At 35.7% G+C, this 67,155-nt stretch overlaps 1 pseudogene; it reads left to right on the top strand.

The window, feature by feature from the left end:
• The first annotated feature begins 30,979 nt into the window (after positions 1-30,979).
• Positions 30,980-32,554, top strand: LOC111175099 (breakpoint cluster region protein pseudogene; annotated as a pseudogene).
• Positions 32,555-67,155: the final 34,601 nt, after the last annotated feature.

Here is a 67,155-nt window from a genome sequence, read left to right as displayed (position 1 = left end):
GCAGCAAAAGCAGTTCTAAGGGGGAAGTTTATAGCAATACAAGCCCACCTTAAGAAGCAGGAAACATCTCGAATAAACAACCTAACCTTGCACCTCAAGCAATTAGAGAAAGAAGAACAAAAAAACCCCAAAGCTAGCAGAAGGAAAGAAATCATAAAAATCAGATCAGAAATAAATGAAAAAGAAATGAAGGAAACGATAGCAAAGATCAATAAAACTAAAAGCTGGTTCTTTGAGAAGATAAACAAAATAGATAAACCACTAGCCAGACTCATCAAGAAAAAAAGGGAGAAGACTCAAATCAATAGAATTAGAAATGAAAAAGGAGAAGTAACAAGTGACACTGCAGAAATAAAAAAAATCATAAGAGATTACTACAAGCAACTCTATGCCAATAAAATGGACAATCTGGAAGAAATGGACAAATTCTTAGAAATGCACAACCTGCCAAGACTGAATCAGGAAGAAATAGAAAATATGAACAGACCAATCACAAGCACTGAAATTGAAACTGTCATTAAAAATCTTCCAACAAACAAAAGCCCAGGACCAGATGGCTTCACAGGTGAATTCTATCAAACGTTTAGAGAAGAGCTAACACCTATCCTTCTCAAACTCTTCCAAAATATAGCAGAGGGAGGAACACTCCCAAATTCCTTCTACGAGGCCACCATCACCTTGATACCAAAACCAGACAAGGATGTCACAAAGAAAGAAAACTACAGGCCAATATCACTGATGAACATAGATGCAAAAATCCTCAACAAAATACTAGCAAACAGAATCCAACAGCACATTAAAAGGATCATACACCATGATCAAGTGGGGTTTATTCCAGGAATGCAAGGATTCTTCAATATACGCAAATCTATCAATGTGATAAACCATATTAACAAATTGAAGGAGAAAAACCATATGATCATCTCAATAGATGCAGAGAAAGCTTTTGACAAAATTCAACACCCATTTATGCTAAAAACCCTGCAGAAAATAGGCCTAGAGGGAACTTTCCTCAACATAATAAAGGCCATATATGACAAGCCCACAGCAAACATCATCCTCAATGGTGAAAAACTGAAAGCATTTCCACTAAGACCAGGAACAAGACAAGGTTGCCCACTCTCACCACTCTTATTCAACATAGTTTTGGAAGTTTTAGCCACAGCAATCAGAGAAGAAAAGGAAATAAAAGGAATCCAAATCGGAAAAGAAGAAGTAAAGCTGTCACTGTTTGCAGATGACATGATACTATACATAGAGAATCCTAAAGATGCTACCAGAAAACTACTAGAGCTAATCAATGAATTTGGTAAAGTAGCAGGATACAAAGTTAATGCACAGAAATCTCTGGCATTCCTATATACTAATGATGAAATATCTGAAAGTGAAATCAAGAAAACACTCCCATTTACCATTGCAACAAAAAGAATAAAATATCTAGGAATAAACCTACCTAAGGAGACGAAAGACCTGTATGCAGAAAATTATAAGACACTGATGAAAGAAATTAAAGATGATACAAATAGATGGAGAGATATACCATGTTCTTGGATGGGAAGAATCAACATTGTGAAAATGACTCTACTACCCAAAGCAATCTACAGATTCAATTCAATCCCTATCAAACTACCACTGGCATTTTTCACAGAACTAGAACAAAAACTTTCACAATTTGTATGGAAACACAAAAGACCCCGAATAGCCAAAGCAATCTTGAGAACGAAAAAAGGAGCTGGAGGAATCAGGCTCCCTGACTTCAGACTATACTACAAAGCTACAGTAATCAAGACAGTATGGTACTGGCACAAAAACAGAAATATAGATCAATGGAACAGGATAGAAAGCCCAGCGATAAACCCACGCACATATGGACACCTTATCTTTGATAAAGGTGGCAGGAATGTACAGTGGAGAAAGGACAGCCTCTTCAATAAATGGTGCTGGGAAAACTGGACAGGTACATGTAAAAGTATGAGATTAGATCACTCCCTAACACCATACACAAAAATAAGCTCAAAATGGATTAAAGAGCTAAATGTAAGGCCAGAAACTATCAAACTCTTAGAGGAAAACATAGGCAGAACACTCTATGACATAAATCACAGCAAGATCCTTTCTGACCCACCTCCTAGAGTAATGGAAATAAAAACAAAAATAAACAAATGGGACCTAATGAAACTTCAAAGCTTTTGCACAGCAAAGGAAACCATAATCAAGACCAAAAGACAACCCTCAGAATGGGAGAAAATATTTGCAAATGAAGCAAATGACAAAGGATTAATCTCCAAAATTTACAAGCAGCTCATGCAGCTCAATAACAAAAAAACAAACAACCCAATCCAAAAATGGGCAGAAGACCTAAATAGACATTTCTCCAAAGAAGATATACAGAATGCCAACAAACACATGAAAGAATGCTCAACATCATTAATCATTAGAGAAATGCAAATCAAAACTACAATGAGATATCATCTCACACCAGTCAGAATGGCCATCATCAAAAAATCTAGAAACAATAAATGCTGGAGAGGGTGTGGAGAAAAGGGAACACTCTTGCACTGCTGGTGGGAATGTGAATTGGTTCAGCCACTATGGAGAACAGTATGGAGGTTCCTTAAAAAACTACAAATAGAATTACCATATGACCCAGCAATCCCACTACTGGGCATATACCCTGAGAAAACCAAAATTCAAAAAGAGTCATGTACCAAAATGTTCATTGCAGCTCTATTTACAATTGCCCGGAGATGGAAACAACCTAAGCGCCCATCATCGGATGAATGGATAAAGAAGATGTGGCACATATATACAATGGAATATTACTCAGCCTTAAAAAGAAATGAAATTGAGCTATTTGTAATGAGATGGATAGACCTAGAGTCTGTCATACAGAGTGAAGTAAGTCAGAAAGAAAAAGACAAATACCGTATGCTAACGCATATATATGGAATTTAAGGGGAAAAAAAAAAATGTCATGAAGAACCTAGGGGTAAGACAGGAATAAAGACGCAGACCTACTGGAGAACGGACTTGAGGATATGGGGAGGGGGAAGGGTGAGCTTTGACAGGGCGAGAGAGAGTCATGGACATATACACACTAACAAACGTAGTAAGGTAGATAGCTAGAGGGAAGCAGCCGCAAGGCACAGGGATATTAGCTCGGTGCTTTGTGACAGCCTGGAGGGGTGGGATAGGGAGAGTGGGAGGGAGGGAGACGCAAGAGGGAAGACATATGGGAACATATGTATATGTATAACTGATTCACTTTGTTATAAAGCAGAAACTAACACACAATTGTAAAGCAATTATACCCCAATAAAGATGTTTAAAAAAAAAAAAAAAATCCTGTAAGTCAGTTAAAAAAAAAAAAAAAAGGAAATAAGGATTCTTACCCCATGGATTTCTTGTTGAATTTAAATGCAGGATTTATGCAGTCATTTTTTGCAAAATGCCTTGTACAAGTTAACCACACTTTAAGCGGTGGTGGTAGAGATGGTGGAAGCTGCAGGGAGCAGCATTTGTTGTACTTTCTTCCTTTTGACTTTCCAGCAGTTCCCGAAGGTCATTTAGAACTGAAGAGATGGACATTTCCCATTGCTGCCCTAACAAATTACCACAAGCTGAGTGGCTTAAGACCACTCAACTCTGTTATTTTAGAGCTCTGTATATTAGAAGTCCAAACTGGGTCTTACTGGACTAAAATCAAGGTATTGTCAGGATGGTGTTCCTTTTGGATGCTTTAAGGGGGAATCTGTTTCCTTGCCTTTTCCAGGTTCTAGAGGCTGCCTGTATTCCTCGGCTCATGGTCCCTTTTCTGTCATCAAAGTCAACAGACCCGTGTCTCTCTGTGCCTTTCTCACATACTCATATGTTCCTCTGACTCACTTTTCTGCTTCCCTCTTCCACTTTTAATGACCCTGTGACTACATGGAGTCCACCTAATCCAAAATAATTTTCTGATCTCCAGATCTTTAACTCACTCACATCTGCAATCGCTTAGCCATGTAGAACAGTACCAGTATGTTTGAAGTCCAGTATGTAGTCCTAAAACAACCAGTTTTCCTCTCATGCATCCCTAGTACTAGTTATAATGTTAAACTTAGTAGTGCAAACATTCTTTTGATTTTCTTTCTAGTATGCATAACCAAAAAGTTTTATTTTATGTTTTTTTCTTATTTATTAAATTTCTAGGTAACTTTGTTTTTGAATAGCATGATTTTCAAGATTACTCATATTGGTGAATAGAGTTCTATTTCCTTCATTTCATGTTTGCATTATATTCTTTGAATGAACACATGGCAATTTATCTCTTCTAATATTGAAGATAGTTTAGGATTTTCTTATTCCCTTGCTATTAACAGTACAATTTAAAGCACGCTTATACAGATTTGCTGGTGTTCATGAGTGAGTTTCTCTAGAGAAGATGCCTGGTATCAGAATTTGTCTAATGCTAGGGTGAGAGTCCCATTGCTTAACATTCTTGCCCAAATTTAGTGTTGTCAGACATTTTAACTTCTGAAAATGTATTGTATATTAATTTAAACCTCACTGGGTTTCTTTTTGTTTTTTTTCGTTATGCGGGCCTCTCACTGTTGTGCCCTCTCCCATTGCGGAGCACAGGCTCCAGACGCGCAGGCTCAGCGGCCATGGCTCACGGGCCCAGCTGCTCCGTGGCATGTGGGATCTTCCCGGACCGGGGCACGAGCCCATGTCCCGTGCATCGGCAGGCGGACTCTCAACCACTGCGCCACCAGGGAAACCCCATAACTGGGGTTTTAATTTGCATTTCAGTTTCATGTAATGACAGTGCATACCGTTTTGCATGTTGAAACAATTTGGATTTTTTTTTTCTGTGAAATGTCAGTCTATTATTTTGCCTGTTATGCCTATTTTGCTTACTTAGTCTAAGATTTTATTAATAAACTCTGGATACTAAACTTTTTTTGGTTAAATGTATTGTACAAAGGTGTTACTAGTTTGGAATGTGTCTTTTTATATTCTTCCCTTACACAAGGTCATGAAGTCATTCAAATGTACTTTCTTGTATGTTAAACTTTGGCTTTTAATATTTAAACTTTTGCTTATCACTCAAACCTTACAAAGACAGGATAGACACTACAAAATATCTCTCTAACCATACTGCCAGAGGAACCTTAGTGCTTGCCTATTTGTGTGTTCAGTTCGGCTCTGGGCATGGGTCTCTGGGAAAGATGGGTTTGCTCTATTGGGAGGCATTGAGCTCTGTCTTGGACTAAATGATGCTTGCAGTGTGACTCTTTTCTACTCCTGTGCTCGTCTTTTTTTCTTTTTTTAAAAAATTATTTATTTATTTTTGGCTGAATTGCTGCGTTCGGGCTTTCTCTAGTTACAGTGAGCGGGGGTTACTCTTTGTTGTAGTGTGCAGGCTTCCCATTGCGGTGACTTCTCTTGTTGTGGAGCATGGGCTCTAGGTGTGCGGACTTCAGTAATTGTGGCACGCAGCTTCAGTAGCTGTGGCTCCTGGGCTGTAGAGTGCAAGCTCAGTAGTTGTGGTGAATGGGCTTAGTTGCTCTGCGGCATGTGGCATATTCCCGGACCCGGGCTTGAACCTGTGTCCCCTGCATTGGCAGGTGGATTCTTAACCACTGTGCCACCAGGGACGTCCTCCTATGCTCTATTGAAGTGATGGGTACTCGGCTGGGTTGCAAATAAATCAGTTTTTGTTGTTAATTTTTTTTTTTGGTGGGACATGATAAAATGATGATCCCTGATTGGTAGCAAATCTAAATATTTTATGTTATTTTTTATATGTTAGTGTGCAAGACATCTTGCAATAAGTGTGTTGAGTGAGCGAGGTGACCTGGATGAGTAACAGGCACTTCAGAGAATTTGTCAAAGAGCCAGCAGCACACGAGTTAGAATGCCCTGTGAATAAATGGGTTTACTAAGGTAAATCTGAAAGGAGGCTGAGAAGAGGCAATCAAAGAGGGGATAAGAGAAGAACCTAACATTGAGAAAGCTCAGGGAATTTTGGTTTCAAGGAGGAGGTTACGTTTTACAATATAAAATACTCCCTGGAGAATAGATAAATGAGTACTAAGTATTTATTGGATATAGCAACAAAAAATCAGCATCAATCTTTCTGAGAGCTTTGTTCAGTGGATGAGTAAAGGATGAAATTGGATATTGCCATGGTGTGAACAATAAATGGGAAAAGATGAAACAGATGAAGGGAAAGGATTTTTATTTTTTCATGAAGCTTGGCAATGCTAGGTAATAGAGAGGGAAATAAAACTGGAGAGGGCTTGACATATAAGAACAAATGGGAGAGACATGAGGATTTTTCAAAAATTCAAGAAGAAAAGGAAAGTATAGGAAAGAATGGGATAAGCTTTAATAATTGGAGTGAAATCCCTGATGTAGCATTCATGGGATCCAGAGAACAAGGGGAACAGTTAGCCTTAGTCACAATGAGAAATTTACTATCATAATTAGAAAAAGAAGCTAGTTACAATATAACATCACTTTTATAAATGGGGTGTCAGGAATTTGAAAAAGTTCTTAACTGAGTGTTTCTATATTTCTGAGAAGTAGGAGATAAGATTTTCTGCTGAGAATGAGTAGGAAGGTAATAGAGTAGGACAGATAAGGAGATAATAAATGGTTTGATTAGATATTATGGAAGATGGAGGAAAACCTTAGAACAGAGAATTGGTGAGCAAGGTAAATGGCCCTATCGAGCTCAGAGAACCTTAACTTATAGAGGCAATTTTCTGAGGATTTTGTGATTTTCTCCAGTTGGATTCAACTGCCCAGGTAAAGGAACAAAGAAATCATTCTGCTGGGTTGCTTCAGCTTTGGGTTTGCTAAGTAGTTTCAAAAATAGAAATTGAAAATGTTCACAAAGATGTGGTTGAAGAAATTGATCAAGGGTTATAGGCTTAAAAGGAAGAGAGTGAACCTGAGGCAGAAATAAGACCTTATATACAATTGATTGTATGTCACAGGACTGAATACAAGTTAGCCTGATGAAATAACAATATTATTATTTTTTTGCATGCACTCACCCATTCTGGTCTACTTCTAGGAAGCACGAGAAGATTAGGAAGTGCTAAAGATACAGATATAACTTTTCTGTCAATCTGTTTGCTTTGCTTAAGCATGCTCTTTCTAACATCCATCTAATGGTAGAGTATTTTGTCCATATTTAGAAAATGTGTCATCAGATATTTTCTAAACTATTAGTGCTTTTCTTGGACCACTAATCAATGGTATATTGTCCTTAGGTCTTCCATCTGCACATTTCTGGTGTGACATTTTTAATTTGGGGTTTTCAAGTTCATATAACCAAGGATACATTTTAGAGGATAGTGCAATTTTAGGAAATCATTTACCCATTTGATTCACAGAATCTTATAACTGTAAATCAGATTAATGTCACTTTGGACATTTCTTTGTGAGATCGAATATATTTTAGATATTTATTCTTGTTCAGTGTATATTCTCGCTTTTCTCTAAACCCCTTCCCTTGCCGAGTTTTAGCTGTTTAAGGAAATGATTCAGAACTCACTGGAAGACACAGATGAGTGTTGAAGGCTTCACATAAGATCATTAAGTTGGTTTGCAGGTCGCTAAGACAGGACTCAGCTCATGGCACTGCTGAGAAACTTTGAATGCAGGAGCAAAAGATTTTACCAGCACTGGCCTTCAGTTCATTAATGTTTCCTAGGACCATGCCCTTGCTGTTTTATGTCAAACATCTTTAGGTTGTGATCCATCCTTCCTACTATTGCCATCTTATTGTGTATGAGCTGAAACGATTCTGATTTTATGTTCACACTCTTGCACAGATTCCACTTCACTAGTATAAACAGAGAGGCCTAATGAAAACTATATAATTCTCTGGGGTTGAAAATGTCCCCCTGTTCTCATTTTATATCTCCATCTTTCCAGCAGATTATGAAATATTCAGTATTTTTATCCGAAGACACATTGCTCTTAACATATTTGGCACAGAAGGTTATCTTTAAAATCCCCTCTAAATCTCCCAAATTAATCTTCTGTGTATTGAACGCTTGCCAGCTTGGATAGTTATAGGATTAGACATTTTTAAATGATTTTTGACTCTGAAGGTTGTTTGCATGCTGTTACCAAATCTGGCTTTGTTTCAGCTTCAGCATCTTCCTTTTCATAAAGGATATGCTGTAAACCTACTAAATGTTTTCATCTAATTTTATAATTATCATACCTAGGAAGTACCTTTATTAGAGCTTGGCACTTTGCTGCATATAAAGCCACTGCACCTGTAATTGACTTTAACTAAGTGAGTACTAATCCACAATATTTCTTTGGGGCTGGGCTTGCCAGCAGGGGAGGCTTTTTACTATACCTCTTTTTCTCTGATAAAACAAATAAAAGTTTATTTATTCTACATATCAAATTAGATGTCATAATAAGACAAAGTTAATTCAACATTCATATGTTGTAACAGGTTATAATAATATTAGTAAATGGGGAATTAAAACTGATCAGAGAGAAAATGTTAAGAAATAAACACTAAGCCTAATGACAGTAACACACTGCAAAATTTGCACATCATCCTTCAAAGACACTCAGGATGATGGATGCATGTGCCTCATTCATCTTGCTTTATTTCCTAAACTAAATAAAATGATGTATTTCACCTTTTGAGATAAATTTTATATCAGGTAATTTGGGTATCTTTATTTCATCGTTTCTAACAAACAAGGTCTGGATCCTCTTGTAACATAAAAGAATTAGTCATCAGAAGGCAAGTGCTCTCAGAATCTATCTGTATAGCATTTTTTCAATAAACATCAAATAAATTTAAATGAACATGTATATGTATTATGGTAAACCAAGGAAAACCATTTAGCTACTCAAAAAAGAACTAAAATTAAAACTAAGTAGAAATTGAGAATGCACATCAAAATTTTGTTATTTGAGTATTTTATTTCTTGTATACCTAAAAGACATACTTAATAATATTCCCAACTCCTTTACCAGAGCAGATGCTACATCAGAGAAAAGATGTCTCTTTCACATTTCCATTCAACTTAGAGGGACTAATTTCCCCCAATTTCCCTTCAGCAAGTTTTCCATTACCCTTAGTTTTTAAGCTTGATTTTTAAACTATGGTTATTTAGCTCTCCTTCTTAAAACAAGTACCTGTAATTGAAACTACTATGCATTGAGCAGTGAAATAAAAGTTTCAAATACAATAAAAAAAATAATGTCTTACCTTCAAGTAGGGTATCCCCAAATGGCTGAGACAGATAAGAAAACTGGTAATTGCAGCACAATATATGGTTTGTGTAGTGGGGTAAATAATGTGATGCTATGAAAGCATAAGACACAGATTTTTAAGCCAAGGTTTTAGGGATCAGGGAAAGGTTACTGAAGAGATGAAGTCTTTGCTGAATTCTGCAGTAGGAGGCCAGGTGAGTGGGGGCCAATTCTGACAGATAAAACATGTAAAAAATCTAAAGGCAAAAAAGATTAGGAAAACGGTGTGTACAACTGGGTAGTTAGCAGAGAGTTGTGCCTCTTATTGAGATGGGGATCAATCCACTGCAGCATAAAAAAAAATGTGAACATTTATTAAAAATATTTCAGCTTGAAAGCATTTAGAATGTGAGAGTCATGGAGTCTCAAATCCCATGATGCTATACCTGAAGTAGAAAAAAGAATAGTGGAAAAGGTATACTTGTTTCTAACTTACCTGTTTACATGAATAACATACATATGTGTTACTACTTTCCAGCACACCAATTTCCTCTCTCTCCTTTATGGAATATGCATCTCCAACTTACATGCATTTTGCTCACGCTATGTCTTTCCAAAGTCTACCTAGAAAACTAGCATTACTTCTCTCAGAAAATGTATGTTCAATGTTCTTCTTAGACTTAGGTCTACTTCTAACTCATCCACTAATGAACTTTTCACTCTCACAGACAAGAACTTTGTTTTCTTTCTCTCTCTTTCTGTTTCTTTCCTGCCAAGTGGGAAAGGACATGAATTATAGATGTACTGCATCTACATAGGCATTAAGCTATGCACTGATAATATAGAGTAGAAAATTATGAAAAACCTTAGTCTTAGATGGTCACTTTCAGCCATGAGGTAAGAAGTGAGACATATATCCAGATTACTGAAGAGGTTTAAAATTTTTTCCTGCTTGTAGCTCTAGGACTGGGAACATCTGTTAAGGAAATGGGGCTGGCATTTGAAAAATATTCTCCAAGCTATGTTAATTTATACTTTGTGGATTAAACGCCTTCCACACTTTGATATCCACTGCTTCTGAGCTGCAGAGTTTTGTAGAGCTATGTTCAAAAGGTCATAAACTTAGATGGTAAATAATAGGGAGAAACGACAATTTGGAGTAAACATTTAACGGTCATAATCTAACATTTATTTTTGGATCAAAGCAAAGTAGGATGTCGTTAGAGGTCTGTGAAGAAAGAGGTAACATGAATAGCTGTTTTAGGTGTGATGTAAAATGCAGTAAGAAAATGGGGATACTGAAGTTTTGAAAAGTTATATGACAAAGATGGACCTCACCCATGGAAAAAGCTGTCAATTCATGAACTGTAAAATATCATAGCAGGTATATGAAAACAAAGTGAAATGAATTTGAATTCCAGAAAAAATTTAATTTGAATGTCAGTTCTTTATTTATATTCTGTGTGACCATCGGCAAGTCATATTACTACTCTGAGTCTGCTTTCAAATTTTTTAAATATATTAGATATAAATGTACTTCACTTCAGAAATAAACCCATGCACCTATGATCAATTAATCTATGACAAAGGAGGCAAGATTACACGATGGAGAAAAGTCAGTCTCTTCAATAAGTGGTGCTGGGAAAACTGGACCGCTACATGTAAAAAAATGAAATTAGAACATTTTCTCACACCATATACAAAAATAAACTCTCAAAATGGATTAAAGACATACATGTAAGACTGGATAGTATAAAACTCTTTGAGAAAAACATGGGCAGAACAGTCTTTTACATAAATCGCAGCAATATCTTTTTGGGTCCATCTCCTAGAGTAATGGAAATAAAAACAAAAATTAACAGATGGGACCTAATTAAACTTAAAAGGTTGTGCACAGCAAAGGAAACCATAAATAAAATGAAAAGACATTCTACAGAATGGGAGAAAATATTTGCAAATCATGTGACCAACAATGGATTAATTTCCAAAATATACAAAGAGCTCAATCTGGATATACACCTCAATTTTAAAAGAAAACTGAAAAACAAACAACCCAATCAAAAAATGGGCAGAAGATCTAAATAGACGTCTCTGAAAAGAAGACATACAGATGGCCCAAAGGAACATGAAAAAATGCTCAACATTGCTAACTATTAGAGAAATGCAAATTAAAACTACAATGAGGTATCACCTTACTTGCTATCATCAAAAAGTCTACAAATAATAGATGCTGGAGAGGCTGTGGAGAAGAAGGAACCCTCCTACACTGTTGGTGGGAATATAAATTGGTGCAACCACTATGGAGAATGCTATGGAGATTCCTTAAAAAAACTAAAAATAGAGTTACCATATGATCCTGCAATACCACTCCTAGGCATATATCTGGATAAAATCATAATTCAAAAAATACATGCACTCTGTGTTCATTGCAGCCTTATTTACAATAGCCAAGACATGGAAGTAACCTAAATTCCATCGGCAAATGAATGGATAAAGAAGTTGTGGTACATATATACAATGGAATATTACTCACCCATAAAAAGAACAAAATAATGCCATTTACAGCAACATGGATGGACCTGGAGATTATCATATTAAGTGATGTAGGTCAGACAGGGAAAGAAAAATATCATATGATATTGTTTATACGCAGAATCTAAAAAGAAAAAGATGATAAAAATGAACTTATTTACAAAACAGAAACAGACTCACAGACTTAGAGAATGAAGTTATGGTTACCAAAGGGGAAGGTAGGAGAGAGGGATAAATTAGGAGGATATGAGTAACATACACATAGTACTATATATAAAATAGATAACCAACAAGCACAGGGAACTATATTCAATATTTTATTATAATCTATAAGGGAAAAGAATCTGAAAGAGAATATATATACATAAATATATGTATTATATATATAATATATAAAATATAACTGAATCACTGTGCTGTACACCTGAAACTAATGACATTGTAAATCAACTATACTTCAATAAAAATGTACCACATTTTATTTGATTAATATTAAAATCAGATCATGGATGTTGAAGAAATGGGAGTTTTTATTATTATTTTATTTCCAGTATCATATAAAATAGGACCATGCTAAGAACTATGGACATTACAAAAGGTATAAAAGTTATGAATTGTTTTGCACAACTTAAAATCTCCTTGTGGAGGCTCAATGCAGATAAAACTTCTAATCCTATTTTAAAAATATGTTCAAGTATGTGACACTGTAAAGATGCCTGTAGTAGCACCTAGATCTTACCTTGAACATTCGTTTTCTCTATAACCTACAGGAATCTGAAAAGGGGACATTTTCCCTTTTCTAAAGAGGAGAAAATTGGAGTTTAGAGACATGAGGTATTTTGCATTTGGTCACATAATTATGAACTTGGGAGTCTAAGATTTGAACTAGAGACCATCTGCTTTTACAGCCTACCACTTTCCACTATAACATATGCCCCAAATAATTGTGTTTTTTTTCTTAATATCTTTATTGGAGTATAATTGCTTTACAATAGTGTGTTAATTTCTGCTTTATAATAAAGTGAATCAGCTATACATATACATATATCCCCATATCTCCTCCCTCTTGTGTCTTCCTCCCACGCCCCCATCCCACCCCCCTAGGTGGTCACAAAGTACTGAGATGATCTCCCTGTGCTATGTGGCTGCTTCTCACTACCTATCTATTTTACATTTGGTAGTGTATATATATCAGTGATACTCTCTCACTTCGTCCCAGCTTATCCTTCCCCCTCCCCATGTCCTCAAGTCCATTCTTTACATTTGCATCTTTATTCCTATCCTGTCCCTATGTTTGTCATAACCATTTCTTTTAGATTCCATATATATATGTTAGCATACGATATTTGTATTTCTCGTTCTGACTTACTTCACTCTGTATGACAGACTCTAGGTCCATCTACCTCACTACAAATAACTCAGTTTTGTTTCTTTTTATGGCTGAGTAATATTCCATTGTATATATGTGCCACATCTTCTTTATCAATTCATCTGTCATTAGACATCTAGGTTGCTTCCATGTCCTGGCTATTGTAAATAGAGCTGTAATGAATATTGTGGTACACGACTCTTTTTGAATTATGGTTTTCTCACAATATATGCCCAGTAGTGGGATTGCTGGGTTGTATGGTAGTTCTATTTTTAGATTTTTCAGGAAACTGCATAATGTTCTCCATAGTGACTGTATCAATTTGCATTCCCACCAACAGTGCAAGAGGGTTCCCTTTTCTCCACACCCTCTACATCATTTACTGTTTGTAGATAGTTTGATAATAGCCATTCTGACCAGTGTTAGGTGATACCTCATTGTAGTTTTGATCTGCATTTCTCTAATGATTAGTGATGTTGAGCATCCTTCCATGTGTTTGTTAGCAATCTGTATATCGTCTTTGAAGAAATGTCTATTTAGGTCTTCTGCACACTTTTGAATTGGGTTATTCGTTTTTTTTCATACTGAGCCGCATGAGCTGCCTGTAAATTTTGGAGATTAATTCATTGTCAGTTGCTTTTTTGCAAGTAATTTCTCCCCTTCTGAGAGTTGTCTTTTCGTCTTGTTTATGGTTTCCTTTGCTGTACAAAGATTTTAAGTTTCATTAGGTCCCATTTGTTTACTTTTGTTTTTATTTCTATTTCTTTAAGAGGTGGGTCAAAAAGGATCTTGCTGTGATTTATGTCACAGAGTGTTCTGCCTATGTTTTCCTCTAAGAGTTTTATAGTGTCTGGCCTTATATTTAGGTCTTTAATCCATTTTGAGTTTATTTTTGTGTATTGTGTTAGGAAGGGTTCTAATTTCATTCTTTTACATGTAGCTGTCCAGCTTTCCCAGCACCACTTATTAAAGAGTCTGCCTTTTCTCTATTGTATATTCTTGCCTACTTTAACAAAAATAAGGTGACAATATAAGCATGGGTTTATCTCTGGGCTTTCTATCCTGTTCCATTGATCTATATTTCTGATTTTGTGCCAGTACCATGCTGTCTTGATTACTATGGGTTTGTAATGTAGTCTGAAGTCAATGAGTCTGATTCCTCCAGCTCCTTTTTCTTTCTCAGGATTGCTTTGGCTATTCGGAGTCTTTTTTGTTTCCATACAAATTGTGAAAATTTTTGTTCTAGTCTTTGAAAAATGCCATTGGTAGTTTGATAGGGATTGCATTGAATCTGTAGATTGCTTTGAGTAGTATGATCATTTTCATAATGTTGATTCTTCCAATTCAAGAACATGGTATATCTTCCTCTTTAATTTATTTCATCAGTGTCTTACAGTTTTCTGCATACAGGTCTTTTGTCTCCTTAGGTAGGTTTATTCCTAGGTATTTTATTCTTTTTGTTGCAATGGTAAATGTGAGTGTTTCCTTAATTTTTCTTTCAGAGTTTTCATCATTAGTGTATAGGAATGCAAGAGATTTCTGTACATTAATTTTGTATCCTGCTACTTTACCAAATTCATTAATTAGCTCTAGTAGTTTTCCGGTAGAGTTTTTAGGATTTCCTATGTATAGTATCATGTCATCTGCAAACAGTGACAGATTTAGTTCTTCTTTTTAGATTTGGATTCCTTTTATTTCTTTTTCTTCTCTGATTGCTGTGGTTAAAACTTCCAAAAGTATGTTAAAAAATAGTGGTGAGAGTGGGCAACCTTGTCTTGTTCCTGATCTTAGTGGAAATGATTTCAGTTTTTCACCATTGAGAACAATGTTGGCTGTGGGTTTGCCATATATGGTCTTTATTATGTTGAGATAAGTTCCCTCTATGCCTTCTTTCTGGAGGGTTTTTATCATAAATGGGTGTTGAATTTTGTTGAAAGCTTTTTCTGCCTCTATTGAGATGATCATATGGTTTTCATCCTTTAGTTTGTTAATATGGTGTATCCCATTGATTGATTTGTGTACATTGAAGAATCCTTGCATTCCTGTGATAAACCCCACTTGATCATGGTGTATGATCTTTTTAATGTGTTGTTGGATTCTGTTTGCTAGTACTTTGTTGAGGATTTTTGCATTTATATTCATCAGTGATATTGGCCTGCAGTTTTCTTTCTTTGTGACATCTTTGCCTGGTTTTGGTGTCAGGGTGATGGTGGTCTCATGAAATGAGTTTGGGAGTGTTCCTCATTCTGCTATATTTTGGATGAGTTTGAGAAGGATAAGTATTAGCTCTTCTTTAAATGTTTGATAGAATTCACCTATGGAGCCATCCGGCTTTTGTTTGTTGGAAGATTTTTAATCACATTCTCAATTTCAGTGCTTGTGATTGGTCTCTTTATATTTTCTATTTCTTCCTGGTTCAGTCTCAGAAGGCTGTGATTTTCTACGAATTTGTCCATTTCTTCCAGGTTGTCCATTTTATTGGCATAGAATTGCTTGTAGTAATCTTTCATGATCCTTGGTTTTTCTGCAGTGTCAGTTGTTCTCCTTTTTCATTTCTACTTCTATTGATTTGACTCTTCTCCCTTTTTTTCTTGATGAGTCTGGCTGATGGTTTATCAATTTTGTCTACCTTCTCAAAGAACCAGCTTTTAGTTTTATTGATCTTTGCTATTGTTTCCAACATTTCTTTTTCATTTATTTCTTACCTGATCTTTATGATTTCTTTCCTTCTGCTAACTTTGGAGTTTTTTTGTTATTATTTTTCTAATTGCTTTAGATGTAATTTTAGGTTGTTTATTTGAGATGTTTCTTCTTTCTTGAGGTAGGATTGTTTTGCTATAAACTTCCCTCTTAGAACTGCTTTTGCTGCATCTCATAGGTTTTGGGTCATCATGTTTTCATTGTCATTTGTTTCTAGGTATTTTCTGATTTCCACTTTGATTTCTTCAGTGATCTCTTTGTTATTAAGTATTGTATTGTTTAACCTCCATGAGTTTTTGTGTTTTTGTTTTTTTTTTTTGTTTTAGCACACGGGCCTCTCACTGTTATGGCTTCTCCTGTTGTGGAGCACAGTATCCAGATGCGCAGGCTCAGTGGCCATGGTTCATGGGCCCTGCTGCTCCATGGCATGTGGGATCTTCCCGGACCAGGGTACGAACCCATGTCCCCTGCATTGGCAGGTGGACTCTCAACCACTGCACCACCAGGGGAGTCCAACGGGTTTGTATTTTTTACAGACTTTTTCCTGTAATTTTTATCTAGTGTCATAGCCTTATGATTGGAAAAGATACTTGATACAATTTCAATTTTCTTACATTTACCAAGGCTTGATTTGTGACCCAAGATATGATCTATCCTGGAGAATATTGCATGAGCACTTGAGAAGAAAGTGTATTCTGTTGTTTTTGGGTGGAATGTCCGATAAATATCAATTAAGTCCATCCTGTTTAATGTATCACTTAAAGCTGGGGTTTCCTTATTTATTTCCATTTTGGGCGATCTGTCTATTTGTGAAAGTGTGGTGTTAAAGTCCCCTACTATGATTGTGTTACTGCTGATTTCCCCTTTTATGGCTGTTAGCATTTGCCTTATGTATTGAGGTGCTCCTATGTTGGGCGCATATATATTTACAATTGTTATATCTTCTTCTGGGATTGATCCCTTGATCATTATGTAGTGTCCTTCTTTGTCTCTTCTAATAGTCTTTATTTGAAAATCTATTTTTTTTTTTGATATGGGAATTGTTACTCCAGCTTTCTTTTGATTTCCATTTGCATGTGATATCTTTTTTCTATCCCCTAATTTTCAGTCTGTAGGTGTCCCTAGGTCTGAAGCGGGTCTCTTGTAGATAGCATATATATGGGTCTTGTTTTGTATCCATTCAGAGGGAGCATGTCTTTTGGTTGGAGCATTTAAACCATTTACATTTAACTATAATCTCTTAAAATATTTTGTCAGTCCCTTTCTTTTTCTCTTCTTCTTCTGGGACCCCTATAATTCGAATGTTGGTTCATTTATTGTTTTCCTAGAGGTCTCTGAGGCTGTCGTCAATTTTTTTCATTCTTTTTTCTTTATTCTGCTCTGCAGTAGTTATTTACACTCTTTTATCTTCCATGTCACTTATCAGTTCTTCTGTCTCAGTTATTCTGCTATTGATTCCATCTAGGGAATTTTTAATTTCATTTATTTTGTTGTTCATCATTGTTTGTTTGCTCTTTAGTTTTTCTATGTCCTTGTTAAGCATTTCTTGTATTTTCTCCATCCTATTTCCAGGATTTTGGATCATCTTTACTATGATTATTCTGAATTCTTTTTCAGGTAGTTGCCTATTTCCTCTTCATTTATTTTGTCTGGTGAGTTTTTACCTTGTTCTTTATCTACTGTGTGTTTCTCTGTCTTCTCATTTTGCTTAACTTACTGTTTGGGGTCTCCTTTGTGCAGGCTGCAGGTTTATAATTCCCTTTGATTTTTGTGTCTGCCCCCAGTGGCTAAGGCTGGTTCAATGGGTTGTGTAGGCTTTCTGGTGGAAGGAACTAGTGCCTGTGTTCTGTTGGATGAGGTTGGGTCTTGTCTTTCTGGTGGGCAGGACTGTGTCTGGTGGTGTCTTTTAGGGTGTCTGTGGACTTATTATGATTTTAGGCAGCCTCTCTGCTAATGGGTTGAGATATGTTCCCGTCGTGCTAATTGTTTGACATGGGGCGTCCAGCACTGTAGCTGTTGGTTGTTGAGTGAAGCTGGGTCTTAGTGTTGAGATGGAGATCTCTGGGACAGCTTTCACCATTTGATATTACATGGAGCTTGGAAGTCTCTCATGGACCAATATTCTGAACTTGGCTCCCCCACCTCTGAGGCACAGACCTGTCACCCGTCCAGAGTGTCAATACACTGTCAGCCACACAGCTCAGAAGGAAAGTGAGAAAATAAAATAATAATAAAAATAAAGTTATTAAAATTAAAAATTATTAAAAAATAAAAAGCAATAAAACAGAAAGAAAGAAGAGAGAAACCAAGCCAAAAAAAAACCAAAAGAAAAACACACCAATGATAACAGGTAGTAAAAACTATTCAAAAAAAAGGAACAGACACACAGAATCCTAGAACAAATGATAAAAGCAAAGCTATACAGACAAAATCATCCAAAAAAGTATACACATACACACTCACGATAAGAGAAAAAGGAAAAAAAAAAATATATATATATATATATATCCTTGCTCCCAAAGTTCACTGCTTCAATTTTGGGATGATTTGTTGTCTATTCAGGCATTCTACAGAGGCAGAGTACATCAAGTTGATTTTGGTGATTTAGTCAGATCCTCCTGAGGCTGCTGGAGGAAATTTCCTTTTCTCCTCTTTGTTCGCACAGCTCCTGGGGTTCAGCTTTGGATTGCCCCCACCTCTGTGTGTAGGTTGCCTGAGGGCATCTGTTCCTGCTCAGACAGGATGGGGTTAAAGTAGCAGTTGATTAGGGAGCTCTGGCTCACTCAGGCTGGGGGGAAGGAGGGGAACAGAATTCGGGGCAAGCCTGTGGTGGCAGAGGCCAGCTTGACGTTGCAACAACCTGAGGCAGGCTGTGTGTTTTCCTGGGGAAGTTTTCCCTGGATCTTGGGACCCTGACAGTGGCGGGCTGCTCAGGCTTCCACGAGAGGAGGTGTGGATAGTGACCTGTGCCTGCACACAGGCTTCTTGGTGGCTGCTGCAGCAGCATTAACATCTCCTGCCCGTCTCTGGGGTCTGTGTTGATAGCCACGACACACGCCCATCTCTGGAGCTCGTTTAGGTGGTGCTCTGAATCCCCTCTCCTCGTGCACCTCAAAACAATGGTCTCTTGCCTCTTAGGCAGTTCCAAGCTTTTTCCCCGACTACTTCCCGGCTAGCTGTGGTGCACTAGCCCCCTTCAGGCTGTGTTCACACCGACAACCCCAGTGCTCTCCTTGTGCTCTGACCAAAGCCCGAGCCTCAGCTCCCAGCCCCGCCCGCCCCAGCGGGTGAGCAGACAACCCTCTTGGGCTGGTGAGCGCCGGTCGGCACCGATCTTCTGTGCGAGAGTCTCTCTGCTTTGCCCTCCGCACCCCTGTTGCTGTGCTCTCCTCCGCGGCTCCGAAGCTTCCCCCCTCCGCCACCCACAGTCTCCACCTGCAAAGGGGCTTCCTAGTGTGTGGAAACCTTTCCTCCTTCACATCTCCCTCCCACTGGTGCAGGTCCCATCCCTATTCTTTTGTCTCTGTCTTTTTCTTTTTTTCTTTTGCCCTACCCAGGTACATGGGGAGTTTCTTGCCTTTTGGGAGGTCTGAGGTCTTCTGCCAGCGTTCAGTAGGTGTTCTGTAGGAGTTGTTCCACATGTAGATGTATTTCTGATGTTTTTGTGGGGAGGAAGGTGATCTCCACGTCTTACTCTTCCGCCATCTTGATGGCCTCTCTCTGTAGTTAAGTATTAATCTTTTCTGTCTAATATATTTGCACCTAAGTTTAAGCCCTTGTTTCCTCTCACATTCAGTTTTACAAAACACTTTCTAATTAGTCTCCACAACCTTAGTTTTCTCTCCATTTCCTCAATTCCTATTTATTGAGTAGTTAGTACACACCTGGCATGGTTCTAGGTATTGTGGGCACAGAAGTTTCTCTCTCCCTGCTCTACTGCAGTTGTCACAGGCATGGGAGACACACAACAAAGAAATAAACAGACATATATCCTATGGTAGGATAAGAGTGATAAATATGAGTTGAGCAGGGCAAAAGCACTGAAAGTTAGATGAAAGTTATAATGGAATGGTTATTTATAATAAAGTTAAAGTGAATTAGAACAGACACTTGAAGGAGGCAGGGGAGTGACTTGGGTATAAAACTGGGAAACAATATTGCCTGGAACAGGAATAGGAAGGCAGAGTGTGAGGATGCTCTGTGTGGTAAAAGAGCAGTGTGTGTGGAACAGAATTAGGGAGAGAGAGACAGAGAGAGAGCAGAGAGAGAGAGAGAGAGAAGAGGAGATAAAAATAAAGAGATAGTAGAGACTACACCAAGGTTCTCAAAGGTCAACATAAGGATTTTAGCTTTTCCTCTGAGTGAATTGAGAAGCCACTGCAAATTATTAATAATTAGAGAAGTGACATCAGGACTCTATTTTAGAAAAATCACTCGGTCTACTGTGTTTTCATCTAGAACACTGCTGGTCATCTTTTAAAGATACAACATCAATCAGACTACTTACTTAGTCATAAAACCACAGCACTTCCTCCTCACACCTCATTGGTTTCAGCTTCTATTTAGCAGTAGCAGTGGGACAGAGGTGACAGTGGTAGTAAGAGTCATAGTAATAGCCTCTACTCCATGACCACCTGCTTTAGAGATCTCTAGATCGATGGAGTATTTGATTTTTAATTTAATTCTCCCAGAGAACGCTTTACTTATTTCTAATGCAATATCCATTTATATCTCAATGAACATTAATGTTCTATACAATTTTGGAAATCCTTTTCTGTAGAATTAAAAAATGAAACTCTTTGACATTCAAGGCCTTGATATTGCTGCCACATTTGATTTTTCTCTTTGTGAATGGTCTTTTCTTTACCCACTTCCCATAAGTAAGTTTTATCAATTCTTCAAGCTTTGCTCAAGTCTTACTCTCCGTAGGAAGTCTTACCTGACTTTTTTCATGGAAGTAACCTCCTTCTCTTATGATTTTCCATGATGTTGATTCATACTATTTTATGTCACTTAGCACTGATTATATTCTATCCTATACATGGTTAACTCTTTTATATCCTTAATATGCAAGGATCCATGAGGACAGGATAATCTACCTATGAGTCTAACATAATGGCATAAACCTACTAGGAAATAAATACCTAAGCCAACAGTCAGCTTATTCTTATAAGGGTTATATCTATTCTGATTACATGTATTATTTATTTCCATGATTCAGTTGTAATCTCTTTTAAATAAAAACTTATGTTTGTCCCTTTAATATGTCCCCCATGTGTCCCACGTGGACATCTGTAAATTTCCCTTTAAGTCTTCAAAAGTTTATCAACTGAATGGTCAATTAATCCTCCAGGATGGAGAAATTTGCCAGTAGGTTAAAAGATTTAAATCATCCCTAGGGCTCCATTGTGAAAGAGAGATTTCTTAGCTTCAAAATGTTTGTGAAATGCCCCATGCACTGAGGAAAGATAGTGAGGCCAGACTCTCTAAAAAGCTGAGATGCCACAATTGGGGTCAAAAAGCTTAATCTTTCCTATCATATTGTTATTGCTCTGGCATGCTTTGATACACTCCAGAGGGAACTGTCATTTTATCTTGCTTATTCCACAGGTCGGAAAACAGCCTGGTAGAGAGTACACTGAAGTAAGAGGAAGAGGTGAAATAAAACCTCCATTTTACTGAGTCTTAGAATGTTACATGAAGGTGTAATATCTTGATTATTCAATTGTAGAGATGTAGGTAAATTGCAGGAAAATCAATTAATTATAACATACAAATTTATTTTTAACTTTGACATTTTTATAATGTTACTTCACTTATACAAATTAATACTGTATATCAAATAAGTTAGAAATCTACACATAAAGTAATGTTTTCATAAATCTTTGTATCAGTTAATTAAGAAAAAAGTATAATCCAATAACGAAGCATTTTCCAATTTGCAAATAAACACAGGCGAATGATATGGAAAAATGTCAATACATGGTTTATGCAGACCAAAGCCAGATCATTTCATGTTCAAATACTATCTTACTATTTAAATTGTACATTATTATAATCTTACTATTTGCCCAAGGTAGGAGAGGAGACAGACCTAAATTTAGGAAAGAATGAAAGATTCAAGATTTCAGTCTAAAACACAGATATAAGAGCCCAGATTAGACAGGAAAATGTATTCAAAGTTACATAGAGCAGGTGAGATTGACAAACAGTTTGGTCCAAGTAGTAAAATTATATTAATATATCCTAGTAATGTTGGTCTGTCAAAATATTATGAATAACATTATTTTTCTTCTCCTTAGAATCATCGAGTTTACAATTCCAATAAGGGGAAAATAAGAGTTTGGCAAAAATTTGAGCAGCATAACTTACTTTTTAAAAAAATCTAATGCAGATGCCTTAATGGTCTTTGAAGCAGGAAGGAAGGATAGAAGGTTTTTAATTTGATGGAAGTAACATTAGCAATGAGTAATTTTATTAGAGTTACACAAAAGAAGAGATTGGCTGGGACATAGTTCAGAAAGTAATTGCAGTATTAAAAAAAATTTTTTAAGGGAATGAAAAATCTTTAAACCTTTGGGTTTATTTATCTGATCTATGATAAGACTACATCTAGAACTTGTTCCTCTTGAGCTGATAAAGTCTTTTTCATTTAGTTTGCAGGTATCTTGTTATCTATAATTCATTAAACTACTGCTTTGTAAATACAGTTGGCCCTCCATATCCCCAGGTTCCACATGCATGGATTCAATCCACTTTGGATCAAAAATATTTTTTAAAAAATTCTAGAATGTACCAAAAAGCAAAACTTTAATTTGTTGCATGCTGGCAACATTTACATAGCATTTACATTGTATTAGGCATTATAAGTAATCTAAAGATTATTTAAATATATGGGAGGTTACAAATAGCCTATATGAGATTACTCAATTTTATATGAGACTTGAACATCCATGGATTTTGATTTCTATGGGGGGTCCTGAAGCCAATCTCCCATGGATGCCAAAGGATGACTCTTAAATAACTTTTCTTGAAAGCACTAGACAACAGAAATAATTCTTCTTTACAATAAAATTTATTGACCGCTGTTTTTTTCTTTTAATTTTTGTTCATACTATCTCTCTGTTCTGAAAAAAACTAAAATACTAACTAAGTAAATAAAGTACCAGCCTTTCTCAGGGTAAAACAGGAAGAATAAAAAACAACTGAAGGTCCTGCATTTTCTTGTCACTTTTATGAAATGAAAATTTGTCACATTTATCTTTACAATTTTAGAAGACTAAATGTTACTTTGGTATGTCCAAAGAAACTTTTTATAAAATAACTTGCTTTTTAATATTATTGTTTAGAGATTTGCATTGAGTTCTAGAATGACAGCATGATATTCACCTTGCAGACCTCTCTTTAAAGCCTATAGTAATCCTAACTGAAAAGGAGACTGAGGGCTTTCCTGGTGGCGCAGTGGTTGAGAGTCCGTCTGCCAATCCAGGGGATACGGGTTCGTGCCCCAGTCCGGGAAGATCCCCCATGCCGCATAGCGGCTGGGGCCATAAGCCACGGCCGCTGAGCCTGTGCATCTGGAACCTGTGCTCTGCAACGGGAGAGGCCACAACGGTGAGAGGCCCACGTACCGCAAAAAAAAAAAAAAAAAAAAAAAAAGGAGACTGAAATTAGAGAAAGATTATGATGTTTTAAATGTTTTTCTAACTTTGTAGTTATTCAAAAGTGGTTATTCCCTTATTTTAAATTTTGAAACAAAGTATTTTAAAAATATTAAAAAGATGTAACTTTTGATGAAAATTACTTTTTGCCAGTATTATAAAAATATTATCTATATTAAGAAGCTTTTTATCAGGTAAGATGAGCCTCTTTTTATCTGCAACAGTAACAGTTATCTGGCCTTGAATTAAATTCATGGCAACTACAGAGCATTACAGTCTAGATGAGCATATAACTCTAGTGTTGGACCTAAGTCCTCACCTTTCCTGGAGAAGCTTAGATTAGAAGTGTTTATCTAGAAGAGTGTGGAGTGGGAGGATTAAAGTGTTCATACATTGTTCTAGCATATGCAAAGGCTTTTTCATCCTCTGTTTATGAAACAGTGTATGGAGAACTGAAATTTAATGAAACATAAAGGAAGTAAGTCAATTATGAGACTGAGCTTATGAAAGGTCAAATAGATGTAGTGGATCAGGTCAAACAAGCAAATAGCACATCCACACTCAACGATTGAGCTTCCTGATATACAAAGCACTGTCCAGGGTGCTGAGGACAATCACAGATGCACAGACCATTCTCCCTGCCCTTAGAAAGCTTTAAAATTGTTCAGGGAAATGATACTCATAAAGCATTAAAATCCAAAACAGTATAAATATCAAAGATATATTTAAAAGACATATAAAATAGATTTTTGCATATGAACAGTGAAAGCATATAGCTTACGGTAGCATCTTCTGAAACAAAAGGGATGTCAAATGTAATTCTAAACACTTAGAATTTTCACTTTAAATTCCTGTTTTTTTTTTCTTTTTTGGTGGAATGAAACAAAAGCTGTCTTCTAGATGTTTAACACTCTCCATCATTTTTTAGTGCTATACTTCATCATCATCAACTTGTTTTCCTTTCAATATACTAAGGCTTGTCTGGTTTTCAAGTCCCTAAAGGAAAAATGAGTAGATGATTATGCTATTTGGAACAATTCAACAGTGACAGGGTAACTAATGGCTTGAAAGAGTTAATTAATCCTGTTCTCTGATGTGCTTTCATATTCCTAAAGTGTTGTTTGGATTTAAGTATGTCTCACTATACGATTTTATTCATTTAGGAAATAGTTTGAGAGGACTTATGCTTAAAATCTTTTTAAGCAGACATGTATGAAAGGGAAAAATACTGATACAAGAAAGGCCATGATTAAGCACAGAAGACATAATGAAGACAATCAAGAAAATTTCAAAAACCTATCATATCCTCTGTGAAAATTGTGTTCTGAAATCCCTTCAACTGTATCCAGAAATATGGACAGACTTTAGAATATAAGCACTGGAATAAAGTAGAATGAGGGAGAATTGAAAAGAACAATTTTTGTCTCTCTCATCTCTTCTATGACAAGAGACATATGATATTTTGTTTGTGGTCACACAAGATTTTTCAAATGATCTTGTGAGAGAGCATTTTAATCTCTCTCTCTCTGCATTCAGCACTACATTTGGTATTTTATGGTGTTTTGTTTCAAATGAATCCCCAATGTAGGGAAAAGGCTAAAAGAATAGCATTTTAGTTGAGAAGCACAAGGTGGTTTTAATGCTTCCTGACACTGGCTTTCAGTGGACACTAAATTCTGTTGAAAAACATTTACCAAGAGGGCTACTCTTTGGAAAAACAAATTTTTGAGGGAAATTAAAAAATGTTTTTAAAATTTTATTTCACCCAGAAAATTAAATATAGATCAATTGTTATGCCAACAATGGATCTGTTTTCTGTTCTTTTCTCCTTGGAGTCAAGTATTTAGTTCTGTGTTTCCTATATTGAAAGAGACCACACCAAGCAAGAATAGCAGTTATCTTTTGCATTTAGTGTGAATTGAAAAGGAAATTTTAAAAAATCAGTTTTTTTAGAGTTACATGTAATTTTAGACTAAAATAATTTTTTTCACCTTGATCACCTACCTTGTTAAATGAATTGAAACAGATAATTTTGAAATTCTTTAATACTTTAAAAGTTTATTCAGAAGGCAAAGATATTATTATACTAAACATAAGGACTTGTTTTACTTTGGAGCCAGACTGGCTGTAAATCCTAGCTATGCCATGTTCTGCGATCTTGGGCAGTTTTCCTAAATACCTGTGACTGCTTTGTGACTAAAAAACTAAAAGATCCTGCATGCCGCAACTAAGACCTGGTGCAGCCAAATAAATAAATGGAAATAATAATAATAAAAACAACTATCTCATACTTTCTTGTATGAAGATTAAATGAGTGTGAGTGTGTGTGTGAGAGAGAGACAGAGACAGAGAAAAAGGTATGTAAAGAAAGAGAATTTAGGGGCTTCCCTGGTGGCACAGTGGTTGAGAGTCCGCCTGCCGATGCAGGGGACACGGGTTCGTGCCCCAGTCTGGGAAGATCCCACGTGCCGCGGAGCGGCTGGGCCCGTGAGCCATGGCCGCTGAGCCTGCGCGTCCGGAGCCTGTGCTCCGCAACGGGAGAGGCCACAACAGTGAGAGGCCCGCATACCGCAAAAAAAAAAAAAAAAAAAGCGAATTTATAAGAATACAAAGACAGAGTAAGCTGTAATCAAATATTACTTTTATTAAAACCCTATAAAAAGCATTCCTTCATAATATGAATTAAATGTAATACAATTGAGATTGTCTATCGTTCTTCAAAGGAGGCTTATTCTGGTTTCTGGTCATTTGAATAATCTCTTAACAATGTAATTCCTTATTATATAAATTTGATTTTTTTTTATTCTTCACTTCTAGCAATATGTTCTGGGATTATTATACTATATTTATATGGATATACACATAAACATATAATATTATATTTTTTACAAAAATGAAGCATTTTTTTTCCAAAATATACAAACAGCTCATACAATTCAATATCAAAAAAACAACCTAATCAAAAATTGGGCAGAAGACCTAAACAGACATTTCTCCAAAGAAGACACACAACATTTCATTGGCCAACAGGCAAATGAAAAGATGTTCAACATCATTAATTAGAGAAATGCAAATCAAAACCACAATGAGGTATCACCTCACACTTGTTAGAATGGCTGTCATCAAAATGTCTACAAATAATAAATGCTGGAAAGGTTGTGGAGAAAAGGGAACCCTCTAACACTGTTGGTGGGAATGTAAATTGGTACAACCATCATGGAGAACAGTATAGAGGTTCCTTAAAAAACTAAAAGTAGAGCTACAATATGATCCAGCAATCACACTCCTGGGCATATATTGAGAAAAGATAAAAACTCTAATTATAAAATATACATGCACCCCAATGTTCATAGTAGCACTACTCACAATAGCCAAGACATGGAAGCAACCTAAGTATCCAATGACAGATTAATGGATTAAGATGTGTTCTATATAAATATACACAATGGAATATTACTCAGCCATAAAAAATGAAATATTGTCATTTGAAGAAACATGGGTGGACCTAGAGAATACCATACTAAGTGAAGTAAGTCAGACATATAAAGACATATATTATATGATATCACTTATATGTGGAACCTAAAAACTAATACAAATGAATTTATTAACAGAATAGAAACAGACTCACAGATATAGAAAACAAACTTATGGCTACCAAGGAGAAAGAAAGTGGCAAGAGGGATAAATTAGGAATATGGGATCAACAGATACACACTAGTATGTAGAAAGCTGATAAGCAACAGGGATTTACTGTATAGCACAGGGAACAATATTCAATAACTTGTAATAACCCATAATGGAAAATAATCTGAAAAAATAATATATATATGTGTATAACTGAATCACTTTGCTGTACACCTGAAACTAACACAATATTGTGAATCAACTATATTTCATTTAAGAAAAATGAAGCACTTTTTTGGCATTAGTCTATATCTTGATATTTTTATTCAATATCAGTATCAATTTATATATATTTTCCCTATTGCTGGATAACATTAGCAGTTTAAACAGTGCATTTTTATGGTTGTACAACTTCTATAGGTCAGAAGTATAGGTCTGGCTTGACTGGGTCCTCTAATATTGGGAATATTCAAGATGCTGCTGGGGTTATGATCTCATCTCAGACTCAAGATACTCTTCCAAGCCCATGTGCTTGTTAGCAGAGTCCAGTCCTTGCTGCTGTATGTCTCATGGTTGCTCTTTTCTTCAAGACCAACAAGAGAATCCTATTTCTCTCATCTCTTGACCCTCTTTAAAAGATTTCACCTGATTAAGTCAGGCCCACCAAGGATAATCTCCCTTTGATTGACTTAAAATCAACTAATCAGGGACTTTAATTACACCTGCAAAATCCCTTCACCTTTGCTATATGATGATGTAACTTCTTGTTGCTTCATTGACTATTGAATCTGTCACTCTGTTCTGACTCAGATTTTTTTTTTCAATTTTGATTTAGGTTTTTGCTTGTCTCAACACACAGAAGTATGCAACTTAAAACACTGTTACAACATGTGTGCACCATTGTGAAATGTAAGGCAAGACTCAGGAGTGTGTGTTTATCATGGAGTAAAACTTGTACAACTCTCCACCATGATATATGATAACCTATCTTGTGTGTCTGAGTAAACCATGTATCTGAATAAACAACTCTCCTACCACCAAGATCTGACTGTATGCATTTTATCAGATTCAGTTCTTTCAACTGTCATTTAAAATTTTAGTTGAAATGGTCTATATTTTCATTAATAGTCACCATACTTTTATTTATTTTTTAGACCTATTAATCATAGATATTGTAAAGTCCTTTGTTGCTACTTGTAAAATTTCTGCCACTGCAGATTCTACCTACTTTTTCTCCCTCTTGAATATTGGTTATTAGATCCTGTATATTCAAATGACTACTAAGCTTATAATGAATTATAGACATTATGATTAAATGGATCATAGAGAGTCCAGCGATTTTTCTTCAGAGTGGGTCCACCCTTTCTTTTATTAGGCAGATAGAATGAGGAGTTGATCACTTTAACCCAAGCAAGAACTAAAGTAGTTTAAGGCTGATTTTAAATTTTGATAAGATTTAGTTAACTTTTGGCACTTTTCTGCTTCTAGGACTCAGACTTTCACATCTTGAAATTGCTTACTTTGTGGTTCCTTAGGACTCATGCATTCTGCCCTCCTTTTAACAGATTGTTAGATTAGCTCCAGCATTCTTCCCAAAACCACTATGATATTTGCCAAACTTCTCAAGGATCATACTGGATATATGTTCATGTAGCTACCTAAAGCACTGCTGATTTTTTTTCTGATCCAGTTTTGCCTTCTGCCTGGGACCCACTCAGATATTCTGCCTCCTACCTACACATAGAATTGACATAGAATTGGTAAATTTCCCTTATTAAAAGGCAAGTATACATATAGCTGATTCACTTTGTTATACAGCAGAAACTAACACAACATTGTAAAGCGATTATACTCTAATAAATATGTTAAAAAAAAACTATGTGAGAAGAAAGGAAATAATAAAGATCAGTGTGTATATCAATGACTCAATACATTAGAAACAGAAAAACTATATAGAAAACCAAAGAAACCAAAACATGTTTCCTCAAGAAGATAAACCTATAACCAGACTTACTAGGGAGAAAAAAAAAAAGAACAGATTACCAATACCAAAAATGAGGGAAATGACATCACTAGAAATTCCATGATGTAAAAAGAATAATAAATAAATAATATGAATAAATTTGATGTTAGATAAAATGGACAAATTCCTTCAAAGACAGAAACTATCAAAGCTCACTTAAAAAGCAATATTTAATGTGAAAAACAATATATCTACTAAAGGAACTGAACTTGTTGTTTACAAACTTCCCACATAAAAGACTCTTCATCCAGATAGTTTGACTTGTGAATTCTACCAATTATTTAGGAAGAAGTAATTCTGATTCTACACAAATTCATCCAGAAAACTTAAATTAAGGAAATCCAATACTATGACCAAAAACATTAGTGGAAAAGAAAATAACACATACCAGTCAGAATGGTCATCATCAAAAAAATCTACAAATAATAAATGCTAGAAAGGGTGTGGAGAAAAGGGAACCCTCTTACACTGTTGAAATGTAAATTGGTGCAGCCACTATTGAGAACAATATGGCGGTTCCTTTAAAAACTAAAAGTAGAGTTACCATATGATCCTTCAATCCCACTCCTGGGCACATATCTGGAAAAAAATACATGCACCCCAGTAGGACATAGCAGCACTATTTACAATAGCTGCTAAGACATGGAAGCAACCTAACTGTCCATCAATAGATGAATAGATAAAGAAGATGTGGTATATATATACACAATGGAATACTACTCAGCCATAAAAAAGAATGAAATAATGCCATTTGCAGCAGCATAGATGGACCTAGAGATTATCATACTAAGTGAAGTAAGTCAGAGAGAGAAAGACAAACATCATATGAGATCACTGACATGTGGAATCTAAAAAATTAATACAAAGGAACTTATTTACAAAACAGAAATAGACTCACAGACATAGAAAACAAACTTATGGCGACAAAAGGGGAAAGGTAAGGGGAAGGATAAATTAGGAATTTGGGATTAACAGATACACACTACTGTATGTAAAATAGACAACCAAGGAAGACCTACTGTATAACATAGGGAACTATAATCAATATCTTGTAATAAATTATAATGGAAAGAATGTGAAAAAGAAAAGAAAAATATGTATAAAAAAAGGTAAGTGGAAATTTTCAGTTCAATTCTAAATGATTCTGTTCTCATTGGAATTTTAATTCCTTGTCTTCCATTTTCTCATAGTTTTCTGATGTCTTCAAAAATATAATTTCTGTGATTATCTAGCATTTCTGGCTATTCTCTGTGGGACCGTTGGCTAGCAATGGACTACTCAGTCCAACTTAGAAATAAAATTCTTCTTTAAAAATATAGATAGATAGATAGATAGATAGATAGACAGACATATCTTCCTGAGGAATGACAAATTTGAGTACAGGTTTATAGATCATTTGGGTATACACTTTAGTGAAATATTTTTTTGTCTTTTCTGTTGTGCTGCATCTTTTTCATTGATTTGTATTAATTTGTTGTAGGATCTTTTCTCACTCTGCCATTTTATGAGTAGTGTTATAATTTTAACATCATCCAATTATTTGACTTCTAAGAGTAGAATTTTTCTCCTGTTCAAGATTCTTTACATACTACATGGTTGCTAGATATTCTCTGGTTTTCTTCTAAAAGGTTTATTCTTTTTATTTTTCATATTTTTATCTGAAATCCATCTGGAATTTATTTTGGTGTACAATGTGAAGTATCAATAGTCATTTTGTTGCATGTATATATGAAATATTTCACATTGGGTGATTTATAAATTAAAATAAAAACTAACCAGAAATATCTGAATAAGAATAAAGTAGAGCTTCTACGTTTTAAAATATAATTATTGAACTTAAAACTCAGTGAATATTTTAAAAACTCTATAGGAAATTCAGAAAATGAAAGTTAGATCTTAAGAAGCTATCCAAATGCTTCTCTCAGGAGACAAAAAAAAAAGAAAAATAGAAGATATGGAATAGTAATTAAAAGACAAAGAATAGAATGTAAAGGCAAATGTCTGTCTTCTTCAATGGGATCAGAGAGAGCTAATGAAAGAATTGAGGTAGGTAATATTTGAGGAGATAGTGGCTAAGAATTTTTCAGACTTGATGCAAGTCTCAGGTTAAGAAAACAAATTAATTCAAGCAGGATTACTGAACAAGAATATCTTCATGCAAAAATATTCTAGTGAAACTATAGTAGATAAAAACAACAACAACAAAAATAGAACTTAAGGTAAGCCAGGGGGGAAAAAAAAAGATTGGTAACCTACAGAATAATGAAAACAAACTGCTACTTTACAGCAACATTAAAAATTAAATACAATAGAACAGTATCTTCAAAATCTTGAGATAAATATCAATTTAAATACCCTATCTATCTATCTATCTATCTATCTATCTATCTACCTATCTTCATCTATCTATCTTTTGGATAATGTTGTGAATAAAGCAGAGATGTGCCTCTACAAGGACACAGCTTAACCAACCTGGAACAAGAAGTTTGAGATTGAGCTGGAAAGCTCCCAGACACTGAGGGTGGTGTACTACAAAAAGTGTTACAACAAAACAAAAATCACCAAGGAGGACAGTGAGAGTTCAGACAGGATCATGGGGAAGGGTTGGCTCCAGCTGCATTCTCCATGGCTTGAAGGACAGAAAGTGGCAGCTGACCATCATCACCATGATTGGGATTAAAGTGAAATTCTCCCTCAAGTTCACCAGTGAGGAGTTGAGCTCCAAGAGAATTCATTCCTGAAACAGAAGTGAGTGCTCAGAGTCAAGATTGCCATGGTCACTGTGGTCACCAAGAGGTAGAGGCCCAAGGTGCCCTACAACATGAGCCAATGCATGGTGGAGATTGAGCACCGGGACATGAAGGAAGTGGGCATCTATTGCATGTCCAGAGTGGTCATCACATTCAGGCCCTGAAGGTGTCCTTTGATGGCAATAACAAGGATGTATCAACGAAGATGAAGGAGAAAGAAGTCAACACCATCCCTGGGATGCTGAAGTTCTACTTCCACTAGCTTCCTGAGCCCGTCTTCAACAACAAGTTCTACCCCAACTTAGCCAAGGGCATCCCTCTTTCCAGCCCAGCTGCAAAGGAGATCTACATGCTTAACTTGCTACTGTCGCTCCCAAAGCCAGAGGTCACTTCCTTCTGGACCACCTGTAAAGGGTGGCAGAAAATGAAATTGTGAACAAGATGTCCCTGCAGAACTTTGTCATGGTCTCCAGCCCCACACTACTCTGGGCCCTCAGAAAAGAGATCAAGCTCCCTGCCAAACCAACCAGTCTATCTTTATTACAGAACAGCTGGTCTCTGGAAGTCATGTCCCTGGTCCAGGTGTTGCTGTATTCCTTGCATCTGGAGCTCATTCCTTGTTCCACACAGCAAGAGACAGAGTATCTTATTCTTCATCAAAGTCTAAAGGCTTTGGTGAAGACTCCAAATCCATCTCCAAGATTCAGGCAGAATAGCCTAGAAACCTGGCAAAATGGGCCAACTGCAGAGCAGGAACTGAACCTTCCTAAGGATTAATTGAGCCACCCCCCTAAGGTCTGGACCTTCTACCAAGAGACAATTACCCAAGGCAAAGAGCCAAGTGGCCTAGGCAACTCTGGATACCCTGTGGGCCTGCAAGCTCTGTGCTGGTTTTAGACTATAATTTTCCATGCTTCCATCAGAGAACACCCTAAGCCAACAGGTCTCACACTGCAGGCAGCTAGGACAAGGCAAAGGGAGGGGTTTTTCTGAACTTACCAGAGTTTAAAAGATTTCCACTGGATTGCTCATCAATATGAACTGTCCCGGGGGGAAGGGAACAAGGCCAAATTCCCTCACTATCTATCCTGTGTTAAGTAAACATTGCTGCTGCTTCATGGAAAAAAAAAAAAAAAAAGGTAAAATGTAGGGGTTTTTAGATAACCAAAAATTCCTTCACCACCGACTGAGATTATCACCAACAAATCTTCATTAAAGATACTCTAAGAAATGTACTTTACAATTTTGTTTTCAAACTTTATATTCTTTTTTTTTTTTTTGTGGTACGCGGGCCTCTCGCTGTTGTGGCTTCTCCCATTGCAGAGCACAGGCTCCGGATGCGCAGGCTCAGCGGCCATGGCTCACGGGCCCAGCCGCTCTGCGGCATGTGGGATCTTCCCAGACCGGGGCACGAACCTGAGTGTCCTGCATCGGCAGGCGGACTCTCAACCACTGCACCACCAGGGAAGCCCCAAAATTTATATTCATATTTTATTTTGTGTGTTAATACTCCTCTATTGTGTCACTGATGTTTACTCTTATCTATCTAAACACACTTGAAAACTTCATTTTTTTCTATCAAAATATGTTATTAGTCATGGCCTGTATCCTGCCCACAAAAGGACAATAATGTTCTCTTCTCCCCCCTTCTTGCAAGCATCTTGACTTTTATACCTAGATTGTCAATTACTTTGCATTATGAGTCAATATTGATTTAGAATTAACTCAATATATTGTTGCTATCTGTCGGTAATATTATTTATTATAGTTCACAATTTTTATCTTGATTTTTTTTTTTCTTAGTTTTGCTGTAGGGAAAATTGTAGTAAGTCTCCTAGGGAAAGTCATTAGGTTAATTTTGTTTTTACTCTTAAACACTGACCCTAGTTTGGCTGAGTACAGAAAGCTGTATTCAGTATCTTTTTTACTTTATACCTTCAGTGATACTACTGCATTGTTTTCTAGAATCAAGCACTGCATGTGAGAATCTCCACATTTTCACTTTTTTTTTCCTTTCAAAAAAAAAGAGCTTCATTCTTGATTTGCTTTGGGATATATTTTGTATTGCGATCTGGGTATGTCTTTTACATTCTACTTTTACATCTACTTAACACTCAGAGTAGCCGTTCCATAATGAAGTCTCATGAACCATGTCAAATATAGGAAACTTTCTTCTATAATTTCCTTGTCATTAGTTGCTTCTCAATTTCATCTCATCTGCATTTTTTTAATGCTTCTATAAGTACTATCAATCTATGAATTGACTGTGCTTTAAACATAATTTCCATATTTTTTACTCTTTTTTGCATCATATCCTGCATGATTAATTATTTTTTTATTTTAGATTGTCAAAATTGTCTTAACTATGTTCATTTTGTTGCCTTTAAATTATTATTACTCATATTTTTATTTAGCAATTTTTAAATTTTGCTTCATTTACTTCAGTAAAAATCCTCTTCAGTACAGCTTTCTTACCAAGTCTAAGTATACAGTTTTAACACCTTCAAATATTTAACATAAATGAGTAAAGAGAAAAATAAATAACAAGTGGAAATATTAAAAGAGATGATCCCCCCCCATGAAATAAACTTAATATAGCATACAGGCAAGATCTTAAAATAAATTTCTCCATGGTTTAAAAATACTTAATGTGAATACAATGAAATCTTGTATAAAAGTACCTAATACAGTGTTTAAGCAGGAAGTGGGTATTCAAAACATGTTATTTATTACATGAGTTAGAGCTGTTTAATAATCTACTTTCTCATATAGAAGATTATTTCTTATCTCTAGTAAAGTTTTGAAGACACTGACCAAATAAACAGATATTTTTATAGAAACTAACCTACATGGCCCCTGAGTTCCCTAAAAATTATATCAGTCATGTAAGTGGCTAGTTTTATATGTGATTAAAAGCTAGTTCCAAAAAACTTTAAATGATTGCATGTAATATTAGCTCGATGTTAATTGATACTGTTCTTTAGTGTACATGCAATTATGACAGTAGTTATTTATTATCTAATTTACCTAACATATCAATATTATATTGATCTTTAAGAAGCTCTTTTATGAAATTTTTACTGAAATCACAATTATTGTCATCAACTTCACCATTATCAATTTTTATCTGAGTCACATGTTTGCTCTGTGCTTTTGAAATCAAACCAAACAGGGAGATATATTTCTGCCTCTAAAGAGATAACAACCAGAGTTCTAATAGTGACACAAATGCATTCATGAAACTGTAGGGCACAGGACTGAAGGAAATGCAATACAAAGGCTCAGGAAAAGGAGTATTTTCTTTCTTTCAGGAAGGATAAAACGGAAATTCCAGTGAAATGCAATGGACTTTAGTTCTATGATGATTCAATGGTAATTATGTTTATAAAAAATGATCCTAAAATACTAAGAAGTTCTCATGTCTTCTGAATATTAAAGGGCCTTTTTTAAAATTTTAACTTAGTTTTAGTATTCAGTACATTTAAAATACTTTAAAAATTTCTTTGAGATTTTGTTATTTAAAATATTTGACTCAGGACATACTCCATTCTCTCACCATGGTCAACAACCAAGTGTTTGTAGAAAAGAAAGTGAAAAAAAGAGAAAATAGGAGAAGATTTTCAATTTGGCTATATTTTATCAAGTAGTCTCTCTATGATTTTGGATGATTTGTTGTATTTTTTCTTCTAACCTCAAACCATATTTGTGGTAAAACCACATAAAGTCAAATTCATTTAAGTTACTTGGGCTATTCAAATTTTGTTTTCCTTTACTTATTTGTTCACCTAGTGAAATAATTGTTTTTGATACATTCTTAATATTTCTTCCTATGTGTTTTTTATTACGCCTTTTATCTCCCCCCTCCCCGCCACACACACACACACACACACACACATTAGGATGAAGAGGAGGTACTCTGCTCTGTGGATACATTTTCTTTTCTTTTCTTTCTTTCTTTCTTTTTTTTTTTTTAAACCTAACACAACATTGTGGATACATTTTCTAAGACTTGTATTTTCTTTAGAGAAATCCAACAGACTTCACAATGTTCCCCTCCCTCTTTGATAACAAAATGAACAAAATGACAGACTAGTTAAAAGTACAGGATGAAAAAGGCCTTCACTCCTTGTGTTGCTCCTTTCTATTGAGACAGGAAAGATGTGGTTTCCTCAGTGCACTATTCTCAGTAGCATTTGGGTTGTCTTTGCAATCAGTTGTCTTTGTTTTGCATTTTTTGACAACAGTGCATTATATGGACAGATAAACTTAGTTCTAATTCCTTACCCTTTCTCCAAGTTTTATAACTAAATAACCTTTTAAATAAAATATTGCAACAGTCCTGCATTTTGAGGATGAAAGCGCTGTTTTCTAAAAGGTCAATTCAATCTGGGAAATGTTTTCAGTTTAGACAATACATTATAAACTGTAGAAACCTGTGGCAATTTTCAGCACCACTAACGGGAAATAAATTTCAGTCATTCACAGTAAGATGGCAATGTGGTGACATTTGAAGCCTGGACATGAGCTCTCACATTCATTGTATGTGACTGACTGCTGTGCAGCAGGGGCCTTTTTCCAACTGCTGGATGAATTTCAGATATAAATGAAAAAGATGATCTGAACACTTCACAAAATGAGTGAGACCCCATCATCTGAGTGACAATATTCTTTTATAGCAGACAAGGATTAAAATACATCAAATTAATAAATCCCTGGGAAACAAATAATCTCATGTTTTCTGAACAGTTGTATCTTCTAGTAGTTATTATCTTTGAATTACAGTGAGCCACTATCTTTGTTTCATTTTCCAGATATATGTCCTTGTCCATCAAAAACTATGGCAGTTGCACTACACAGTCACGCAATAAATTTATGAAAGATTTCTCTGAAGTGCATGCTTGTTTCATAATCCCGATTCCATATCTTTATTTACTTCAAAATATATGGAACTATCAGCACGAGGGTCAGAAGATTACAACACTTTCTTTGTTTCTTTGCTAGTGCTTTTATTTAACTTGAAAAATAAGCTGCAGCACCAAGGGAGTGATGAAATAAAGGATATATAGAGTCACAATGGCATAAAAATGATAAACACAGATACACTGTAAGAAAGATCATCGTATCAAATCATTAAAAAAAAATGTTTACTTCAGTAAGTCACACACCAACTTTATTAAAAATTCTAGGAAATCCAAAATGATAAGCAAGAGCTTTAACATAAACAGAAAAAGCTCCTCTTCTCTCTGAAATTTCTCGTGGTATCATCTGGCTTTTGACCTTAAGACCTCGTGTACCGTGAATGCAATTCTCTATTGTAGTTCATGATGGATTTGTTTAGCATTTTTAATCTACATGCACTTAAAAACAGCAAACCTTATAGGACATCATATTTTGTAAAAGGCTGTGATTCACCTGGAAAAGTTATAAATAAATAAGTTGGCATTTTTTATTCAAGAGAAACACCTCACAAAAACCAACAAAAGGCATATACAGGTAGGTATCGACAACATATTCTTATTATAGAGCACTCTGACTTGGAATTACTTACAGTTTTAGAGTTCAAAATATCCTTTAGCTTAATTCTATCAATTAAGATAGCATATCTCTTTATTTCCTTGCTATATAAGCTATTGTATGAATTAAATATGTTGAGATCAATTTTAATTACATGATACATTTCCAGAGATGATAGAAACATATCAATTCTACATTTCTATGATTAATCTCTATAAATATTTTCGGAGGTTATTAGAGGATATTTCTGGTTGATTTTTATTATTTGATTTTTAAAATATCACTGGTGGGACTTCCCTGGCAGTCCAGTGGTTAAGACTCCATGCTTCCATGGCAGGGCGCACAGGTTTGATTCTTGGTTGAGTGACTAAGATCCTGCATGCCGCACAGCATGGCCAAAAAAAAAAGTTTCCAAAAAAGAAAGTAAATAAATTAAAAAAAATAAAATACTACTATTATCTATATTCTACAAATGTAGAATTATGACTTCTGATTTTCCATTTCAAATATAAATCTATATAATATTTTTCCCAATCTTTTATTCATCTCTACAATTATTTCAGGATGTTGGCTTCAGAAATTCACCACGGATTTACATAACAATAGTGAATACACTTCTTTGGGAATTTCAGGTCAGAGCTTCACTGATAATATTTTCTGAGCAAAATGCCATTGGTTTAGGGACAGCTCTCTCTGCTCCAAATTAATCATGACTTTTTTTTTTTTTTTACTAATTTACTCCATTTTTACTAATCTGTTATATTATTCCCTGTAGCTTAGTCTTATCATTTTAAAATTTCTGGTTTGCTATGGTCTGAATTTTTGTGTCACCCCAAAATTCATATTAACATTAAACATTAATCTTAATCATATTAACATTAAACCTAATGCCCGAGGTCATGGCATTAGGAGGTGAGGCATTTTGGAGATGATTGTGTCATGAGGGTAGAGCCCTCATGAATGGGAGTAGAGCCCCCTTCTATAAGAAGAGGCCTAAGATAGGTTCCTTGCCCCCTTCTGCTATGTGAGAACACAAGGAAAAATCTGTGACCGAAAAGAAAGCCCTCATTTGACTGTGCTGGCCCCCTGATCTCTGACTTCCAGCCTCTAGAACTCTGAGAAATAAATTTCTGTTATAGTTAAGTCACCCAGTCTACAGTTTTTGTCACAGCATCCTTAATGGACTAAGACACAGTTGTTTTGGCTATGCATTTAATACTTAATAATATGTAAGGAGAATTAATGACTCTTATTTCCCCTCTACCATGTCCCATCTTCTATCACCTGACCTTTCAAATCTCAATAAGTGGCATCACCCTTTGCCCATCAGACCATCTTTTATTTTGCCCTTCCCCCATACCCCATATCTAATTCAACAGTAAGTTCTTTAGAATTTGCTTCCAAACTATATATTAAATTTTATTCCTACAACTCCGTGGTGCAAGACACCACCATCTCTCTTCCAAATGTCTGCAGTAGCAATTAGAAGAACTAAAAATGCTAAATTATTAATTCCACTCTCAACATTTTATTAGTGTTCTTGCCACTATTCAGGTCTCTGTAATTTCAAGATCCTCTAAGCTTTCATATTTAAAACTCTCTTCTCTTCCAATAATATATTAAAAAGTAGCATATTCCTCCTTGTATATTATTTTAATGTTATCACTACTAAGAACCTTACTCCTGCTTCTTTACTACATTGTCTGCATATTTGTTTGAGTCTTAAGAAATTGAATCTCACCTCCAGCTACCTGGACTATCTGGTTTTCCATTACTCTACAATATAAATTATATGATCTAGTCTTTAAAATAATATTTTTCACAACCCTTGAATATTCTGTATAAATTCTATATCCAGTTCTTTTTTCATGGTTATATTAATTAAGGTATAGGATTTGCTGCAGTGATAGAGAACTAAAATATATAAAATATAAACATTTATTTTCTTCTCTTGCTGTGTTGGTTTGGTGGCTTCATGGATTAAGGTGTTTCACCACCATGCTTGCATTCCTGCCTATGTTAAAGAAAAAGGGAAGTGGAGGTCATGCACCTTATCTTTAATGGCATAACCCAGCAGCCATACATGCCCTTTGTTTGTAAATCTCACTGTCCAAAGCATAGTAAGATTATAAACATATACATAATTGTTTTTTCACAAACATTCAAGTATTATTTTCCAACCTTTGGGTCCACCCTTTCATCCCATCTCTCCAGTGCTCTGTGATGTGAAACAGACTGATCAGTATTAAATTTTCTGTCCCACCTCATACCCCAAGTTTAGGGCTCAAACTTTCCCTCTGCTAGTTATAACTTAACCATCTGCTTTCCTTAGCTTCTGGTATTTTGTAGATACCTTTAAATCATTTATGTTATTTCTCATTCTTATAATTCTTGAAGGTTTGAAGTCTTTCAAATCATTTTTTATTTATTTTGTGGCATTTTGTGAGGGAAGATAATTCATAATAATTGATTAGCCATATAAGAAACCAACTGTTCAATTATTTATTCATTCACTGAGCAGTTATTACAGGCAAACTACCGTGATAGATGCTTGTAGTACTTACAGTAAATATAATTGTTTCCCACCATAAACTTACTATTTTAGCGACTAGTACTTACCAGACCAATTTTTCCCCTGAGGAAATACTACACCTTGAGACAATCTCAGAGGTCAAGTGGTTTCTGTATAAGCAATCTATATACAGTGAATTTCGTATTTGCAAGCTTTAACATTTTAAAATACAGGAAGATCCTGCCATTTGGGGAAATAAGTCTTTTTTCTTACTTTGTAAAGTCATCTTAGTCAAGAGTGAAAGGACTATCAAAACATTGGCACAAAAAGTGAGATAAACAGAAAAAATAATCCATTAAATGCGTATGTTTCTCTGTGTTTCTAGAGTCCTTGTCATAAGTGACTCTGAGTGATTACTATATTTACTTATTTATTTACTTAGCCTCTATCAAAAAAAAAAAAGAAAAAGAAAGAAAAAAGGCAAGGAGTGAGGAACATAAAGATGGAAGCTAAATACACATTGATTTCTTATGCCCTGCTGCTTCTTCATTGCCACATAAGCCAGTTTGATGTTACCTTTACCAAATGTGTGCTTAATTTATTCCTAAAAAATAAACCTTTCTAAATGTTGCTGTTAAAGGAAAAGGAATATTGTAAAAATTTAAGGTCATCTTTCAAATTGAGTAATTTTGTAGTTGCAGTAGAAAACAAGTCTCACAGAGGCCATTTTAAACAAGGGAATAGGAAACACACACTTTTAATTGCATTTTAGAATGGCATTGTTTTTGACCTTTAAGTGATTTCCTTGAGCACTTAACACTTATGAAGACATCAAATTGGTAGTTGATTGACAATATAAAGGGGATTAACTGTACTCTAGCCCCTTGGAGTCTAACTCACAAGAAGCTAATCAACCCAAAAAAAAAAAAAAAAAAAAAAGAGTAGGAGGTCATAAATGTGCTCAGACTGATAAAAAACAGTAGAAAATCTCTGTCAAGTTCTGTGCTGTGTCCCTGGAAACCAAGATAATGACAACCGTGCTTTTTACATAGGTAATCTTAAAACTTCTTAACAATTATAGAAGTTTCTCACATAATTATTATAATACTTTATGTTTGAAATTTTATCAGTCTATATCACCTGGATTTACCTGGTATTAATAAAATATGAATCGTTTTATGCCCTGTATGGAACAAAGTTTGCTTGATGCTTGTGCTTTTACTTATACTATAGAATACAGCTTATTTCATTGTGATACATGTAATACTGTATTAAATTGGGCAATTTTTATGTCAGTGAGTTACCCTTCAGATACCTCTTATGAGTTCAAATTAACTGGTAGTTATGGCTTCTATAGTTTAGTACTTTATATGTAATATTAAAATTTTGAAGTGATAAGGGACAAGTTACAGTTGTGTATATGTATTAAATGTAAACCGATATTTTACCAAGTGCCAAGGCAACTTTAAAAGATAAATTGGCTGTTTTTTGACTTTTAGCTAGATTTTCTGGAAAATACATACTCCGATGTGTCACAAATGTGCCTAGCATACTCTACGCTTATGGTTGCAAAAGTCCAAAAGACTCTGACTTTAAGGTCAATTAAAACTGTGGGAACTTAATTTGCCTCACCTAACTAAGCAGCACTCCCAGAAGCAAGTTTCTGCAAACATGGATCTCAACAACTCACTTCTCCCTGAATTTTTATCACTATGTCTTTCCTACCTTTCTTCTATTTTATACATAGCTTCTGTCTTTTTACACTTCAGTTGACCACTTCCTTCACCATGATTATAGCAATCTCCAGAATTGATCTGATTCCATAGACCTCACCCTACATTTTTGTTTTCACCCTATTTCTTCTGTGAATTGGAAAAATTAGTAGTCCAGAATGCTGTTGTCCCAACAGTCTCATTGTTGAGCATGTAATGGGTTCAAGATTAGCAAATTGTTTTAGAGGAAACCTAGTAAGCAGATTTGTGTAGGGATCAGTAAAATTCCAGTAATGCAAATGAAATAAAGCAATCAGTGAGTTGAAATGATATTTATTTGCTTGTATCTTTTCTATTCACATTATGTTTAAGAATCTCAAAAACCAGTGTTTTAATCAAGAAATAAATTCATTTATTTCCATTTAATGGTTAAGATCTCTTGATTCCTGCACATGGTGAAGAGTAAAAGTCAATGAAGAGTTGTGATTTCTGGCTATGGCAGAATTCAGATATTAGTAAATCTTCTCTCAAAAAATCAAGAATAAAACTGGAAAAAATTGCCTGAAACAACCATTTTGGGGTTCTAGAAACTGACATAAGAGAAACATCAAATTGTGAAATGTTTATTCATAAAAAGTATTCAGGTAAGTGTAGCTGGGGTCTGCAGCACTTTTGCCCAACCAGCAGAGGGTTGAAGGCATGAGGACTTTGAACATATCCAATGTCTAAATCATTGGCTAATCACTAACTCATGCAGAAAATATGACAACCACTAGGAAGCCAACCTTAAATTAAAAAAAATAGTTTTTAATTAATTTTTTAAAAAGAAGAGAATAACTTAAAAAATCCAAGCAAAATCAACACCAGCTGTACACTACAGGGAAGAAAAATTTTACAATTAAAATCTAAGCAAATTACAAGCAATGAAATAGCAGCTACAAAATCCTAAAGGGGAAATTCAGAGTCCAGAATTACTATATTACATTTTTAACAAGATATCAAAAGATACAAAAAAGAAAAAAGTATATGTCATCCATACTCATTAAAGAAAAAAAAGGCAGATGATAGGAACTGATTCAGGTTCAGATGTTGAACTTAGCAGACAAAAGCTTCAAATCATCTATTATAAATATTCCCCCCTCCCAACTTAAAGTCTGTTCAAGGAATTAAAGAATAAATGATGAATCGGGAAATAGTTCACCTCAATAGAAAATGAGAAACTAAAAAAAATAGAAATTCTAAAGTTTAAATGTACAGTTACTGAAATGAAAAATTCAACAGATGGGTTCAGCAGAGGTTGAAATAAGTAATTTTTCAAATGGAAAAAAAAATGTGTATTCCACTGAAAACACAAACTTATTCTAGAACTCTAAATGGGTCTGCATTGCACCTCCCTTGTTAGGACTTGCTAGAAAGAAACTACACATTGCACATTTATTCACTACTGATACCTTAAACATCTTTGGGTGTTAGAAGGTCATAAACTGAATCATAAGACCTATGTGATAGGAGCTTGTTTTGCATCCTGAACTTATTATAAAACTCTCATTTGCTGTCATTTGAAATGACCAGCCTTCTAAGTCAGGCATTCCCAACCCCTGGGCCATGGACCATTACCGGTCCGTGGCCTGTTAGGAACCAGGCCACACAGCAGGAGGTGAGTGGCAGGAGAGCGAGTGAAGTTTCATCTGCATTATAGCTGCTCCCTGTTGCTCACATAACCTCCTGAGCTCCACCTCCTGTCAAATCAGCAGCGACGTTAGATTCTCATAGGCGTGCGAACCCTGCTGTGAACTGCACATGCAAGGGACCTAGGTTGTTCGTTCCTTATGAGAATCTAATGCCTGATGATCTGAGGTGGAGCTGAGGTGGTGATGCTAGTGCTGGGGAGTGGCTGCAAATACAGATATCATTAGCAGAGAGGTGTGACTACACAGAGACCATAATAAATAAATTGCTTGCAGACTCATATCAAAACCCTATCAGTGAGTGGCAAGTGACAAGCTGCATCTGGTGGCAGGCTTTAAAGTGGCAAGTGAGTTGATGTACTTCAATTGTACAGCTGCATCTGCTGGCAGGTTTTAAGACAGAACCCGACACTTATTTTAGTCTGCATGTGACCCACTGCCCATTATTTTATTTACCACTTCTGTCCGTGCCTCTTTCCCACACTGCGTACTTGTCTCAGTCACAGTTTTGGTAAGCCCACAAGCTAACCCTAGCCATAATAAGTAAAAAAAAAATGTCACTGGAGAGCTTCTTTGAAAATGGGGAAAGACCCAATGATGAGAGAGCAGAAGACTCTAAGGCTGCCAATAAAAAGAAAGCTGCATTTAAAGGAAAAAAAACAAGAGTCCTACTTAAATTATAGGTTCATTGCAACAGGTGATTCACATTCTCCAAGGCTGCTTTTTTATTTTTTTAACATCTTTATTGGGGTATAATTGCTTTACAATGGTGTGTTAGTTTCTGCTTTATAACAAAGTGAATCAGTTATACATATACATATGTCCCCATATCTCTTCCCTCTTGCATCTCCCTCCCTCCCACCCTCCCTATCCCACCCCTCCAGGCGGTCACAAAGCACCAAGCTGATATCCCTGTGCTATGCAGCTGCTCCCCACTAGCTATCTACCTTACGTTTGGTAGTGTATATATGTCCATGCCTCTCTCTCGCTTTGTCACAGCTCACCCTTCCCCCTCCCCATATCCTCAAGTCCATTCTCCAGTAGGTCTGTGTCTTTATTCCTGTCTTACCCCTAGGTACTTCATGATATTGTTTTTCTTAAATTCCATATAGAAATGGAAATAAAAACAAAAATAAACAAATGGGACCTAATGAAACTTCAAAGCTTTTGCACAGCAAAGGAAACCATAAACAAGACCAAAAGACAACCCTCAGAATGGGAGAAAATATTTGCAAATGAAGCACCTGACAAAGGATTAATTTCCAAAATTTACAAGCAGCTCATGCAGCTCAATAACAAAAAAACAAACAACCCAGTCCAAAAATGGGCAGAAGACCTAAATAGACATTTCTCCAAAGAAGATATACAGACTGCCAACAAACAGATGAAAGAATGCTCAATATCATTAATCATTAAGGAAATGCAAATCAAAACTACAATGAGATATCACCTCACACCAGTCAGAATGGCCATCATCAAAAAATCTAGAAACAATAAATGCTGGAGAGGGTGTGGAGAAAAGGGAACACTCCTGCACTGCTGGTGGGAATGTGAATTGGTACAGCCACTATGGAGAACAGTATGGAGGTTCCTTAAAAAACTGCAAATAGAACTACCATATGACCCAGTAATCCCACTACTGGGCATATACCCTGAGACAACCATAATTCAAAAAGAGTCATGTAGCAAAATGTTCATTGCAGCTCTATTTACAATAGCCCGGAGATGGAAACAACCTAAGTGCCCATCATCGGATGAATGGATAAAGAAGATGTGGCACATATATACAATGGAATATTACTCAGCCATAAAAAAATGAAATTGAGCTATTTGTAATGAGGTGGATAGACCTAGAGCCTGTTATACAGAGTGAAGTAAGTCAGAAAGAGAAAGACAAATACCGTATGCTAACACATATTTATGGAACTTAAGGCTGCTTTGTATAATATGTGGAAACTGGCTACCCAACGAAGCCATGAAACCATCAAAACTGCTTTGCCACATGGAGATGGAACACCTTGCATTAAAAGGCAAGCCTTCAGAGTTTTTCAAAAGAAAAAAAACTGAACACAAAGAACAGATGCAATTATTGAAGGCCACCACTTAATCAAATGTATCTGCACTGAGAGCATCATTCTTAGTGGCTAACCGCATTGCTAAAGCTGAGAAGACCTTTACTACTGGTGAAGAGTTGATCCTGCCTGCTGCTAAGGACATTTGTAGTGAAATTTTAGGAGAGGCTGCAGTTCAAAAGGTAGCACATATTCTTTCTGCTAGCATCATAATTAGATGAATTGATGAAATAGCAGAGGATATTGAGGTACAAGTGTTAGAGAGGATTAAAGAGTCACCATGGTATGCAATTCAGGTTGACGGGTCGACCGATGTTGACAACAAGACAACATTGCTTGTTTTTGTGCATTATATTTTTCAGGAGGATGTGCGCCAGGAAATGTTATGTGAGCTTTTTTAAAAATTAAATTAAATTAATTAATTATACACAGGTTCTTATTAGTTATCTATTATATACATATTACTGTATATATGTCAATTCCAATCTCCCAATTCATCCCACCACCACCACCGCAACCACCCCCACATTTCCCACCTTGGTGTCCATCATTTTTTCTCTACATCTGTGTCTCTATTTCTGCCTTACAAACTGCTTCATATGTACCATTTTTCTAGATTCCACATGTATGTGTTAATATACAGTATTTGTTTTTCTCTTTATGACTTACTTCATTGTGTATGACATACTCTAGGTCCATCCATGTCTCTGTAAATAACCCAATTTTGTTCCTTTTTATGGCTGAGTAATATTCCATTGTATATATGTACCACATCTTCTTTATCCATTCATTTGTCGATGGGCATTTAGGTTGCTTCCATGACCTGTCTATTGTAAACAGTGCTTCAATGAACCCTGGGGTGCATGTGTCTTTTTGAATTATGGTTTTCTCTGGGTATATGCCCAGTAGTGGGATTGCTGGGTCATATGGTAATTCTATTTTTAGTTTTTTAAGGAACGTCCATACTGTTCTCCATAGTGGCTGTATCAATTTACATTCCCACCAACAGTACAAGAGGGTTCCTTTCTCTCCACACCCTCTCCAGCATTTGTTGTTTGTAGATTTTCTGATGATGCCCATTCTAACCAGTGTGAGATGATACCTCATTGTAGTTTTGATTTGCATTTCTCTAATAATTAGCGATGTTGAGCAGCTTTTTATGTGCCCCTTGGCCATCCATATGTCTTCTTTGGAGAAAGAGGTCTATTTAGGTCTTCTGCCCATTTTTTGATTGGGTAGTTTTTTTTAAAAATATTGATCTGCATGAGCTATTTATATATTTTAGAGATTAATCCTTAGAAGGTTATACCTTTCTAAGAATTTGTCCATTTCTTCCAGGTTGTCCATTTTATTGGCAGAGAGTTGATTGTAATAGTCTCCTATGATGCTTTGTATTTCTGCAGTAACTTCTTTTTCATTTTTAATTTTATTGATTTCAGTCCTCTCCTCTTTTTCTTGATGAGTCTGGCTAAAGGTTTCTCAATTTTATCTTCTCAAAGAACTAGCTTTTAGTTTTATTGTTCTTTGCTATTGTTTTCTTTGTTTCTATTTCATTTATTTCTGCTCTGATCTTTATGACTTCTTTCCTGCTATTAACTTTGGGTTTTGTTTGTTCTTCTTTCTCTAGTTCCTTTAGGTGTAAGCTTACATTGTTTATTTGAGATTTTTCTTGTTTCTTGAGGAAAGATTGTATTGCTATCAACTTCCCTCTTAAAACTTCTTTTGCTGTATCCCATAGGTTTGAGGTCATCGTGTTTTCATTGTCATTTTCTCTACATATTTTTTGAGTTCCTCTTTGATTTCTTCAGTGATCTCTGTGTTATTTAGTAATATATTGTTTAGCATCCATGTGTTTGTGATTTTTTTGGGTTTTTTTCCCTTTTAATTGATTTCTAATCTTATAGCATTGTGGTCAGAAAGATGCTTGATATGATTTAAATTTTCTTAAATTTACCAAGGCTTGATTTGTGACCCAAGATGTGATTTATCCTGGAGAATGTTCCATGTGCACTTGAGAAGAAAATGTAATCTGTTGGTTTCAGATGGAATGTCCTATAAATATCAATTAAATCTATCTGGTCTATTGTGTCATTTAAAGGTTGTGTTTCCTTATTAATTTTCTGTCTGGATGATCTGTCCGTTGGTGAAAGTGAGGTGTTAAACTCCCCCACTATTACTGTGTTACTGTCAATTTTCTCTTTTATAGCTGTTAGCATTTCCCTTATGTATTGAGGTACTCCTATGTTGGGTGCATATATATTTATAATTGTTATATCTTCTTCTTGGATTGATCCCTTAATCATTATGTAGTGTCCTTCCTTGTCTCTTGTAACATTCTTTATTTTAAAGTCTATTTTACCTGATATGAGTATTGCTACTCCAGCTTTCTTTTGATTTCCATTTGCATCTAATATCTTTTTCCATCCCCTCACTTTCAGTCTGCATGTGTCCCTAGGTCTGAAGTAGGTCTCTTGTAGACAGCATATATATGGGTTTTGCTTTTGTATCCATTCAGCAAGCCTGTGTCTTTTGGCTGGAGCATTTAAACCATTCACATTTAAGGTAATAATCTGTATGTATGTTCCTATTACCATTCTCTTAATTGTTTTGAGTTTGTTTTTGTAGGTCCTTTTCTTGTCTTGTGTTTCCCACTTAGAGAAGTTCTTTTAGCATTTGTTGTAGAGCTGGCTTGGTGCTGCTGAATTCTCTTAGCTTTTGCTTGTCTGTAAAGCTTTTGATTTCTCCATCAAATCTGAATGAGATCCCTGCTTGGTAGAGTAATCTTGGTTGTAATGTCTTCCCTTTTTTTACTTTAAATATATCATGCCACTCCCTTCTGGCTTGTAGAATTTCTGCTGAGAAATCAGCTGTTAACCTTATGGGAGTTCCCTTTTGTATTATTTGTTGTTTTTCCCTTGTTGCTTTTAATAATTTTTCTTTGTCTTTAATTTTTGTCAATTTTATTACTATGTGCCTCAGCATGTTTCTCCTTGGGTTTATGCTGCCTTGGAATCTCTGCACTTTTTGGACTTGATTGACTCTTTCCTTTCACATGTTAGGGAAGTTTTTGACTATAATCTCTTCAAATATTTTCTCAGGTCCTTTCTCTCTCTCTTCTCCTGCCACCCCTATAATGTGAATGTTGATGTGTTTAATGTTGTCCCAGAGGTCTCTTAGGCTGTCTTCATTTCTTTTCATTCCTTTTTCTTTTTTCTGTCTGTGGCAGTGAGTTCCACCATTCTGTCTTCCAGGTCACTTATCCATTCTTCTGCCTCAGTTATTCTGATATTGATACCTTCTAGTGTATTTTTCATTTCAGTTACTGCATTGTTCATCTCTGTTTGTTTGTTCTTGAATTCTTCTAGGTCTTTGTTGAACTTTTCTTGCACCTTCTCGATCTTTGCCTCCATTCTTTTTCCAAGGTCCTGAATCATCTTCACTATCATTATTCTGGATTCTTTTTCTGGAATGTTGCCTATCTCCATTTCATTTAATTCTTTTTCTGGGGTTTTATCTTGTTCCTCCATCTGGTACGTAGTCCTCTTTCTTTTCATTTTGTCTATCTTTCTGTGAATGTGGTTTTCCTTTCACAGGCTTCAGAATTGTAGTTCTCCTTGCTTCTGCTGTGTGTGTGTTATTTGCACTTTTTTCTATAACACCACAGCTGCAGAACTATTCAAGCCTTTTAATGATTACATATCAGGAAAAATGAATTGGTCATTTTGTATCAGTTTACCAACGGATGGAGTGGCTGCCATGAATGGACAGCTTTCTGGTTTCACAACTCGGGTCAAAGAGGTCGCTTCTGAATATGAGTCTACCCACTGAGTCATCCATAGAGAAATGCTGGCTAGCCAAAAAGTGTCACCTGAAGTTAACAACATTTTGTAAGATATGATTAAAATTATCAACCATATTAAAGTATATGCCCTTAACTCACGTCTATTCACACAGCTCTGTGATGAGATGGATGCAGAGCACACACTTCTTCTCTTATACACAGTAGTGTGATGGCTTTCTAAATGTGGATTGCTGGCCAGAGTTTTTGAGTTATGAGAGCCACTCCAGAGATTTCTTTTAGAAAAACAGTCACCACTGGTAGCACATTTCAGTGAAACAGAATGGGTCGCAAAGCTTGCTTACTTGTGTGACATATTCAACCTGCTCAGCGAACTCTATCTGTCACTTCAGGGAAGAATGACACTGTGTTCAAGTTGTTAGATAAAGTGGCTACATTGAAAGCCAAGCTGGAATTATGGGGGTAATGAATAAACATTGGAATTTTTGACATATTTCAGACATTAGCAGGGGTTTTGAAAGAGACTGAGCTAGGGCCTTCTTTCTCCCAGCTGGTGCATGATCACCTACCTCAGCTTTCAAAAGAGTTTGAGCATTACTTCCTAACCACAAAAATAAATAAATAAATAAATAAATAAACTGAGAAGGAATGGATCCTTGACCCATTTGTGAATAAGCCAGGTGAATCGACTTTGTCTGTGCTAGAAGAGGATCAACTGCTTGAGATTGCAAATGACGGTGGCCTTAAAAGTATATTTGAGACAATTACAAATCTCCATACGTTCTGGAGTAAAGTCAAGGTGGAATATCCTGAGATTGCCACAAAAGCCCTGAAAAGCCTGCTTCCATTTCCAACATCTTATCTTTGTGAAGCAGGGTTTTCTGCAGTGACAGCAACCAAAAGGAGATTATGGAGTACACCGGACATAAACAACACACTTCTGGTGTCACTGTCTCCCATCACCCCTAGATGGGACCATCTAGTTGCATGAAAACAAGCTTAGGGCTCCCACTGATTCTGCATTATGGTGAGTTGTATATTATTTCATTATATATTACAAGGTAATAATAATAGAAATAAAGTGCACAATAAAGGTAATGCTCTTGAATCATCCTAAAACCATTCCCTCTGTCCCTGGTCCATGGAAAAATTGTCTTCCATGAAACCAGTCCCTAGGACAGCTGTTCTAAGCCACTGATCAATTGTTTGGAGCAATATCCCCAAGTATATTATATCCTCCCAAATCTTGAGTCTCCTTTTTAATGTTGGGAGGCACAAGGTGTAATGACTTTTCATTTACTTTAAACAGAATGTCCCAGTATATCTCAGACTCTTTGTCCGAATAGAACCTTCACCCAGGTCACAGACCCCTAACTCATGGGGCTTGTTTCCAGCTCTCTGGCAGGCATGTGTCCTACCAGGGCATCTAGTATATTTGACATTTCATGCTTACCAGGTTAAATTAGCACATTACAATTAGTATAATAGAACAGCTTGACATTGGTGGAATGTCAAGACAGTCAAGGTTTCAGCTGACTAGATTATATCTGATAGAAGAGATCACATAGTTCTGAAAGCAAATATTGAAGGTGTATTTCTGATCCTGCTTTGTGAAGGTGAACATTTTTTCTTTTACTCTCTCACTGTTAGGGATTGAAAAGAACATTTTTACCAGATCAATAGATATATTCCAATATGTTGTTTAACCAGTAAATATACTTAATACATAAGGACAGCTATTATTGGTGTTGCCACCTGGTTCAGCTCACAGTGGTTCATCACCATCCATTAATATCCAACTAGTTTTTACAGGTGTAAAATGGAAAAAAATTAACGGGTATACTTAGTACCACTCCTTAAATCTTTAAGAGTGGTGTTAATCCCTGTAATTCCTGCAAATATATGGTTTATTCTAAATGAATATCTTGGTAAGATTTTGCAATTTCAAGGGCATACACTTGGTTCTTCCTATGATCACAACCTTGCTCTTTAGGGCAGGGAAAAAATGTGAAGGTTTAACTAGGTCATGTCTGGCCTAATTATATAATTAGGGAGTAAGGAAATAACTGTAGAGTATTTGAATTTAGGGCAATACTCAGTATATTGCCTGACCTACTAAGCCCTTCAATCTAAATGAAGGAAAATGATGGTATGTTGGCTTCCTGGTTCCAGTGTCAGATCAGACCTGTTTCTGTTATAAAATAAACTGGACATTTTATTTTACTTGGTGAAACATTACCCTGACCATACTCTAAGCTTCAGATTACTTTCTGAATTACAGTTTTTTATTCAAGGACACTGGGACAGTATGCTAACTTAGATTTGAGAACTGAATCAGGGGTTTCAATTGTCCATTGCAGATGCTGAGATTGGCCTCTACTCACCAAATTTTAGTTGTTCTTTTTTATTAGGCAAGTTGAGCACCAGCTTATTTGGCTGTTCTTCTTGACCCTAGTAATACCATAATTTACTAGCTACTGACACAGATCCCTGTGAATAAAAATACTAATTGTCATTGTGGCCTTAATGCCTATTATAGAAATGACATCCACATCGCTTCTGATGATTAAGTGATAAGGATGATACGGAGTTTGTTTGTTTTTTTTTCAGCATCTACTGTAGGCAAACCTAGTTTACAAAGGTCAGTTACCACTGAGCTTCTTAAAAATGCCAGTTCCACCACTCCCTCCTTTAGAGCGCTCCACGTTAATTTCTCAAGAAATTATAGTTTGAAACCTCATAGAGAACATACTTCTGTGTTGCACTTTTGGTTCTTGCATAAGATATCAATTCTAATACTCTCATCTTTTTGAGACTTATACATCCTATAGTTTGTCAAAAATATTTGGATCTCTCTCTTAATTCTCTGTAGGTTGTTACCTCTCAGGTTTCAGAGAGCCATCCAACAAAATATTGAGGCCAATTTAGTACCCTATGCTAGAACTTTAAATGGTGAATCATGTTTGTGTGCTCACACATTTGTAAAATTTCTCCCATCGAGCAGTAAATTCTTTGTCTCTTGCTATAACACTCTCAGGATTCATTCCCATATATATTCAGTGTTTCTGACAATACATATTGTCTACATCCTGAAACTCCTTCAGCATGGAAGCTAGTTTCTCTCAGAGTTATGGTTCTGCAAAGACCTTACCTTATCCTGGCTACCAGGTAAGGAGTAGAAAGGCAGAATATGAGAACAAAAACTTCCCATGAGGTCAAGTCTTTGGGAGAAGGGTGGCTACTCTGCTCACTCAAGGTGAAGAGTACTCTTTCCACTGCTCTGGAAGATTCAGATGACTTGAGAAGCTCCTGACTCTCAGGATCAACTTTTAAATATTTCTACCCTAGATCTTAGGGATCTATTTTTTTCCTATTAGATCCCTGACTCAGACACTGGAGATTTACGCTTTCATTGAATTAAAAGCATTTGATGCCTCAAAAGATAATGTAAAATAACCCTTAAGGACATAGCAGGGTCACAATTTTTGAAAACTGAAGTTTTTGAATGCTACCATGAGTATTCTGAAACCAAAAGTGACTAACATTCGGAGGAAGCCAAATGCAAATTTTATGCAATCAACAGTAACTATTGAAAAAACTCATGTTCCTCGATTCAGGCTTGATTAATGTTTTCTGATCGGGGGAGAAGGAGCTCTGGAGTGGCAGAAGGAAGCAAAGATATGCTGGCTATTGAGTACAGAACACTAGGGGGAGGTGTACCTGAGGATACTGTCTATATGTAGCATGTTCCATCTGGAGTTGCCCTGGTCCTGGTCAATGCTGCTGTGACTTACTTGAAGCCTCAACTGGCCACATTTTGACACTATGCCAAGTTTGAACTGGTTCTTCCAACCTCTGCTGAGATCCCTACAGCTATTCAGAGCTTGAAAAAAATTGTCAATAGTGCTCAAACTGTCCGTAGTGCTTCAAACACCTCACAGTTAAGGAAGCTCTACTGAATGGTTTGTGACCACTGAGATATGGATGTGGTTTTATGTTGGGAGATCATCGGCAAGCATGGCATCATTGGCTATGATGTCTGAAGACCAATATTTAACATGTGATTATTTGCTTTATTATTTAGGTGTTCTTGGGCCATGTGTGAGCAGACTGGTATTTGAATAAAATAAGACAATGTGTCAAAAAAAAAAAAAAAAGAGGGCATCGATTACTAGCAACATCTCCATATTACCATGACAAGGCAGAATACTGTAGACCAGGTTTACTAGAGTACCACCTTGTATGTATCTGGGACCATCTCATGGAATGTTGCTTAAATTAGAACTGAGAAGCCATGAGATTTTTTTCCTCATTCAGTTTAAAATGGCATGGGTGTGACTCTGAGATATTGCAAACTTAAAAGCTTTCTCTTCGCTGGTGAAACTTGACCTGAGATAGAATGGGTTATGTCTTAACAATTTTCAAGGGAGGTCATGGACATGCTCACACATTCCCACCAATGTCTGAATAGTCTGGAGGGCCAAAGGAACTTAGATACTAGCCTACCAAGAAAACAAAAACTTAAAAGAGACCAAGTATAAACCTGAAATAACTACATCAAATTTTCTATCTTCAGGCAGAATAGAGGCCAGAGTTAGAGTGAAAGTCTATTAAAAGAAATAAAGTCATATAGAATTGTTTCACATGAGTTTGTAATGTAAAATTCATATTTGCTACATTTAGTAATATGCCAACTATGGAAAAACATACATGGTGAGATATATGAGAAACTACAATTAAAATCAAGGTGTTGTATTTATTTTCCAAATTTCCAAAAACTAATGTAAACACACTGGTTTTATCATCAAAAAAAAGGCTTTGTAAGGAACTTTGAATACAATTTTATTTTATTTTTCTATAAAATGTTAAAATGCCTGAGGGATTCAATATGGTTATAGACTTTTTCCTAGTTGCTTTGGTGCTCCATAGAATATCTAACACATGAGGACACAAATAAGTTTAACTTTATACACAATTTCAGAACATGAAAGTCATGTAAAATTTACTAAGCAAGGCCATAGAAGTCCCCATTGTCATGATGGATTTTTATAATGATATAATCCTTAATAAATTATACTTCCATTTATTATTCCATTATTAATTCTCTCATCTGAATTGCCTTGGGCATGTCTGCCATAAAATTGTTCAACATAATATTTCTTTCTGTGTCAATCATATAGCACATGCAAATCTCCCAACCATGAATAAGACAAACTTCATTTTCTTTAAAACACATACCCAGCTTTCAGAAAATATTTATGTTGAAAATTAAGATATGCTGAAAGAAAACTATGACTCAGGTTTAATGGACTAATAGAGTTCTGACCTTAGATGTGTTATCATATAGTACTTTCTTCTACTTTTTACAAATGAAAATAGATGGATTCTACTTTATACTTTTCATATCATTTCTCCCTTTCAATCATGCATTTGTTAATTTTAATTTAGCTCACACCTCTATGAAAGTAGTTGTATAGTTCCATTCATACAGATGACTAAAATAGATCGCAGAAGACTGTAAAAAAAAACTGCTGATAACAAAAAATGATAATAGGAGAATTGTTCATAATTGTCTATTTTCTTAGTTCTCTCTAACAGTTTAAGTTGACTGCCAACCTCAACCCAATATTCAGTGCTGCTCCACCATTGTTTTCCTTTTGTTTCTTGTTAGTTCCCTGTTCTATTTTCTTCCATGGCTATTCCAGACCTTTATCATACTCTTTATGTTTTCCCTCCTTACTTTCAGTAGACAACAATGTTTTCTTCATAAAGATACTACATTTTCTCAAAAGCACATGTTCTGTTTCTTTATTACCAACCAATCAATAGAAAAAACAAAATCCTTAATTTCCCTTCAGTTTCATGAAAAAAGATTTCCTTCTTTTGTTTCTGTCCCAGGAGTCCTAGCCAGGCTCTAGTTTCCATCTTTCCCTCCCACAGTTGTGATCCTCTCCATGAAGTAAATCCTCCTCTTCTTGTGTTTAACTTATAGCTCTCTGCTTGATATTTCCCATCAAATTAAATATCTCTCAAAATTTTGATGAAAAAATTAAACAAACCACTCCTTATTTTCAGATAACTTGTAGCTACTGCCCCAGTTTCCTCTTTTTAACCGATGTACTTTATAAGCATGTGTTGTGTTTGCTCTGTGCACTTCTTTATCTATGGAAGACCCCATACTACTCTCACATTTAACCACATAGTCACTTCTTCATCCTCAATTACATGTATGTTTGTGATTCACTAACACTGCTATCTCTACCTGAAATGCTCTCACTTCCCTTCTTAGTTTGGCTAACTTTTGGTAACCCAAATATCCATTCTACAAATACTTATTTGGCATGTGTTATGGTTAAGGTATTCTAGTTTCTGTGACTTTTCCTCATCTGGTTGCTATTCTTATGACAGTTATTTAAAAAATCAACAACACCTAGAACATAGGTGACAGTTAATAAATATTTTTAAAGGAATGGATAGAAATGTAATCATGGTACAAGCTATGAGTATCAGTGAAGACCTTCCTGGAGGAAGTGACATCTACATTTAAACCTGGGCATTGAATAGAAATTTGAAAATGAAAGGAGTGGGATGGAAAAACAAAAAGTTTCAGAGGAAAATCATGTTTGAGGAGTCTGTAAAAGAAAATAATTTAAAAACCATGTGTTAAAGAACTTGAAAGAAGACCAATGAAACCAGGGTGTGTGTGTTGGGGCCGGGGGTGCGGAGCAGAATGGACTGTGAGACAAGATAAAGCCAAAGATGATATAGAAATATATCCACAAAAGTTGTGGTACATTTTATATATACATTTACTTTAACCTAAAAGCAATGAGAAGTCAATAAAGTTGCTTAAGCAGGGAAATTTACTTGGTCAAGTTTGATTTTTCCAATGAGTTTTCTTTAACTATGGGAAAAATGAGAACCATTAGCAAACCCTTATTGATAGGACTAGTGCTCTAGACAAAGGTGTGGGCCATGGAGTAGGGGTGAAGTAGACAGAATTAATAGCTGTGTCAACCTAAATAAACCTAGTAGGAAATAATCAAGTGAAAGTGTTTATTTGGGATTAAAGAATTATAATTTAGGGCACACAAATTTGGATAGCCACCCAAACAGGGTCTGCAAGGAAGTGAAATCCAGGACCTTTTAAAGGCAAAGAAGGGAGGTTTGCATTACAAAGAATTTTAATTAGAGTAGAAGGCAGAAGACAGTCTTGGTTAAACAAGCTAAGGCTATCACTAGAGGGATGGAAAAGTGCATTACTGTGACAAGTTGCAGGTATTCTTGTAGAATCCTTGGAATTTTTGTGTTTTGCCCTTAGTTCCAAAGTTCATGGTCCCACCCAGTGAGGATGCACATAATGTTCACCTTTTTAATGGCATCCCAGCTCCCTTTTAAAGCACTTGGATCTGAGTGACAATTTTATTTTGTGTTTCCCCCTTTTGACCAAGACTTTTATTGGAAAGCATTGCTGATGAACTTAACAGATTTGCTTTGTCTCATGTTGCTGGAAATGACCTGTCCTAGAAAGTCATGTCCCATATCAGAGGTATTTTTTAATCTCTGATGGTAATTTCAAGGAGTCAGTGTCATAAGACTTTGGCCACATTTGAGCCAAGGGAGGCATTCAGGAAATGACTCTTGGGCAGTTTCCTCATCCAGGATTTCATCAAATTACCTGAAGGTTAAGGTCAATAAGACTTATCTATCATTTTAATCCACTGAGCAAACATAATCTTGGTGTTCATAAAAGTTTTGGAGCAGAACTGAGTGAGGAGTAACATAAGAGTTTAAATACGAGGACATATAGCAAAATTCAATAAAAATTGTAAACAATACTTGAAGGCCTGATCTTATCCAAACACCTACACCAGAAGGAAGGCAATGGAAAATATCGATAGGGAACCAGAGGGTGTCATTAAAAGACATTGGATAAGAGAGGTTTGTGTTAGTGTTCTAATTTTTTGAGCTCTAATTCAACTTCATCAGAAGTACAGATGCATGTACAGCAGGTCATGTTGGCTACAGCACAGATGCCACCCTGTCTACAAGGATATAATCCAGAACTATTTGATTACCTAATACACTCCTTGCTAGGGCATCCAGGGATAGTTTCTGTTGAGCCAAGGCTCGAGTATTAGATCTGCTTATTTAGTTATGGTTAGGAATATATACTTTATCAACAGTTCATTATGGACTGAACCAACCCAAGGAACAAATACTTTGGCAATGATAATCAATGGAGAGTAGATAAGGTATAAAATGGAGGCTGCCAAGTCTCAGCTAGGGCTATAAGATAGTGGCTGGATTTTTTTCCTTTAACAAGAACTTCAGATGGAATGCTATGTTACCCCAAAAGGCACTGCCTTGTCATGTGCCTGCTGTCTAGCCCATGGTTCCCCTTTGTAACTACATACAAAGGTACATCTGGAAGGGCACATACTATATGGTCAAGTATGTTGTTATTTATGTTTTCACTGACAGGTATGAACTTCAGAATATGCTCTAGTCGAAGATCAGTGTGGCCATTACAGCTCATTAAGGGGCCAGCTGACAACCCTTTGTCCCTAGTATGACAAAAGGCTTGACATAGATGGATGAAATCCCATTTCTTACAAATTTTGGTCAGCCATTTGCTTGATGCTAGAAGCAAAAGAAAAAGCGGGAGGGTTGGAATGTTGGAGGAGTAGGGTTTGGGATAAATATTTTGTGTCAGTGTCAACCTCAAAAACAAGGTGGAGATAACAGATCAAACAGTTTTACTCTACAGGCAGTTTTAAGGGCTGAATGCTTAAAGTTTCCTATAAAATTGGGAACCAAGGGAAAATTTGTGATGGGTATAACTAGGTGGTCCTTATATTTGGATGATTGTGGTCTTTGGAGACATACTCAGCACTTGGAGAGATTTTCCCCAGTTGTTATAGTTTGGGAATGGTTCACTGGAATATTATCTCCCATTTGCCAAAAGTAGTACCCTCAAGGAAGGTAAAAACTTCAGCTAATATTAAACAGACTCTGACAAAATGCTGACTAGTCACCATCTTGGACTTAATAAAGGAAGTCATTAAATGATATTATGAAACCACCAGCCAACTCAATGGGACTTTCTTAACAAGAATGTTGAATTAGTATTATTAAACTCAGTAAATCCATCAGTGTGATAGAGCAGATCTATTATGAAATGGATCAGTAATGAGGTTAGAATAGTGTGTATGTATACATTGGTCTCGGCCTGAATTTTGTGAAAACTGTCAGAATCAAGATGTGATCTGCTTCACTTCCCAGTTAATTTTAATTTTAATTTTAATCGTCTAATTTTTTCAGAAGTCCAGTCAGGTGTTGGAGACTTCTTTAAATGAGAAACATGAATCCAAGAATCAGCACCTTTAACCTTTGCAGCACAAGGATTAGTTAAGGGTACCTGATATGATCCTTTCCATCCACCGTGTAAAAAATCTTTTAAAAGACAGAATCACCTGGTTGTAGATTGTGATGTTTGTTGTCTTCATCTCTCAGGAGCACACTGTGGAAATATAGTTCTACCAAGGTATATATTTTTTTAATGTAAGCCTCTGATTAGCCCTTTGCAATATTGAAGCATGTGTTTTTCAATTAGTTGAAGAACAGAGAGATCCAACTGCATAGGTCAGCCAGTAATAATTTCAAATGGTGACAGCTTGTGTCTCCCAAAGAAGATATCTCTCAGATTCAAAAGGACCAGAGGAAGTGTCTAAGGCCAAGCCAATTTCAAGGTCTCTGTAAATTTTGCCAGTTGAGTCTTAATAATGCCATTTGTTCTTTCCACCAGTCCAGAGGACTGGGGGTGAAAGCACAATGAAAATGTTGTAGAATATACCAAACCTCACTGATCTGTCTCATAAGACGGCTAGTAAAATGTGTTCCTCAGTCACGATGCAGTTCTGAGGGCACACCCAGGTGGATATAATCTTTTCTAAGAATATTTTTACAATAGCCAAATTTGTAGCCCATTGACAAGGGAGTGCTCCAATCCAATGAGAAAACATGCAAATCATAACAAAACCAAATTTATAGCCTTGGGAAGGAGACAGCTGGATAAAATCCATTTGACATACCTCAAAAGCCCTTTTAGGCAAGTCAAAATGGCCAAGGGCAGTTTGGATAATTTTCCCTGGGTTGTATTTAGGACACAGAGCACTAGTTAATTGTGCCTTCTTAGTAGCCTTAGAAATATTTCCCCACCAGTACTGTTTCATGAAATTTCCAAGTTTATCTGCTGTCCAGTGGGTCATCCGACAAGTCATTTTCATCAGGAGTCTTTTCATGGACTCTGGAAAGACAAGTCTTTTATTTGGGCCATACCATAAATTAGTTTTACAGGCTAAAAATACAATTGTTATCTGTCCAATAAAGTCTTTTTTTTTTAATGTGATGTCTTAGATTGGGCATCTTTGGTCATTTTCATTAGCTCCTCTTGCAAAATATAGTCAAAATTTGACATAAATTTTGTTTCAGGTTGGGTGGCTTATAAGGCAGTTGTCCTTGCAGCCTGATCAGCCAAATTGTTTCCTTTGATTTCATCTAAATTTAATGCCCAGGCACCTGAATGATGGCTAGGAGAGATGGAAGTTGGTTTGATTCCAACAACTTGTTTACCCAATTTCCACTCCTAATCTAGTTTTTTCCCAAGGTCAAAAATCCTCTTTGTTTCCAAAGCATGCTAAAGTCATGAACTGCCCCCAAAGCATCGTGACTGTTTGTATGGATATTCACAGTTTTGCCTTCCACTAGGGTACAAGCCTAAGCTAAAGAATGGAGTTCTCTGCCTGATATGCTGAAGTAGAGGTAAGCAGTGGAGCTGCCTCAATTACTACAAAGGAGGAAGTGATAACATGCCCAACACAATACTATTCTTTGCCATTTTTCAAATAAGAGTCATCATAGTAAGCTATGAAATCTCAGCATTAGCAATAGGGGTTCTTGTAAATCAGCTCTAGGTATTAGTAACTGATCAGTCAGGGTCAGACCGTCATAAGGAATTTTGTCAGTAGGTAAAGTGAAAAGGCTTGCAAGGTGGAGGTTGTTGCAGTTGGAAAGGGTTGTATGAAGAAAATTTGGTAACAATATTTCACATGAGGCAAGATGGTTTACAGAAATGTGTTGAGTATGATGAGAACTGAGCAAGGCTTCTACTGCATGGGAAACAGATGATGAGTGGAGAGCCCATAACTATTTCCTCAGTTAATTTTGTAAGGACTGATGCTGTTGAAATAGTTCTCATGCATGGGGGATACCTCTGGCTACAGTCCTGATTGTAGACTACAATAGATAGGACATCAGTGTTTACCTCCGTGACTTTGAATAAGCACTCCTAAGGCATTACCCCTCATTCGTACACAAAGAGGAAAAAGGGTAGGGTGCACTTCTTAAGTTTAGGGACTTCAAAAGAGCCCCATTGTGGCCTCTGAAATTTTAAATTATCTTTGGTGCTATTGGTCCTTTGAGACAGAAATTTAAAAAAGAACACAAGATGCTGGGAATATTTGTGGTCTGACCCCATTCAAAAGTTTATGTTTCCACCTGGTGAGGTTGAGTATTGTCATCTTTTTAATCATTTCCCGGCTCCATTTCAAAACCCCTTGACATAAATGACTCCATTTTATTTCAAATTTCACAGCTGCTTAAAAGAAACAAGTAATAGCTGTCTATTATTATATATAGGGATTATTAGTAATAATAAAAACTAAAGGTTCTGAAAGTTTCAACTTTAACCCAGTATTATCTTTCTGCATGACTCAATATGATCTATGTCTTTAAATCTTTAAATCTTTCCATCATAAAAAGAGAAGCCTCCTTGGGCTAGCCCAATTTTCCTTTTCCAAACATGGAACAGGTATCATCTTTCCTTCCTGTCTCTGATTTTTCACTTCTCTAAAACCTCAATTCAAATCATTGTCATGCCATTGAAATATCTTAAATGCTCTAGAACATTTTCATTCTTGTTTTGACTTCTTAGTGAAGGTTGGCTCTCTTAATCACTTCTTTCTACTTGAAATGTTATTTCACTTGTTTGTGATGTCTTTTTTCTTGTGGTTTATGAAGTGATGACTGGGGCTTCCCTGGTGGCGCAGTGGTTGAGAGTCTGCCTGCCGATGCAGGGGACGTGGGTTCGTGCCCCGGACCGGGAGGATCCCACGTGCCGCGGAGCGGCTGGGCCCGTGAGCCATGGCCGCTGAGCCTGCGCGTCCGGAGCCTGTGCTCCGCAGCGGGAGAGGCCACAATGGTGAGAGGCCCGCGTACTGCAAAAAATCCCAAAAACAAACAAACAAACAAAAAAGAAGTGATGACTGGGGAATGTTTGTCAAAAGTTTGAAAAGTTATACTTCTTAAAATTAGTATTTTGAGCTTCACCTACAAGAAATTAATACCAATTATCTTGTCAATTGGAATATTAAGTATCCAACTGTTTATATATAGGTGATTTATAAATAGCATATGCTGAAATGTTGTAGCATCAGTGTTCCTCAAACTGTGTGTTGCAGAGAAATACTCATCCATGTTATACTAAATGATGTCTTATAAAGGACTCTTATCAAATAAGTTTATGGAATGCTGAGTTAAACAAGTACAAGGAGATTTCTTTTTCTTTGGAAGTGAACTCGGTCTTTAATTTGCAAACCCCCAATTTACTATTCAGCTTTTTCTTTTCCTAAACTAATTTGAAAGTGTAACCCTTATTTCATGAAACTCATTGTAATTTTCTGCTTAGTAATGACCCAAGGAGCCAAGTTTTGCAAACACTGCTCTAGAAGAAAAAAGAAATTACATACATGTAGATTCATATCCTAACCTAGTTTATTTTTCTGACTTTGTAATCTTTGTAAAATACATTTAACTGTTTAAAATTTCAAGTTAGTTATCTCTGAAGGAAGACTAATAAGGGATAGATTAAAAGCGAGTTTGAAGGCTAAATTTGTTAAAATAATAAGTATTTGATATAATTACAATATAAAAATAGTCTCTACAGTTAATAAAATGAAAAGCATTTTAAAATAGGTTAACATTTTAACATCAGGAATAAGTGAGCCCTCCCAAATCTTAGGAATGATAATCAAATACATAAATTAAAAGATCAATTCCCTTTAGAAGTATAATAAATAGTGTTTTAGGGTCACAGAGGACATGGGATTCATTTTTCTTGGCTGTTTTACTGAAGGATTATAGAGTAAGTAGAAGAAAAAGAGAAATGGAGAAATGAATTGACACTACTATTCTCACATTCAGGCGATATTGTCTACGCTTACCCCCATTAACAAGGTAATAATTTTCAAAACTGTTTTTGTAACTGCAGAAGTTCTTATTGAAAACAATCTTATTGCTCCGTGCATAAGACAATGCTGATCCAAATAAAACAACATATAGCATGCCTACAGCTATGCCCACTTACTTTCCCAGTTTCAAAAACATGGCGCAAAGAACAATATTAAAATTCTGTAGTATTCAATGCTCATTCATGATTGTTCTGCAATCTATATGTTTAGGTTAATCCCCACTACCTTCCTTCATAATAGCTTTTTAAAAGCAGGTGTATTGAGGTATAAATGACATACAATAAACTACACACAATTTAAGAATACCATTTGATAATTTTTTGATTTATGTATGCACCTGTGAAGCCATTGTTACAATCAAAATAACAAACAGATCCATCACCACTCTCCCCCTCTTTATCCTCCACCTTTCCATCCCCAGACAACCACTGACCTAATTTCAGTCACTGTAGGTTGACTTTTTCTAGAATTTTATATAGGGGATTCCCTGGCAGTCCAGTGGTTAGGACTCTGCAGTTTCATTGCTGAAGGCATGGGTTCTGTCCCTTGTGGGAGAACTAAGATCCCACGAGCCAACTTGTGTGGCCAAAAAAAAAGTTAGAATTTTATATAAATGTCATCATACACTGTGTACTCAATTTTGCCTATGATTTTTAGCAAACAATTTTAAGTTTCATCCACGTACCAAAATTTTATTCTTTTATTGCTGAATATATTCCATTGTACAGAATAACATATAATGGAATTGTGTTTTCTATTTTTTGAAACTGTTCTTTGTTCATTTTTTTCTCTTTCTCTGTCTTCTTTTGGATACATTTTTATCCCATTTTATTGCCTTTGTTGGCCTATTAGTTATAGCTCTTTGCTATATTATTTTAGTGGTTGCTTTAGGGTTTATAGTACATATCGCTACTTTATCACAGTGTAACTTCAAGTGACATTATGTCACTTTGTGTATGGGATAAGAACTCTATCTATATCAGTATACTTCAATTTTTCCCCTCCCAGCCATTGTGACCTTGTTGTCACACGTTTTATTTCAATGTATATTATAAAGTACACAATACATTTTAATCATTTTTACTTTAAGCAGTTGACTATCTCTTAAATATATCTTAATAATCAGAAAAAAAATTATTTGTGAATGCTGTTGCAATTTCCAGTGCTCTCTATCACTTTGTGTAGAACTTGAACTACATCTGCTATAATTTTTCTCCTGTTTGAAGGACTTTGTTTTACATTACTTGTTGTGCAAGCATGCTGGTGATGAGTTCTTTCAGCTTTTGAATGTCTGAAAAAGTCTATTTTTTTTCTTCTGAGCAAAAAAAAAGATATCTTTAGATTGATAGATTTTTAAATTTTTGTCTGTTAGTTTGTTTTTTTAACTTTTCCATACTTTAAAGATGTTGCTCCACTGCCTTCCAGCTCACACTGTTTTGAATGAGAAATAAGAAATATGTTCTCATCCTCATTTGTCCTTTTGTACATAATGTGTCCTTTTTTTTTCCTCCTGACTGCTTTTAATATATATATGTATATATATATATATTTAAATATATTTGCTAGTTTAAGACCATCTGATTGTGATGCAACTATGTAATTTTCTTCAAGTATCTTGTCATTGAGATTCATGGAGTTTCTTGTATTGGTGATTTTATAGTTTTTATAATTAATTTGGAAACTTTTCAGCTATTATTTATTCAAATATATTTTTTATTTCTCCCTACTCCTTTGAAGTTGTGTCATAGCTCACTAAAAGCTCTATTCATTTATTAATTCATTTTTATCCCTCTGTGTATTTTATTTTGGATAGCTCTATTGATGTTTTCAAGTTCACTCATCTTTCATTTTGCCATGTCTATTTGACTGTAAATTTCATCCAGGACATTTTTCATCCCAGATATTATATTCAGATTTAGAAAGTTTTCTCTCTTATTTTTAAATTTTTATTTATTTATTTTTTACATATGTTGAATAGATATATCTATTCTTTTTCAAATTATTTTCCAAATTAGGTTGTTACAGAATACTGAGCAGAGTTCCTGTGCTATACAGTAGGTCCTTGCTGTTTATCCACTTTAAATATAGCACTGTGTACATGTCAGTCCCAAACTCCCTAACTATCCCTCCCCGCCCCAACCTTCCCCTCCTGGTAACCATAATTTCATTTTCTAAGCCTGTGATGTGTAACTTTTTTATCTTCTATGTTGCAATTTAACACATCTAATCTTTCCTCTAACTTCTAGAACAAGTGAAATAGTTAAAATAACAGAGTTAATGTCCTTGTCTTCTAATCCTATCATCTATGTCAATTCTGGGTCAGTATCAATTGATTTTTTTTCTCTTCATTATAAATGAGTTTCTTTCTTTGCAGCGCTTCTAATTTTTTATTGAATGCTAGTAATTTTGATTTTATTTTATAGTGCAGTGGACATTTTTGTATTCCTAATATACAGGAATATATGTATTCCTTTGTCCTGGGATGCAGTCAGATTATTTGGAAACAGTTTGATCTTTTTGAGCCTTGCTTTTAACCTTTGATTGCTTTGGTCTAAGACTACTTTTCCCTGCTCCTTAAGCAATATCATTCTGATTACACATTGCCCTGAGAATTATGAGATTTTCCACTCTGATTAGAGGAATAGGCACTATTCCTTAGTCCTGTGTGAGTGCCAGAGATTGTGACCTCTAGTCTTCAAAGGTATTTTTTTTCCCCCAGCCTCAGACAGTTTCCTCACATGTGTGTGTTGATCAGTGCTGTGTGTTGATCAGTGTGCTCCTCAAAGGGAACTCTGAAAATCTCAGGATTTCTCTATGTTTGAGGCTCTTTATTCTATAGTGCTCTGCTCTGATTATCCCAGCTTCTTTGGTCTCACCAGAACCTCTATTCATGGAGCCAGGGGGGCTCTGCTTGGGTTGTTATTTCCTGAACCTCAGACTGAGATTACATATTGCAAACTGGGGCAATCATGGGTCTCAATGCATTTGTTTTAAGTGTCTCAGGCATCAGTGTACTTTGTTGCTTTATGTTTAGTGTCTTAAGAACGATTTTTTCCCATATATTTTGTCTTTTAGATTTTTTGAGTCTGAATGATAATTTTTATCCTTGTAAATCCACCCAGAAGTATAGGTTTCCCTTATAGCCTAGTCAAAACAAACTCCTAGCCCATTTTTTTAAGTATGCCATGTTCATATATATATATATATATATATATATATATATATATATCCACATATACCCATGCCCCCTGCCATTCCCTCTTATATATCCTTGCTCTCTTCTCTATCTGATCAACACCAACTGAATTTCCAAAGCACACTCCAATTCTCGGATTAGTTTTTCTAAATGCTCTCAGGTATGTTTAATCTTTTTTGTTTGTTTGTTTTCCTGCCCACACAGCACTTTACTTATTACTTAATTATAGCCCCAGGAATAGTTTTATGATTATATATTTAGTTTTTTTTTTCTTTTTATTCAACTAAACCATGTCCAACTATATTGGGTATTTCGAATATAGAATAATGCCTAGCTAATTAAAGGAACTCAGTGAAATTTGTTGACTGAGTTGATAAATTTGTTGATGAATAATATGTCCAAAGCACTGTGCCTCTCCTCTGTGATCAGGAGCATGAATAACTAAGATAAAAAGGGGCAACAGAAGTTAGATGAGTAATTTTTAAAAAAACTCCTTTAAGTTTCAATTTTTTTATAAAATATTCATTTATTGGTAAAGAGTAGTCAAATATATGTCTATTTTTCTATAAAAAAGTATAATTTGTCACTTAAGTTTTCTTTTTAAAAATGTTCTCCTATTTCCATATTTTGTTTTTATTTCTGATATAGAGAAACTTTCCATAATTTATACAACTACCAACAAAATATATCTTTATGATTTATTAAAGCTGTTTCCAGCTCAAATATAAATGTATTATCATGTATCATACTATGCACCATAAAATATTAGATTAACAATCAAGGAGGAATTGTAGAAATATGTTGGTTGAAATATAAATAAAAGCAGTTTTGAGGGTTTTTAAGGACAATATATACCAGCACCATGAAAAAATAAAGGGGGAGGGAATATCTGATGAAATGTTCACACACAAAAAAATTAAGAAATATGCCCTGGCCTATTATTCTAGTCTCTCTCCTCACTGCTGCAACATTAAGTAAATCATATCAAATCACTCAGATTACCATTTGTATTTAGCTGTACTCTGAACCATAGGGTATCTCTAGATATTTGCTAGTTACATTCTTTTGTTCTTTGAGTTATATATTTCTCCCAATATTTTCAGATTAAAAAAATAGAATCACCTGATCCTCAATCTCCTACCACCTATTTGTGTTTAGTATGTCTGTTTTGGGATCTAAGAATCTGTTTTCAAAAGCACCACCAACGAAGATGGTGAAGTAGAGGGACGTGCTCTCACTCCCTCTTGTGAGAACACCAGAATGACAACTAACTGCTGAACAATAATTGACAGGAAGACACTGGAACTCACCAAAAAAGATATCGTGCATCCAAATACAAAGGAGAAGCCACAATGAGACAGTAGGAGGGTCACAATACAATAAAATCAAATCCCATAACTGCTGGGTGGGTGACTCACAAACTGGAGAACACTTGTACCAGAGAAGTGCACTCACTGGAGTGAGG

The sequence above is a fragment of the Delphinapterus leucas genome, chromosome 18 (assembly GCF_059928025.1).
Source record: "Delphinapterus leucas isolate spDelLeu-1000000601 "Yukka" chromosome 18, BTC_Dleu_Yukka2, whole genome shotgun sequence".
In the NCBI taxonomy this organism is placed as follows: Eukaryota; Metazoa; Chordata; class Mammalia; order Artiodactyla; family Monodontidae; genus Delphinapterus; species Delphinapterus leucas.
The sequence above is the reverse complement of the archived record's forward strand: the minus strand, read 5'-3'. Positions and strand labels throughout refer to the sequence as shown.